This window comes from Somniosus microcephalus, chromosome 16 (genome assembly GCF_052327205.1).
Source record: "Somniosus microcephalus isolate GS21.2 chromosome 16, FLI_Smic_1.0, whole genome shotgun sequence".
In the NCBI taxonomy this organism is placed as follows: Eukaryota; Metazoa; Chordata; class Chondrichthyes; order Squaliformes; family Somniosidae; genus Somniosus; species Somniosus microcephalus.
This window is the reverse complement of record NC_141002.1, coordinates 27609856-27681944: the sequence shown is the minus strand read 5'-3', so window position 1 is coordinate 27681944 and position 72089 is coordinate 27609856. Positions and strand designations below refer to the sequence as shown.

Genomic DNA, 72089 nt, shown 5'->3' with positions numbered 1-72089 from the left:
ACCTCTACAGAAATGGCAACCACGGCAGGACCTGGGCAAAAGGGATGTGATGCAGTGGACACTGTTTTTGAGGAAAGAAATAAGGTGGAAGAGAGGATTTCCTCTTATGTGTTTAAGAAGGTGAATATCACCAAGAAATGGGTGACCAGTCTGTTGCACGCTGAGTGTCCCATGGACGTTGCAGCCAAATGGACTGAGAGCAAAGATCATAAAAAGTCGGTGGAGAAGGCCATCTGGTTGGTCTGCTCCCAGCGACAGATCCAGATAAGAGAATTGAGGCACTGACAGAACAGCTGCGGGAATCAGCTCAACGGTCTCAAGCAAGGGCTCTAGCAGGGGAAGGATTATTGCAGGAATTAAAGGCCCAAAGTCAGGAGAAATTACAGATAGCGGAAAAGCACAGGAACAGACATGAATATTTTCGGTGTCAAGTTACCGAGTCAAAAAATAATGATTTAGTGTTACGAGAGAAGAATGCCTGCCTTACCAGGCAAATAAAAGAACAGGAAGAGAGGTTAAGAGACGTACAGGCAGCTTACAAGGTAGGATGCACTAGGGGTTTTGAAGCGGGAGGTCACGGCCCCTGCCAAAAGCAGATCGATAGTTTAAACCTTGCTCTGTCCAGGTCAAAAGGCATGATATGCCTAGTGAGCCCGGGTGGGCCTGGAAGTAGAAGGGGAAACTGTTCAGACGTCACCTGTGGCACCGGGGAATGGCTCAGTTGGGCAGCAGGAAGGACAGGCAATCTGTAAGGAAGGCAGGGAAGAGAGCACACCACCACCACCTGTGGTGCCGGGTTTTAACTCGGTTTGGCAGCAGGGAGAAGGGGGCAAGCCAATGCAGGAAAGGTCGTTGCCGGGGCCGATGTGCCCGGCTCGGCAGCAAAAGTTTGGCCCGCCCGGCGGTGGTGGGGGTCAGGGACCCCTTGAAAGCCAATTTGTGATTCCCCATGGTACCCAACAGCTTAGGGCTATGGTAAGCCACCTGAACAAACTCACCCAAAAGGGAGACCCCTCGGTCCACTTCATGGAAGTGGAACAGGCAGCAGGCATCAACGAGTGCGATGACTCTGAGATGGCCAAAATGCTCCTGTTCTCTCTGGATGGCAAGTTGTACCAGTCCCTCTCTGCAGAGAGCAAGAAAGGGCAGGGCGGGTACGCTGCCATCCGGGAGGAAGTTCTGGAGGCCATGGGTATGAACGATGGTAGTCCTTTCTCCTGGGTAGAGAAGACTACACAGTTAGCAGGGGAGACCCCACAGGCTTTCGCAGACAGGCTGTGGACTGTGTACAAGAGTGCCTGCAATGGGGATTTCAACCGGGCTCACATGAACCAAGACGAGCTGGCCCACTGGCTCCAAAGTCTAGTGGCAAACAGCTTGCCACGGATCAGGGCCAAGGCTGAGCTGTGGTTTGACCCGAAAGGCCCCCAGGTCACCGAGGAGGCAGTGGTCAGACAACTGACCCTGGCTTACCGCAATGGTAGAGGGGCAGAAGAACACCAAACAAAAGGAAAGGTTCACAAAATAAAACCTACTAGCAAGAAAGAATGGCACCAGGAAGGGGGTAACCCTTCCGATATGAGGCGTAACTGCTTCGGGTGCGGGAAAAGTGGGCATTGGAGAAGCGACTGTAGAAATCCTTGGAAGGATAATGTAGGGAAAAAACTCCCCAGTTCCTGCCCCAAAAACAGAAACACCGACCTCTCCCCCCACGCTTGATTCAATAGTAGCTGCGCTCCAAGTTTTATTAGCTGGCCCAGGGAAGGTAGCAACAGCCATGAGTGCTTTAACTCCATCTGCCCCTCCCAACACAGACCTATGACCAGAGCCAGCGCAGCCTGTCTACCTGTGTCCCCTTGAATATGATGCATGGAAGAAACCGCTTGTTAAGATGGAGGTGGAAAAGGTGAAAGGGACCTATCTGTTGGACACGGGAGCATCAAGCACCATCGTCTATTCAGATAACCCCGCTGCCTCAGCTCTGTCAATGGGGTCCCGTACAGCTTAGTGGGGTTTACAGGTAACGAGCAAGCTGGCTTGTTCTCCATCCCTCTGTCCATTCATTTAGGAGCACTCCACACCAAGTGGACCTGTGTTTTAATGAAATGGGAGCAGGAAGGAAAAGGGATCCTGGGGGCTGACTTTATCATAGGCCACAGGATTCTAGTGGATCTTAGGAACCACTGTCTGTGGGGAGCATGCACCAGCAAAGAAAGTGAAGCGGCAGTTATCCCAGAGAAACAGGGCAAGGGGACCTTGTGCACCGTAAAACCAAAGGAGGGGTAATACTCCACTGGAGTACCAGGCATTTGTGCGAGCACACCTCGGCACATTTGCCACTCATAAACACGATTATGGGAAGGTGAACGGGGTCGAAGTTAGTGTAAACGGGGACCCCATGACCCGATCCCAAAAGCAGTACAATTTCCAAGGAGGCGGAGGCAGACATGGAAACTGTTGTGTCGGTACCTTTCTACCTAGACACAATTTAGGACTCAGAACTCAGAGATTCAAATATGAAGTGCTTTATTGGAAGGAAAGGAAGTTCTGGAAAGTTCCGAACAAAGAGAGCTAAACTTAACCGAGAACACCCAACCATTTATCTCCTGTGACAGCGCCACCACAGGTGGGAGGAGAACACACAATACATAACATTTGCTCCCCTCTTAAAAGGAAGGCCCACATTATTCCTCAACAGGTAAGTTACTTTCAATGCACTCAACTAACCTAGGGTAGAGGTAGACTGCCTCAACCCCTGACTTTACCCTGGGGTTTATTCTGCCCCAGTCTTGTGGGTAAGTCACTAAGCCTACAGATCCAAGCGTCTTGGAGGCCGCCGCTCTCTGACAGGATACCGGCGGTCATCGCTGGCTTCCACAGCAGTAGGCATTGACACAGGCCTGGATGGAGAAGGTGCCTGTGTCAGTCGAAAGTCAGGAGTTTGCACAGGTGGAACAGTCTCTTTGACTTCCTGTGTTGGAGAAGAGCACTGTGGCAAAGGATGCTGGTTTGCGGTATCATCCGGAAACAGTTCAGGCCAACCAGCCGTTGGAGCCTCTGTGGCTGTCTCTGCTCCGAGCAACAGTTGATCTGTGTGTCTTCTCCAGACGACGTCCTCAGCAGTCTCAACCGTGTAAGACACAGGGCCCGTCTGCGCGATCACCGTAGCAGGAACCCATTTCGGTCCAGTTTTGTAGTTTCGAGCTAGGATGTGCTCTCCAGGGTGAAACCGTCTCTCCTTGGCTCTTTTCTCTCTCTTTTCAACTTGAGCTTGTTGTTGACGATGGACAACCTGCTCTGCCCTTGGAGGTTTGAGTAAGTCAAAACTTGTCCGCAACTGCCTCTTCATCATGAGCGAAGCGGGGGAAGTTTTGGTTGTGGCATGCGGCTCGTTCCTGTAGGACAACAGGAAGCTGTTCAGACGTTGGTGGATTGAGCCCTGACCTTGCGATGCCTTCAAGGCGTGCTTCAAAGTTTGCACGAACCTTTCTGCCTGGCCGTTAGTAGAGGGATGATAGGGCGCAGACCTGATGTGTTGGACACCATTCACATGCAGGAAGGTTGCAAACTCCTGTGATACAAATTGTGGACCGTTGTCACTTACGAGTTGTTCCGGTGAGCCATAACGGCTGAACATCTCACCAAGTTTCTCAATTGTTTTCTCTGCCGTGGTAGACCTCATCACAGCGACCTCCGGCCACTTATTACGAGCGTCCACAACCACCATAAACATCTTCTCTTCGAAAGGACCGGCGAAGTCCACATGTACTCGCTGCCACACTTCTGCAGGCCAATCCCAGGGGTGTAGGGTTGCCAACTGTGGAACATTCCGGACCCTTTGACATGGGGAACATGTTTTGGCTTTCTCCTCAATATTCCCATTGAGACCTGGCCACCAGAAGTAGCTTCTTGCCATTTCCTTCATCCGAATCATCCCACTGTGGCCTGTATGAAGTTGTTGCAGTATAGGTTCCCTCAGGGGTGGCGGAATTATGACATGGCGTCCCCAAAGAAGACAACCTGCCTGGATGGAGAGCTCATTTCTTTTTGAAACGTAAGGATTCAAACTAGGAGAATCTCCTATAGCTCTGGGGTACAGAGTGGAGCTATAGTAGGGGGTGATTTACGGCCAAATACAGAGGGAAAAACAAGTCAGCTGGGAAGGCAGAGCAAATATGTGAAGGCAAAAGAGAATATGGCAGGGCTGGAAGGCATTTATTTTAATGCAAGGAGTCTTGCAAATAAGGTGGATGAACTGAAGTTGTTGTTGAACACATGGGAGTACGATATTGTTGCTATCACGGAGACATGGTTGAGGGAGGGTCAGGACTGGCAGCTCAATATTCCGGGGTATAGAATCTTCAGGCGAGACAGAGGGGGGTGTAAAAGGGGAGGGGGTGTTGCAATATTAATTAAGGAGTCAATTACTGCTGTAAGGAGGGATGATATATTAGCGGGTTCCTCTAATGAGGCCATATGGGTAGAACTTAAAAACAAAAAGGGGGCAAGCACTTTGCTGGGAGTGTACTATAGGCCTCCAAACAGTCAGGGGGAGATAGAGGAACAGATATGTAGGCAAATCTCCGAGAAGTGCGAAAATAATAGGGTAATAATAGTGGGGGATTTCAACTTCCCCAATATAAATTGGGACAGTCAGAGTGTGAAAGGCTTAGAGGGTGCAGAATTCTTAAAGTGCATCCAGGAGAGCTTTTTGAGCCAACATGTAGAAAGTCCTACAAGAGAGGGGGCGGTACTGGACCTAATTCTGGGGAATGTAGCCGGGCAAGTGGTGGAAGTGTCAGTAGGAGAGCATTTTGGCGACAGTGACCATAATTCGGTGAGATTTAAGGTGGTCATGGAAAAAGACAAAGACGGCCCGGAAATAAGGGTTCTAAATTGGGGGAAGGCCGATTTTAATATGATAAGGCAGGATCTGGCCAATGTGGACTGGGAGCAGCTGCTTATAGGAAAATCCACATCAAAACAGTGGGAGACTTTCAGAAGGGAAATAGAGAGAGTACAACGCCAACATGTTCCTGTAAAGGTCAAGGGTGGGACCAACAAGCAAAGGGAACCTTGGATGACAAGGGATATACAGAAATGCATTAGAAATAAGAGGGGGGCTTTTGGCAGTTACAAAAGACTAAAGACAGAAGAAGCCCTAGAGGAGTATAAAAAGTGCAGGGGCATATTTAAAAAAGAAATTAGGAGGGCGAGGAGGGGCCATGAAATAACACTGGCGAGCAAAATAAAGGAAAACCCTAAGATGTTTTATAAGTATATTAAGGGCAAGAGGATAACCAGGGAAAGGGTAGGGCCCATTAGGGACCAAAGTGGCAATCTGTGTGTAGAGCCAGAGGATGTAGGCGGGGTTTTAAATGAATTTTTTGCATCTGTGTTCACTATGGAGAAAGACGATGCAGACATAGAAATCGGGCAAGGGGACTGTGACATACTTGAACATATTAGCATCGAGAGGGAGGAGGTGCTAGCGGTTCTGGCGGGCCAAAAAGTGGATAAATCCCCAGGCCCGGACGAGATGTATCCCAGGCTGCTGTGGGAGGCAAGGGAGGAGATTGCAGGGGCTCTGACACTAATTTTCAGAACCTCTCTGGCCACAGGGGATGTACCAGAAGACTGGAGAACAGCTAACGTAGTACCATTATTCAAGAAAGGTAGCAGGGATAAACCAGGGAATTACAGGCCAGTGAGTCTAACATCTGTGGTGGGGAAATTATTGGAAAAAATTCTGAGGGACAAAATTAATCTCCACTTGGAGAGGCAAGGATTAATCGGGGATAGTCAGCATGGCTTTGTCAAGGGTAAATCATGTCTAACAAATCTGATCGAATTTTTCGAGGGGGTGACTAGTGGGGTGGATGAGGGAAATGCTGTGGATGTGGTGTACATGGACTTCAGTAAAGCTTTTGACAAAGTCCCGCATAGGAGACTGGTCAAGAAGGTAAGAGCCCATGGGATCCAGGGTGCCTTGGCGCGTTGGATCCTAAACTGGCTGACTGGCAGGAGGCAGAGGGTGATGGTCGAAGGTTGCTTTTGTGACTGGAAGCCTGTGTCCAGTGGGGTACCTCAGGGATCGGTGCTGGGTCCCTTATTGTTTGTGATCTACATAAATGATTTGGATGAAAATGTAAAAGGTATGATCAGTAAGTTCGCAGATGACACGAAAATTGGTGGGGTGGTAAATTGCGAGGAGGAAAGCCTCCGGCTACAGGACGATATAAACGGGTTGGTCAGATGGGCGGAAAAGTGGCAAATGGAATTTAACCCTGAAAAGTGCGAGGTGATGCATTTTGGACGGACAAATAAGGCAAGGGAATACACAATGAGTGGTAGGACCCTAGGAAGTACAGAGGGTCAGAGGGACCTTGGTGTACATGTACATAGATCCCTGAAGGCAGCGGAGCAGGTAGATAAGGTGGTTAAAAAGGCATATGGGATACTTGCCTTCATTAGCCGAGGCATAGAATATAAGAGCAGGGAGGTTATGATGGAGCTGTACAAAACGCTGGTGAGGCCACAGCTGGAGTACTGTGTGCAGTTCTGGTCGCCTCACTATAGGAAGGATGTGATTGCTTTGGAGAGGGTGCAGAGAAGATTCACCAGGATGTTACCTGGGATGGAGCGCCTCAGCTATGAAGAGAGGCTGGACAGGCTGGAGTTGTTTTCCTTGGAGCAGAGAAGGCTGAGGGGGGACCTGATTGAGGTGTACAAAATAATGAGGGGCATAGATAGGGTAGGAAAAGAGGAACTTTTCCCCTTAGTGGGGGGGGTCAATAACAAGGGGGCATAGATTCAGGGTAAGGGGCAGGAGATTTAGAGGGGATTTGAGGAGGAACTTTTTCACCCAGAGGGTGGTTGGAATGTGGAACTCAATGCCTGAAAGGGTGGTGGAGGCAGGAACCCTCACAACATTCAAGAAGCATTTGGATGAGCACTTGAAATGCCATTGCATACAAGGCTATGGACCAAATGCTGGAAAATGGGATTAGACTGGACAGGGATGGATGGGCGGCGCAGACACGATGGGCCGAAGGGCCTCTTTCTGTGCTGTAAAACTCTATGACTCTATGACTCTCCCTCGAATGACATTGTCCATTACCTCAGACAGGACTGGATCGTTGCGGGTGTACCTTCGCACCTGAACTGCAGTGACAGGTGCTCCCTCCACTTGTCTAAAGTAGAAGATGTCTATCTGACGAGGCTCTGGGGGAGTAACAGGCAAGGGTAGCCTCGAGAGAGACCGTCTGCGTTGCCGTGCAAGTCTGATTTGCGATATTTGATGTCGTATGTGTGTCCTGACAACAGTAAAGCCCACCTTTGCATCCTGCTTGCAGCGAGAGACGGAATTCCGGTGTGGGGCCCGAAGATTGAAGTCAATGGACAGCGGTCCGTCAGGAGTGTGAACCTTCTCCCAAACAGGTACTGATAAAATTTTCGAATTCCAAAAACGACTCCCAAGGCCTCGCGCTCGATCTGCGCATAGTTACTCTCGGCCTTGTTCAAGGTGTGTGATGCGAAGGCGATAGGTTTCTCTTCACCCGAAGGCATGATGTGGGATATGACTGCTCCCACACCATATGGTGATGCATCACATGCTAGCTGCACGGGTAGCTTTGGGTCGAAGTGTGTCATGACCTCTGATTTCAGCAATGCTTTCTTTGCTTGGGCGAAAGCTTCGTTGCACAGTTCAGTCCATTTCCATGTTTTGCCTTGACATAGCAACTGATGTAACGGCTTCAGCAATGTTGCTAAATCTGGAATAAACTTCCCATAGTAGTTAAGTAGCCCCAGAAATGAACGTAACTGGCTCACATTCTGGGGTGCTGGGGCCTCCACGATCGCCTTGACCTTTGACGGCGCCTTATGCAGGCCAGTAGCGTCAATCACATGCCCCAGGTACTCAACTGAAGACTGAAAGAATGCACATTTGTCTTTACGAACTCTGAGTCCGTACTCTTTCAGTCGCTGTAGTGTCGCATCCAAGTCCAGAAGATGATCCTCCTCATTTGTCCCAGTGACAAGGATGTCGTCCAGGTAGCACTGGACTCCTGGCAGTCCACTCAAAATCTGATCCATTGCCCTTTGGAATAGAGCAGGGGCCGACGTAATTCCAAACGGAAGGCGGCGGTACCTGTATAGCCCCTTGTGTGTCACAATTGTCAGCAGCTCCTTTGATTTGTCATCGACATGCATTTGTAGATAAGCCTGGCATAAGTCTATTTTGCTGAACTTTTGCCCTCCGGCCAGGCCCGTAAAAAGATCATCAATGAGGGGAAGAGGGTACTGTTCCGCAGACAGCACCGGGTTAATAGTCACTTTAAAATTCCCGCAGATTCGAACAGATCCATCCTTTTTCGGGACAGGAGCAATGGGTGTGGCCCATTTGCTCACGCTCACAGGCTCCAGGACTCCATTCTCGACTAAGGCCTCCAAGTTAGCCTCAACTTTTGGCCTAATTGCATAGGGTACAGGTCGGGCTTTGTGAAACTTCGGCTTGCTGTCAGGTTTAATGTCCAGTCTCACGCTGATCTTTTTCATGCTCCCAAGTTCCCCATTGAAGAGTTCTGCATGTTTGTTTAACACTGCAGTCAGACCTGACTCCCCTTTTGACATCATGCGGACTGCAGGCCAGTCCAGCATGATTTTCTCTAGCCACGCACGTCCCAGTAGCGATGGGTAATTTCCCTTTACCACATATAGTGGCAGTTTTGCAGTCTGTCCATTCAATTTAACTGTCACCTCAATGTCGCCTCTCATGGCCACAGGTTCGCCGGTATACGTCTTTAGCACAATGTTTGTTGGCTGAAGGGTAAGATGCTTTAGCATTTTGTTGTAGACAGTGTCTGAAACAAGGGACACAGCCGCGCCTGTGTCCACCTCCATCCGCACTGATTGTCCCTCCACCAGTGGTGACACCCAGTAGCCATTTGGACCACCTGCAACCGTCAGTATGTGCACCTCTTCCTCCTCAGAGGTGTCGCTCCCCTCTGGTTTGCTTGTTCCCTCATACTGCACTGAATGAACACTCTTTTTCTTCTCTTGTCCAAATACAGACATTTTGCTTCCATGCTTCCCAGCTCCGTCTGTTCTTTTTTTACCTCTACAGGCACGTTCAATGTGACCCTTTTTGCCACAATTTCGGCATTCCAGCTCCGTACACCAGCAGTCATTAGCGTGATGGCCCATTTTCCCACAATGGTAACGTGCCGTTCCGCGCACCTTTAGGCTCAGACGGCACCTTGTGAACTCTCCCTGTTGAACTCAACTGGTGAGCCTCCTTTTCTGCCATCTCCATGGAGACACTAACATTTTGCAGACCACACACGAGTCTGTCTCTAATGGTGTCCTTCAGCACCTCCTTGAACTCGCAGTGTTCTGACAACCTTTTTAAAGCAGCAATAAACATCATCACTGATTCCTCCTCCTCTTGATTCCATTTGTGAAATCTAAATCTCTCAGCAATAACCAGAGGTTTTGGTGAAAAATGTGCTCCAAGAATTTCCACTAGTTGCTTATATGTTTTAGTTCCTGGCTTATCTGGCTGCACAAGGCTGCGAAGTAAATTGAATGTCTTCGGCCCGATTACACTCAAAAAGGTAGCCACGACCTTTTCATTTGCCACCGCATTTGCCAATACAAAATAGTCAAAACGTTCCGTATATGCGCTCCATTGCTCCACATTTTCATCAAAATCACCGCTGTTTCCTAATATAGTAGCCATCTCACGTTTCAATTTAAATTTCTGTTTACTCACTGCCGTAATGTTGATGTGATGCTGCAATCTCTGTTCCGAGTGTTTTGTAGTCGAAAACAAGAAAGTTCCCACAACACAGATTCATCCGATCCTCGTCGCCACTTGTTGTGTCGGTACCTTTCTACCTAGACACAATTTAGGACCCAGAACTCTGAGATTCAAACATGAAGTGCTTTATTGGAAGGAAAGGAAGTTCTGGAAAGTTCCGAACAAAGAGAGCTAAACTTAACCGAGAACACCCAACCATTTATCTCCTGTGACAGCGCCACCACAGGTGGGAGGAGAACACACAATACATAACAGAAACGGCCATGACCTCTCTGGTCAAACAGGGGGTATTGAGACCTATAGCCACCCATGTAAACTCTCCACTGTGGCCGGTTAGAAAACCGGACAACTCCTGGAGAGCCACAGTGGACTATCGGGTACTCAGTAGAAACATCCCCGCCTATGCACCCACGGTTGCAGCTGTCGCCGACCTCATTGGAAGTATCCCAGCCTCCGCAACCACCTTCACGGTGCTGGATATTTCCAACGGGTTTTGGTCCATCCCTCTACCGAGAGAGGACCAGTACAAGTTCGCCTTCACTTTTAAAGGCCAACAATACACCTGGAACTACCTACCTCAGGGTTTCCACAACAGCCCCAGCATTTTTCACCAATGCATGGCTAATTGTTTAAAGGGCTTCAACAAGCCTTGGCAGTTAGTCCAGTATGTGGATGACCTGCTCCTATTCACCGATGAAGGAGAGGAACACGGTCCACTACTGGCTGAACTGCTGGAGTTGCTCAGGCAAGAAGGTTTTAAAGTAAGCCCTAAGAAAGTACAGATTGGCCAACAGGAAGTAAAATTCCTAGGGCTGGCTGTGTGCGCAGGGGAAAGGGCCATCGATAAAGCCAGAAGGGAAGCAGTGCAGGAGTTACCAGCCCCCAATACAGCGACAGGAGTGAGATCTTTTCTAGGGCTAACCGGGTACTGCAGAGATTTTATTGAGGATTACGCAGCCACAGCAGCCCCTCTGCTCCGACTCCTACATAAGGGAGTGGAGTGGGTTTGGGATGAGGGTTGCGAGGCAGCATTTGTAAAACTCAAACAAGATCTGTAGACCGCACCGGCTCTAGGGGCTATTGATGGGGGAAAAGAGCTTTTCCTGGAGGTAGCAGCCAGCGGGGACAGTCTGAGTGCAGTGCTGCTCCAGGAGTGGCACGGTCAGCTGAGACCGGTGGTTTACTCCTTCAGGATACTCACAGATGTGGAGAAGGGCTACTCCAACTGTGAGAGGCACCTCCTCGCCACTCACTGGGCTGTGAAAAGATCATTGATCTTCACAGGCACCTCGCCCATCACCCTCCTTACACATCACATGCCCACCCAAATGCTCCTAGATGGGAGAATTAAAGATGGGACAGTGAGCGGTGCCCACATTGCTCGCTGGACCCTGCTTCTCTCCCAGATGGACCTAAGGGTGAAAGGTCTCTGCAAGCCGAAGCTCGCAGCCAACATGATTTATCCAGCGACGGCCCACCAGTGTTCCATTGAAGGGGTACGGGAAGTCAACATAGGTTTTCGGGTCGGGATACACCCCGCAGGCCGCGAAATCTATGTAGACGGTTCGAGCACAGTATCTGCTGGGGAATGACTTACAGGGTGTGGATTAATGACCCAGGGGCGAACATTGCCCTGGCAATTAAACTCCCCAGCACCATGAGCGCCCAGCAAGCTGAACTGTCCGCGGTAGTGTATGTGGTTACACACCCCGAGAAATTCCCTACCCCGTACACGATTTGCTCGGACAGCATGTTCACATGCAATTTGTATACGGAATACCTGGCCATCTGGTCCCGTCGCGGATACACCTCCACTGACGGAAGACCCCTGGCAATCAAGCCTCTGCTGGAGAAAATCATGACAGCCGTAGGGGAGGAAGGGAAGGTCTATATCCATAAGGTTAAAGCCCATTCAAAGACAGAACCCATGAGGGAGGGCAACCAAAAGGCAGATGAATTGGCCAAGCAGTGGGCTAGGGAAGGAGAGTTCTGGGATCCCTTCCGAACAGGTTCGGTAGCCGCAATCTGGGACAAGGGAGGCACACAGGGGGTAGCTTTGGTCCCGGACCTAAAGCAGGCCCAGGTACGGGATCCCATCCTCAGAACCGTCCTGAATGCGCTCACGAAAGGAGAAAGTAGAGGGCCCGTACGGTACAGCAGCCATCACCGTCAAGGAAGGCATGCTGTTCAGGGGGGAGCAGTGGGTAGTGCCGCAGCAGCACCAAAGGGAATTCCTCCAACTGGCCCATGAGGGTCCAGGAGCGGGGCATCCCGGGCCTGAGACCACCTGGCAGCGGGTGGAACAGGCAGGATGGTGGCCAGGACTGAGGGAACATGTCCGCGAGTTCTGTGCCAGCTGTCTGGTGTGTGCTGCCAATAACCCTGACCCCCAGAAAAGGAAGGTATCTTTGGGACACACCAGGAGGGTAGAGGGACCATGGCAGTCGATCCAGATCGATTACATCAGGCCCCTACGCACCGCCCAGGGAGGCTACAAGTACTGCCTAGTCCTGGTGGATGTGTTTTCAAAGTGGGTGGAAGCTTTTCCCTGCCGTACAGCTACCGCATTGGGTACAGCTAAGATCCTGGTCAGGGAAGTGTTCTCACGATGGGGACTCACACAGTATGTGGAGTCCGACCAAGGGAGCCACTTTACCGGACAGGTCATGCAAGAGACCCTTATGGTACTCGGCATCGAGGGGGAATGGCACGTCGCCTACAACCTGCAGTCATCGGGTCCTGTGGAGCGTTTAAACCATACCATCAAAGAAAGGCTGCGTAAGGAGACGGGAGACTCACCCAAGAAGTGGGTAGAAGTCTTACTGTTGGTCCTAATGGGGATCCGAGCCAGCCAGTCAAAAAGCACGGGGTATTCCCCACACGAGCTCATGATTGGTAGGGTTATGCAGACCCCCACACATGTGCTAGCCCCGGTGCTCACGGAAGGTCAGCTCAGAGGTGTGAACTGGGACAGCTTCGTCAGGAATCTGTTTGAACGCCTTAAACAGATTCACTGGCAGGCTGCTAGCAACATGGGAAAACAGCACCGGAGTAACCGATTGCTGCTAGAACCCAACAGGCACCACGAGTGGGAGATAGGGGATCAGGTCATGGTGAGGAACTTTGCCCGGTTAGGGAGTTTTGAACCATTGTATATGGGACCGTACAGCATTGTGGACAAGGCAAGCCCCATGGTCCATACCATAAAGATGCCCCACCGCACAAAGTGGATCCACATTAATCAATGTAAACTGTTTAAACCCGAGAAAGGGGATCGGCCAGCAAGGGTTAACCGCGCTAAAAATAGAGATCATCAGCCTGCAGCTGTGGCAGACTCACAGACCGCACCGGAGGGGGCAGTGGCTTGTGTTACTGGAGGGGCCATCCCACCGATTATTTGGGACACCCCCCCAGTAACCGGAGCCCTAAGGAGGTCTCCTTGCATACCACAGCCTAAGCTACCGTGGTCACATGTGTTGAGTCTGTGTTTTCAATTGCAGTTATACTGAATAACAGGACACAGACTACAGAAGTAAGTAAACAGGTCTTTAGTGATTGAGGGTCAGGGCTGAACTGGGATACACTTTGCTCTGCAGGGTTTATATATCGGTGTGGTCACCACCGGTACTACAATGTACAGGAGCCATCAAAAAGTAGTCCATCACCTTAAGGTATCCTCTTAAGGTGGTACAGGTTACATACACTACAATTCCTCCCCTTTTAGCTTAACAGTGTACACCCCAAATTAAACATTACATGGATAACATATATACAATTTACACACAACTGTTCAAAGATTCAGTCTCTGAGGAGGCCTCCTGATCCGGCCCGGATAACGCCTTTCAGGGGTCTCTGGTTCTCGTTGCTGGGGTAACTCATCCACTTGATCTCCTATGGATTGAACATCATCAGGTACATTCGAGTCTGAGGTAGATGCTACAGGCTCAATAAGTTCTTCAACTGGTGTCTCTGCCGTAGACATGGGGTCGACCCTTGTTCTCGATTCCACAAGTTGGTCAGCATGACGTCGTATTACGTTCTCTCCAACGTCTACCGTGTACATCAAGGGTCCTTGTCATGCACGAATTATTCCAGGTTGCCATTTATCATCCCTATAGTCCCTGGCCAACACTAGTTGTCCTATTTCGAAACTACGAGTGGCCTTGTTATTTACATGCTGGAATTGCTTGTTTTCGACTTCCCTTCGCACATTGGGTTTTAACAAATCCAACCGGGACCGCAACCTTCTGTTATAGAACATTATGGCAGGGCTTTGATTTGTCATTGAATGCGTGGCGTTTCGATACACCATCAGGAAATTGTCCACCTTGTGTTGTAGTGGAATATGGTCTTCACTCATGGCCTTTATCGCCTTTTTGAACGTTTGAACAAATCTCTCGGCCAACCCATTTGTAGCCGGATGATATGGGGCAGATGTATAGTGTTTCACCCCATTCTTTTTCATTAATTTCTGGAATTCTTCTGACACAAACTGTGGTCCGTTGTCTGAACATATTTGCTCCGGCAACCCATTCCTTGCAAATATGGTTCTTAGAACTGCGATCGTCTTCTCAGAGGTAGTGGTCAACATCTTAATCACTTCTGGCCATTTAGAATGTGCGTCTACTGCTATCAAAAACATGGAATCCATGAATGGACCTGCAAAGTCGATATGCACACGTTGCCATGGGGCTGAAAGCCATTCCCACGGATGCAGTGGTGCAATTGGAGGTGCATTTTGAACTTTTTGGCACCCTGAGCAGCTTTTAGTCAGATCCTCTATTTGTTTGTTGATACCTGGCCACCACACATAAGCCCTAGCAAGGCTTTTCATCTTGACTCCCCCCAGATGACCTTCGTGCAATTCTTTCAGAACTCTCTCTCTCAATTTTGGAGGAATAATCACCCTTGTTCCATACATCAATGTTCCTTGACACACGGACAGCTGTTCTCGTCTGGCTGAGAATGCTGGTAACAGTGGTTCGCCATGTGCTGGCCATCCCTTCACTGTCAAGTCACAGACCCGAGACAGTGTCGGGTCATTTCGGGTCTCTCTCTCAATACCCGCATTGGTGACTGGTAAGCATTCGATGATGGTCGAGTGAAATATCTCTACAGGGTCAACTGCCGGTGCCTCTTCCGCTGTAGGTAGTGGCAGGCGCGACAGCCCATCAGCATTTCCATGTTGTTTTGTACCTTTGAATTCAATATCATATTGATGTGCCCCTAGGAAAAGGGACCATCGCTGAAGCCTCTGCACCGTCATTACCGGAACACCCTTCTTAGGGTTGAAAATGGAAACCAACGGCTGGTGATCTGTCAGCAGCGTAAACTTTTGGCCTTGCAGGTAATGGTTAAATTTCTTAACTCCCCACACGAGGCTGAGAGCCTCCCTATCTATCTGAGCATAGTTGCGCTCAGCGGAGGTCAATGATCTGGATGCGAAAGCGACTGGCCTTTCCAAGCCATCTGGAAACTTATGTGAGAGCACCGCCCCGATACCATATGGAGAAGCATCACAAGCTAAGCGAATAGGCAGCGTTGGGTTAAAGTGAGCCAACACTTCCTTAGAGGTGATCAGTGCTTTGCTCTTTTGAAAAGCCCGCTTACAATCATCGCTCCACTTCCATGGTATTCCCATTTGCAAAAGAGTGTTTAGCGGGTGTAACACCGTGGATAAATTTGGAAGAAACTTATGGTAATAGTTAACCAACCCGAGGAACGACCTCAACTGGGATACATTCTCCGGTGCAGGAGCTTTTACAACAGCTTCGATCTTGTCAGGTGACTTATGGAGCCCCTCCCGGTCAATGACGTGGCCGCAGTACGAGATTCGCTTTTGAAAGAACTCGCATTTCTGGCGATTAACTCTGAGCCCATATTCTTTCAATCTGATGAGCACCTGCTCCAAATTCGCGAGGTGATCGTTATCGTTAGCTCCTGTAATCAGGATGTCATCCAGGTAGCATTGTGTGCCTGGAATTCCCTGCAATACCTACTCCATGGCCCTTTGCCAAATCGCTGGAGCCGATGCCACTCCAAAAACCAGTCTATTATACCGATATAAGCCCTTATACGTGTTGATCGTGAGATACTGACGTGACGCTTCATCAACTTCCATCTGTAGGTACGCCTGCGCCAGGTCTATCTTAGTGAAGTGTTTCCCGCCAGACAGCGAAGCGAAGATATCTTCAATCCGCGGAAGCGGATATTGCACCATGTGAAGAACCGGATTAACAGTGATCTTGAAATCGCCACAGATGCAAACCTTCCCAGGTTCCCCCGGCTTGTTGCTCAACGAATGCTTCATGACAGGAACAATGGGTGTAGCCCATTCACTCCAGTCCACCTTGGACAGTACCCCTGAACGTTCTAGCCCTTCCAGCTCTGCTTCCACAGCAGGTCGTATCGCATAAGGCACCGGTCTGGCTTTGAAAAATTTTGGGTTTGCATGTTCTTCAACCTTGATGGTTGCCGTAATTCCTTTCAGTGTTCCAAGTCCCTGTTGGAACACCTCCTTAGCATCATCTAAGATTTTGGACAGTCGTTTAGGTTTGACGTCGTCCCCTTTACAGGCATCTACAGTCAGTGCTTGTATGGAATGCCAGTCCACATTTATTCTCCGGATCCATTCCCATCCCAGTAGTGGCGGACCTCCATCAGGTAACACATACAAGTCCATTTTCTGACTTTCTTTACCATTGTAGACTACATTTACTTTTATCTTCCCTTTGGGGTATACTATTTGCCCTGTGTATGTTTTCAATACAATCTCTGTATCCCTCAGGGGAATGTGCGAGAATAACCTTTTGTAATCTTGCTTATTCATGACCGTTAATGCCGACCCAGTGTCCAATTCCATCTTCACTTGGACTCCTGCTGTCCGAAGCGTGACCCAGATAGTTTGGTGGTCTGCTGTGTTACCCACATTATGTATTTTCAGACAACCCAGTTGCTTACTGCTGGAGTCTGAATCCGTCTTCTGTTCATCCGAACTGTTCTCTGTCACCTTGTGTACTTTTTTGTACTTCTCCTGCGGTGACTTTTTGCTGCTGGTCTTCTTTCCTGACCGGCATACTCTCGCTATGTGACCAAGTTTGCCACATTGCCTGCATTCTTTATCTTTGAACCAGCACTGGTTCTGGTCATGCGTTGTCCTTCCACAACGATAGCACTTTACTGTGCCCAATGCCATTTCATTGGTGCTGAATTCCAATGGCCTTTGCTGTATCTCTGCAGCGCCTCGTGCTGCTGCCTCGTGGGATGCTGCAATGCTGAAAGCTTTGTCCAGCGTAAGATCCTTTTCCTCCAGCAGTCGCTTCTGGGTTTCTTCCCTTAGGAGCCCACACACAAACTTATCTCTCAGTGCATCTGCTAGTCCTGTTCCGAACTGGCAGTACTTTGATAACTTGCGCAGTTCTGTTAGGAATTCAGCGTTGCTTTCTTCTTTAAGTTGAATTCTTTTGTAGAATTTAAATCGTTCTGCTATCAGCAGCGGCGTGGGGTTTAAATGCTCCTGCAGGATAGTAACAATATCCGCGAAACTCTTCCCTACCGGTTTGTCTGGTGTTAAAAGGTTCCTTAATAACCCGTACGTCTTCGCACCCATTGAGTTTAATAGGGTTAGTGCTTTCTTATCCTCCGGTACCTCATTCGTTGTACAGTAAACTTTGATGCGTTCCACATAAGTGGCCCAATCTTCCACATCGTTATCAAAAGCAGTGATGTTACCCGTTTTTGGCATCCTTGCTGAGTTTCTCTTTCCCCTTCGGATATTAATGGGCCAGAAATTCCAGAACGGGGCTTGCAGCGCGTGCAAGCCCCGTATTTGCACTTACCCCGCGCTCCTGCCGATCAGCTTCTGGGACGCCTGAACTTGGAGAAATAGAAAGCACATTCCCGGGCAGCGTATGACGTCACGCCGCCCAGGAGTGCAGCCAGCGCGGACCCAGGAGCGTGCAGTGTAAGTGAGACACGCCCCTTGAGGTCTCAGTTTCACTGGACACGCCCCCAATGTTTCTGTCAAGCTGCTTTGCTTTTTTACATGCAAAGCAGCAGTTTAAATAGGTTTTTGGAAGTTTTTTGAAGCTTTTGGTAACTTTTATAAACTTTTTAAAATGTTTACATTATTTTGAGTAATCTGAAGTAGTTTTAAAGAGAATTAAAGCAATTTAAAGACTTTTAAAAGCCCTAAAAGAATTTTTTAAATTCCATTTATTTATTTAGCAATGTCGTCGTCATACGTGTCTTCACACTGTTCCCTTTGGGGAACTGTATGAAGTGGTGGAAGGATTTATGGCCGTGATTAATGCTCATTCCGTGACCGTAACCATCTTTGAACCAGCCATTAGGGCGGTTAGTCCTATGGCGGGAGGGTTTTACGGGCTCCCACAAGCTATACAAGGAGGGGGGGCCACCCACACCCACGGACGCAAATATCCCACTGGATGTCAACCCAGAATTTAGAGCCGGAGCTCCGACTCCACTTGCCGGGACTGTCTGGAGCGGGGTTCGAAACCCTACCCTGATCTGGCCCAGCGGCGGGGATCCTACCGCTATGACAAACGCCCAATCTGATTAGTAACGTGAAATGGCAGCATAGGGCTCCAGTCACGGGGAGGGAAAAGGTGCAGGAAACGTATGGGTGTCACCTTTTGTGCGGAGTGGGCCTTTTGCGTAGCAGTAAGCATCCCCGCCGCTGGGCCAGAAGGAGTAGGGTTTTGAACCCCACTCCAGACAGTCCCGGCAAGTGGAGTCGGAGCGCCAACTTTAAATTCTGGGTGGACATCCAGCGGGATACTTGCGTCCGTGGGTGTTGGTGGCCCCCCCCCCTCAGATGGGTTGTGGGAGCCCGTAAAACCCTCCCGCCATAGGACTAACCACCCTAATGGCTGGTTCAAAGATGGTTACGGTCACGGAATGAGCGTTAATCACGGCCATAAATCCTTCCACCACTTCATACAGTTCCCCAAAGGGAACAGTGTGAGGATACGTCCGATGATGACCTCTTGCGCAATGCACCTCCTTGGACCCTCAGTCGCAGATGCGAGGGGGCAAGTCGTGCAAGTGTTAAATGTTTTATTTTATTGACATGTAAAATGTTGGCCCAATAATTCCCTTCCAAATGCGCTAGTACGGTCGGGGTACTTACGCATCTGGCCGGATGAAATGCCGGTTTTCAGCATGCACAGTGCATGTGGGGAAAACCGACATTTCCTGTCCTCTGAACGAAGGGGTTCAGAGGCAGAACGCGTGCGACTGCACATGCAGCGCGTGCGCAGTATAATTCGCCGCTTTCATTAATGCTTTCAGTGAGGTCCAGTCATTACAACTTACACATGAAAAAAGCATGGGTACAGTTGCTACAGAGGCTGCGGAGGAAGATATTTCTTATCGTGGAGCTTCTGAAAGTATGTATGTCTGTATATATTCCTTTGCGTGTTATGTATATATTCCTTTACTTATGTGTATGAATGTATTATTTAATTATGACTTTCAGAGAAAGTAACTTATTGGAAAATCATAATTAAAAACATACATTCATAGTAAAGGAATATAAAACATACATACATATACGTAAAGGAATATATATGTGGACATACATACATAACTCATTCTCACATTCCATTCACGCAGCCACAATTGCTCCTTCTACCTACCGTTCTGAAAACCCTTTAAAAAAAAAAAAAAATTTTTAACTTTAAAACTTACTTAAAATTTCTTAAAATAACTTCCCTCCCTTTCCCAAACAAAAATATTGCATTTCAAAAGCTCCACGATAAAATATATCTTCCTCCGCAGCCAATGAACCACTTTACACTTGCTTTTTTTCAGTGTAACTTCTAAGGACTTAACCTCACGGATTTCATGAATGAAATCCACGAAGTTCACTGCGCAAGCGCTGCCTGTGCAGTTGCACGCGCTCGAGGTCTGGAAATGCCGGCGTTCCCCGCATGCGCTGTTCATGCTGAATGCCGGCATTTCCAACGGCCAGAAGCATGAATAAGCCGACCGTACTCACGCTTCTGGCCTGGAATTTCTGGCCCATTATTATTATTATTATTTATTATTATTTTTTCAAAATGGCGGCTTTTCCCGCGCTTGTCTTCTTCCCCCGCCGACTCAAAATGGCGATTCCCGCGCTGTTGCCGTCCACGCCTCCCAGCGGTCCTTGATTTTCCCCTGCATTGCTGCTCTTGTTCCCCCGCCGCTCCCGCGGTCCCTGTGGCCATAAATGCTTTTCTGGCTGCTGCGCGTCTCTGCCCGATTGCAGTCCGGTCCCTGACATCGGCTGCGGTCATGTTCTCCGCCCTTTTCGTCGTTTTCCCTCCTCTTTTCCCCTGACAACTCGGCCGACCTCCCCCCCGTGCCGCTCGATCGGGCTTACCCGCCGCTGTCGTAGAAGGGATGCTCACTGATGCTTGACTTCGTGGTCAGCAAACCAACCCGGGTTTCCGATGGCCTCCCGTGCGATGCAGGATGTTGAGGGCGGATGCCCTTTTTCGACGCCCGTTCCTGAGGACGAAGCTTCCTTTGATGCAAAACTGCCGCAAGGTAAGATCAGACTCGTCGCCACTGTTGAGTCTGTGTTTTCAATTGCAGTTATACTGAATAACAGGACACAGACTACAGAAGTAAGTAAACAGGTCTTTAGTGATTGAGGGTCAGGGCTGAACTGGGATACACTTTGCTCTGCAGGGTTTATATATCGGTGTGGTCACCACCGGTACTACAATGTACAGGAGCCATCAAAAAGTAGTCCATCACCTTAAGGTATCCTCTTAAGGTGGTACAGGTTACATACACTACAATTCCTCCCCTTTTAGCTTAACAGTGTACACCCCAAATTAAACATTACATGGATAACATATATACAATTTACACACAACTGTTCAAAGATTCAGTCTCTGAGGAGGCCTCCTGATCCGGCCCGGATAACGCCTTTCAGGGGTCTCTGGTTCTCGTTGCTGGGGTAACTCATCCACTTGATCTCCTATGGATTGAACATCATCAGGTACATTCGAGTCTGAGGTAGATGCTACAGGCTCAATAAGTTCTTCAACTGGTGTCTCTGCCGTAGACATGGGGTCGACCCTTGTTCTCGATTCCACAAGTTGGTCAGCATGACGTCGTATTACGTTCTCTCCAACGTCTACCGTGTACATCAAGGGTCCTTGTCATGCACGAATTATTCCAGGTTGCCATTTATCATCCCTATAGTCCCTGGCCAACACTAGTTGTCCTATTTCGAAACTACGAGTGGCCTTGTTATTTACATGCTGGAATTGCTTGTTTTCGACTTCCCTTCGCACATTGGGTTTTAACAAATCCAACCGGGACCGCAACCTTCTGTTATAGAACATTATGGCAGGGCTTTGATTTGTCATTGAATGCGTGGCGTTTCGATACACCATCAGGAAATTGTCCACCTTGTGTTGTAGTGGAATATGGTCTTCACTCATGGCCTTTATCGCCTTTTTGAACGTTTGAACAAATCTCTCGGCCAACCCATTTGTAGCCGGATGATATGGGGCAGATGTATAGTGTTTCACCCCATTCTTTTTCATTAATTTCTGGAATTCTTCTGACACAAACTGTGGTCCGTTGTCTGAACATATTTGCTCCGGCAACCCATTCCTTGCAAATATGGTTCTTAGAACTGCGATCGTCTTCTCAGAGGTAGTGGTCAACATCTTAATCACTTCTGGCCATTTAGAATGTGCGTCTACTGCTATCAAAAACATGGAATCCATGAATGGACCTGCAAAGTCGATATGCACACGTTGCCATGGGGCTGAAAGCCATTCCCACGGATGCAGTGGTGCAATTGGAGGTGCATTTTGAACTTTTTGGCACCCTGAGCAGCTTTTAGTCAGATCCTCTATTTGTTTGTTGATACCTGGCCACCACACATAAGCCCTAGCAAGGCTTTTCATCTTGACTCCCCCCAGATGACCTTCGTGCAATTCTTTCAGAACTCTCTCTCTTAATTTTGGAGGAATAATCACCCTTGTTCCATACATCAATGTTCCTTGACACACGGACAGCTGTTCTCGTCTGGCTGAGAATGCTGGTAACAGTGGTTCGCCATGTGCTGGCCATCCCTTCACTGTCAAGTCACAGACCCGAGACAGTGTCGGGTCATTTCGGGTCTCTCTCTCAATACCCGCATTGGTGACTGGTAAGCATTCGATGATGGTCGAGTGAAATATCTCTACAGGGTCAACTGCCGGTGCCTCTTCCGCTGTAGGTAGTGGCAGGCGCGACAGCCCATCAGCATTTCCATGTTGTTTTGTACCTTTGAATTCAATATCATATTGATGTGCCCCTAGGAAAAGGGACCATCGCTGAAGCCTCTGCACCGTCATTACCGGAACACCCTTCTTAGGGTTGAAAATGGAAACCAACGGCTGGTGATCTGTCAGCAGCGTAAACTTTTGGCCTTGCAGGTAATGGTTAAATTTCTTAACTCCCCACACGAGGCTGAGAGCCTCCCTATCTATCTGAGCATAGTTGCGCTCAGCGGAGGTCAATGATCTGGATGCGAAAGCGACTGGCCTTTCCAAGCCATCTGGAAACTTATGTGAGAGCACCGCCCCGATACCATATGGAGAAGCATCACAAGCTAAGCGAATAGGCAGCGTTGGGTTAAAGTGAGCCAACACTTCCTTAGAGGTGATCAGTGCTTTGCTCTTTTGAAAAGCCCGCTTACAATCATCGCTCCACTTCCATGGTATTCCCATTTGCAAAAGAGTGTTTAGCGGGTGTAACACCGTGGATAAATTTGGAAGAAACTTATGGTAATAGTTAACCAACCCGAGGAACGACCTCAACTGGGATACATTCTCCGGTGCAGGAGCTTTTACAACAGCTTCGATCTTGTCAGGTGACTTATGGAGCCCCTCCCGGTCAATGACGTGGCCGCAGTACGAGATTCGCTTTTGAAAGAACTCGCATTTCTGGCGATTAACTCTGAGCCCATATTCTTTCAATCTGATGAGCACCTGCTCCAAATTCGCGAGGTGATCGTTATCGTTAGCTCCTGTAATCAGGATGTCATCCAGGTAGCATTGTGTGCCTGGAATTCCCTGCAATACCTACTCCATGGCCCTTTGCCAAATCGCTGGAGCCGATGCCACTCCAAAAACCAGTCTATTATACCGATATAAGCCCTTATACGTGTTGATCGTGAGATACTGACGTGACGCTTCATCAACTTCCATCTGTAGGTACGCCTGCGCCAGGTCTATCTTAGTGAAGTGTTTCCCGCCAGACAGCGAAGCGAAGATATCTTCAATCCGCGGAAGCGGATATTGCACCATGTGAAGAACCGGATTAACAGTGATCTTGAAATCGCCACAGATGCAAACCTTCCCAGGTTCCCCCGGCTTGTTGCTCAACGAATGCTTCATGACAGGAACAATGGGTGTAGCCCATTCACTCCAGTCCACCTTGGACAGTACCCCTGAACGTTCTAGCCCTTCCAGCTCTGCTTCCACAGCAGGTCGTATCGCATAAGGCACCGGTCTGGCTTTGAAAAATTTTGGGTTTGCATGTTCTTCAACCTTGATGGTTGCCGTAATTCCTTTCAGTGTTCCAAGTCCCTGTTGGAACACCTCCTTAGCATCATCTAAGATTTTGGACAGTCGTTTAGGTTTGACGTCGTCCCCTTTACAGGCATCTACAGTCAGTGCTTGTATGGAATGCCAGTCCACATTTATTCTCCGGATCCATTCCCATCCCAGTAGTGGCGGACCTCCATCAGGTAACACATACAAGTCCATTTTCTGACTTTCTTTACCATTGTAGACTACATTTACTTTTATCTTCCCTTTGGGGTATACTATTTGCCCTGTGTATGTTTTCAATACAATCTCTGTATCCCTCAGGGGAATGTGCGAGAATAACCTTTTGTAATCTTGCTTATTCATGACCGTTAATGCCGACCCAGTGTCCAATTCCATCTTCACTTGGACTCCTGCTGTCCGAAGCGTGACCCAGATAGTTTGGTGGTCTGCTGTGTTACCCACATTATGTATTTTCAGACAACCCAGTTGCTTACTGCTGGAGTCTGAATCCGTCTTCTGTTCATCCGAACTGTTCTCTGTCACCTTGTGTACTTTTTTGTACTTCTCCTGCGGTGACTTTTTGCTGCTGGTCTTCTTTCCTGACCGGCATACTCTCGCTATGTGACCAAGTTTGCCACATTGCCTGCATTCTTTATCTTTGAACCAGCACTGGTTCTGGTCATGCGTTGTCCTTCCACAACGATAGCACTTTACTGTGCCCAATGCCATTTCATTGGTGCTGAATTCCAATGGCCTTTGCTGTATCTCTGCAGCGCCTCGTGCTGCTGCCTCGTGGGATGCTGCAATGCTGAAAGCTTTGTCCAGCGTAAGATCCTTTTCCTCCAGCAGTCGCTTCTGGGTTTCTTCCCTTAGGAGCCCACACACAAACTTATCTCTCAGTGCATCTGCTAGTCCTGTTCCGAACTGGCAGTACTTTGATAACTTGCGCAGTTCTGTTAGGAATTCAGCGTTGCTTTCTTCTTTAAGTTGAATTCTTTTGTAGAATTTAAATCGTTCTGCTATCAGCAGCGGCGTGGGGTTTAAATGCTCCTGCAGGATAGTAACAATATCCGCGAAACTCTTCCCTACCGGTTTGTCTGGTGTTAAAAGGTTCCTTAATAACCCGTACGTCTTCGCACCCATTGAGTTTAATAGGGTTAGTGCTTTCTTATCCTCCGGTACCTCATTCGTTGTACAGTAAACTTTGATGCGTTCCACATAAGTGGCCCAATCTTCCACATCGTTATCAAAAGCAGTGATGTTACCCGTTTTTGGCATCCTTGCTGAGTTTCTCTTTCCCCTTCGGATATTAATGGGCCAGAAATTCCAGAACGGGGCTTGCAGCGCGTGCAAGCCCCGTATTTGCACTTACCCCGCGCTCCTGCCGATCAGCTTCTGGGACGCCTGAACTTGGAGAAATAGAAAGCACATTCCCGGGCAGCGTATGACGTCACGCCGCCCAGGAGTGCAGCCAGCGCGGACCCAGGAGCGTGCAGTGTAAGTGAGACACGCCCCTTGAGGTCTCAGTTTCACTGGACACGCCCCCAATGTTTCTGTCAAGCTGCTTTGCTTTTTTACATGCAAAGCAGCAGTTTAAATAGGTTTTTGGAAGTTTTTTGAAGCTTTTGGTAACTTTTATAAACTTTTTAAAATGTTTACATTATTTTGAGTAATCTGAAGTAGTTTTAAAGAGAATTAAAGCAATTTAAAGACTTTTAAAAGCCCTAAAAGAATTTTTTAAATTCCATTTATTTATTTAGCAATGTCGTCGTCATACGTGTCTTCACACTGTTCCCTTTGGGGAACTGTATGAAGTGGTGGAAGGATTTATGGCCGTGATTAATGCTCATTCCGTGACCGTAACCATCTTTGAACCAGCCATTAGGGCGGTTAGTCCTATGGCGGGAGGGTTTTACGGGCTCCCACAAGCTATACAAGGAGGGGGGGCCACCCACACCCACGGACGCAAATATCCCACTGGATGTCAACCCAGAATTTAGAGCCGGAGCTCCGACTCCACTTGCCGGGACTGTCTGGAGCGGGGTTCGAAACCCTACCCTGATCTGGCCCAGCGGCGGGGATCCTACCGCTATGACAAACGCCCAATCTGATTAGTAACGTGAAATGGCAGCATAGGGCTCCAGTCACGGGGAGGGAAAAGGTGCAGGAAACGTATGGGTGTCACCTTTTGTGCGGAGTGGGCCTTTTGCGTAGCAGTAAGCATCCCCGCCGCTGGGCCAGAAGGAGTAGGGTTTTGAACCCCACTCCAGACAGTCCCGGCAAGTGGAGTCGGAGCGCCAACTTTAAATTCTGGGTGGACATCCAGCGGGATACTTGCGTCCGTGGGTGTTGGTGGCCCCCCCCCCTCAGATGGGTTGTGGGAGCCCGTAAAACCCTCCCGCCATAGGACTAACCACCCTAATGGCTGGTTCAAAGATGGTTACGGTCACGGAATGAGCGTTAATCACGGCCATAAATCCTTCCACCACTTCATACAGTTCCCCAAAGGGAACAGTGTGAGGATACGTCCGATGATGACCTCTTGCGCAATGCACCTCCTTGGACCCTCAGTCGCAGATGCGAGGGGGCAAGTCGTGCAAGTGTTAAATGTTTTATTTTATTGACATGTAAAATGTTGGCCCAATAATTCCCTTCCAAATGCGCTAGTACGGTCGGGGTACTTACGCATCTGGCCGGATGAAATGCCGGTTTTCAGCATGCACAGTGCATGTGGGGAAAACCGACATTTCCTGTCCTCTGAACGAAGGGGTTCAGAGGCAGAACGCGTGCGACTGCACATGCAGCGCGTGCGCAGTATAATTCGCCGCTTTCATTAATGCTTTCAGTGAGGTCCAGTCATTACAACTTACACATGAAAAAAGCATGGGTACAGTTGCTACAGAGGCTGCGGAGGAAGATATTTCTTATCGTGGAGCTTCTGAAAGTATGTATGTCTGTATATATTCCTTTGCGTGTTATGTATATATTCCTTTACTTATGTGTATGAATGTATTATTTAATTATGACTTTCAGAGAAAGTAACTTATTGGAAAATCATAATTAAAAACATACATTCATAGTAAAGGAATATAAAACATACATACATATACGTAAAGGAATATATATGTGGACATACATACATAACTCATTCTCACATTCCATTCACGCAGCCACAATTGCTCCTTCTACCTACCGTTCTGAAAACCCTTTAAAAAAAAAAAAAAATTTTTAACTTTAAAACTTACTTAAAATTTCTTAAAATAACTTCCCTCCCTTTCCCAAACAAAAATATTGCATTTCAAAAGCTCCACGATAAAATATATCTTCCTCCGCAGCCAATGAACCACTTTACACTTGCTTTTTTTCAGTGTAACTTCTAAGGACTTAACCTCACGGATTTCATGAATGAAATCCACGAAGTTCACTGCGCAAGCGCTGCCTGTGCAGTTGCACGCGCTCGAGGTCTGGAAATGCCGGCGTTCCCCGCATGCGCTGTTCATGCTGAATGCCGGCATTTCCAACGGCCAGAAGCATGAATAAGCCGACCGTACTCACGCTTCTGGCCTGGAATTTCTGGCCCATTATTATTATTATTATTTATTATTATTTTTTCAAAATGGCGGCTTTTCCCGCGCTTGTCTTCTTCCCCCGCCGACTCAAAATGGCGATTCCCGCGCTGTTGCCGTCCACGCCTCCCAGCGGTCCTTGATTTTCCCCTGCATTGCTGCTCTTGTTCCCCCGCCGCTCCCGCGGTCCCTGTGGCCATAAATGCTTTTCTGGCTGCTGCGCGTCTCTGCCCGATTGCAGTCCGGTCCCTGACATCGGCTGCGGTCATGTTCTCCGCCCTTTTCGTCGTTTTCCCTCCTCTTTTCCCCTGACAACTCGGCCGACCTCCCCCCCGTGCCGCTCGATCGGGCTTACCCGCCGCTGTCGTAGAAGGGATGCTCACTGATGCTTGACTTCGTGGTCAGCAAACCAACCCGGGTTTCCGATGGCCTCCCGTGCGATGCAGGATGTTGAGGGCGGATGCCCTTTTTCGACGCCCGTTCCTGAGGACGAAGCTTCCTTTGATGCAAAACTGCCGCAAGGTAAGATCAGACTCGTCGCCACTGTTGAGTCTGTGTTTTCAATTGCAGTTATACTGAATAACAGGACACAGACTACAGAAGTAAGTAAACAGGTCTTTAGTGATTGAGGGTCAGGGCTGAACTGGGATACACTTTGCTCTGCAGGGTTTATATACCGGTGTGGTCACCACCGGTACTACAATGTACAGGAGCCATCAAAAAGTAGCCCATCACCTTAAGGTATCCTCTTAAGGTGGTACAGGTTACATACACTACAACATGTGTACCAGTTTAAACGGTCTAGCCCCAGGAGGGCCACAACCCAAAAAGGAATGCCAAAGGTAAGGGATCAGCCTAAAAATAGGGATCCCCAGCCTGCCGCCTCCAACGGTGAGAGACTCACAGGAGAGGTAGCGTTGGGCAGAGAGAGAGACAAGGGTCCCCAGCCTGCGGCATCAGGCTGCGCGGAACCCACAGGACAGGACAGGGAACAGCAGCCACACTGAAGGGGGTAGTGTGCTGCAGTTCAGGAGGGCACACTCCCCCGATCATCTGGGATTCAGAGAAACTCCCAGTTTCTTTAAGGAGGACTGTCCGGGTCCGGTGGCACAGGCCACCTTACGCCCAGGCGTACAAGCTGCCCAGAAGCCACAAAAGATGGAGACCAAACAGGAATTAGCCTGGCCGTCCGGAGACGGGCGGCGGATGTACGTAGCTTTCTGGTAAATTTTAAGTGTGTTTTACAGTTGATAGTTTTAGGGTTATTATTTAATTTAGTTTATGAAAGATTTAAGTTTTCAAAGCTCGATAACTGTGTCAAGCCAGAGAACCTTCGCGGGACATGGCCATCTGTTCTGTGTGTCCCTACAGAGAGGAAATCGGCATGAGGAGGGTTCTGCTCCTGCTGGCCCTGGTGGGGATGAGCATCGGTGACCGAGGAGACGTGGAGGACTCCCACATCTATGGGTGCTCAGGAGAGAGAGCACCAATCGTTACCACTGGGGGTGGCGAACCGGGTGTGGAGGAGCTGGCCATCTACTTCCATGAGGGAAGGTGGCCAGGGTGGCTGGGGTCTAACTCCACACAATGGGGTAGATTTTCCCGAACCTGTCGGGAAGAAGGCGGGACTTCAACTTTCGGGTTTTTGACCCGCCTACATCGACGTCCGGCCAATCCGCGCGATTTTCCCTTGATTGATCTTGTTAAGCCCGCCCAGTGGGCTCAGCAGGTCAAATAAGGGCCACCCGGCAACAGGTGACATCACAGACTGCAATTTCATCTGTCAAGAGTTCTTGACAGATGAAATATCAGTGCTTCACAGCTGTTTGAAGCTGTGAAACACTGACAATCTGAGTTCTAACATGAGTCCTTCTGCACAGACTCAGTTAGAACTCTCAGCAGCACTCAAAGCTGAAGGCTGTCACTTTTCACAGATCGCAGCCGTTCAGCTTTAAGTTCCGGCTGAGTGATGGGCTCCCGACGGCTACAGGAAGAAAGGCTGTTAAGGTAAGTATAGGTAAGTAAAAGTTCTTTACACACTTTAGACACACCAAACACACTTACCTTTGCACTCATGCACCCATCACTCACCTGAGCACCGACATCGCGACCCCTCCAACTCCTTCAACCCGACGGCCCGCCTGCTCAACCTGCCGTGGTTTGGAGCCAAAGGGAATCCCACACGAAACCCCTCAAAATAGGGATTAGGCTAAAATCTGCCCGTTAACTACCTGTTAACAGGCAGTTAATTGGCACTAATCCCTTCCCGCCTGGTTTCGGTGGGTCCCAGTGCGGGGCAGGTACCCGCCACCCCTGAAAGTTGCGTGGGGCGGGGTTTTGGGCGGGATGGTGTTGGGACCCCCAAATTTGGGATTTCCCCCCCTCCCCACACGCCTGAAACCCCGCCCAACGGCTCGGGGAAAATCGGGGCCAATACTTCAACCAGACCGGGTTCACATACGGGGAGGCCTCCATCCCGTGCCCCAGGGTACAGGTCGTTGCCACAAGGGTCAGTGTCACTGAAGGGGAACGTGTGTGTCTTACATGCAAGGGACAGATTCCCCTGGATAGGTGGTGGTGGCTCAGAAAGCTGAGCAGGGACATAGCGGACCGTACAGTCGACTGAGAACAATTGGGGAACAACACCCACCGGACGATCACAGGGACCCAAGGGGGAGTGAGTGTGTGTTGGGATAAGTGGTGGGAGTCGGAACAGGGAATCTATGTCTGTATGTGGTGGTCAGGGAGAGTCTGCCCCACAGGCATATCCAGCATCTTCTCCAGACAATGGCAAGATGCCGGGGAGAGGATGGGGTGGGATTCTAGCCTGCATGCGTGCGCGGTCCCACACTCCCCGATCCCAGTCAATGCCACCGAACTCGTGGCACGCACCCGAAAGCCCCTGCCCACGACCACGACATCATGGACCATAGTAGAAAGGTGTCCTACCACCACCAAGGGACCAGGGAATGGGTTAGTATTAGTGCCGACCGATAAGGTACTATACCAGGGGGTACACTATGCAGTGGCCTGAGTGATCCTAAACCTTACCGAGGTACACTTACCTGCATGGTGCCCTAAGGAGACAGAACAGTTGTACCAGGCCTTGCTGAAAGAAATGTTTAGGAAGTTTTATGAATTTGACTTTGCCAACGTAGACCAAGCAAAACTGTACACACTACACCCTGAACATACTATGGGCGCGGGGAGACAAAGGAGGGGAAGCTGGAATGATATTTTCACTGCCTATAGTACAGGATCCTCAGTAATAAATAGCCTGGATGATATAGAGCTACAAACACAGATAAATGGTTTAAAGACCCAATTAAGAAAGATCCTAACGGAAAAAAATACAGTGGTAGGCGCAGAGCTACACGAGAACCAAGCTATGACGGTCCATTTAAAAGAGATCATTGCTGAGCTGGAGAGACACGCCAAAACAGTAAATGCACTCATACGGGAGAACAGGAATGCTTCGGATCAGGCTGCACAGAATGAGGTGTGCGTGCTATACGGGGCATGGTTGCTGGGCGAGGGCCGCAGCAGCCTGGAGGATTTTAAACAGGGTTTAGTCCCCTCCTGGATCAGCAACAAGCAACTCGCAGCCCTCCACCCGTTTAGTAATTTGCTGACCCCGTGTCAGCTCCATCTAGCCTCTGAAGCCTACCCTGTCCCAGTAGATTGTGGGCGTTCCAATCACACTATCATGGGGATAGTAGTGAGGATGCCGGTCATGGGTGGGACAGCCCGACCCGCACCGCTATACAGGGTGGAGAACATTGGAATAATTCAAGGGGGTGCACACGTCTGTTTCGCAGCGGTCCCACCTTATGTCATAAAGTGGGAGCATGCTATGACAGGTACAGACCTCCCCGGGTGCTGGAGCAGGGGTGCACACATAATACTGTGTCCCCAGCACTTGAACGCCTATTCTAAACCACAGTGCAGGTTTAAAGCTGCTGGCGCACAGCCTATGAACTGTACCATGAAGGTAATGGCACAAGACCATGTTCCCCCACAGGTAGCATTCCATAGGAGGTGGAACATATTGTCACCACAAGTGCGCCCCACTACCAGCATGGACAGCACATCTGGTGTCCAGTGAGTGACAGCAGTTTCTACTTTAAGCCCGAGGCAGAAGTTCAAGTGGCCCAGGAACGGATTGTCCCCATTCCTGAAACCTCCACTGTTCACTTCACTGTAACTGAAAACATCACCAATCTGCAAAACTATGTCGCACATTTTGGCTATGAAATTCCCCCTCTACCTGAACATCTTACCACCCTATTAAAAGCAGTTGTTATATCACAAAAACATTTCTACACACTAGAACAGAAGACAGTCGAGATAGGGGCCAAGGTCTTGGATATCGTAGTTCCACCCTGGTGGGATATTTTTGAAAATATAGAGGTCCCTTCTTGGATCAGAATGGCTTCCCACATTTTAGTGGTCTGCCAGCTCGGTATAGTTTTCTACTTACTGTGCACAAAGTGCAAGGGGAGGAACAGAAAGCTCCGATCTCAACATGAGAGAGCATGGAACCAGCATCAAAATAAAGTCTATGACCAAGTATAAAACAAACCTTAACCATTATTAAAAAATAAAGTTTTTGTGACTACGTGTTGTTATTTTTTCTATGTGTGTACTATATTTTTCCAAGTGGTGCAGGGGTGTTGGACCCCTCTGTGCTTGGATGTGAATGTAACCAAATTTTCATAACTTGTATATATTTTGGACACTACACCTAGAAGGGGAATGTAAGTGTTTTTGGGTTTTAGATAGGTAATATGCAGGGGAAGGTTGACTCTCAGGGATCAGAAATTTTGCTCACCCAGTATGATACTCTAGCGAATAGAGTATATCACAGGGGGGAATGTTAGATTCTCAAAATTCAGCATATCCCCCAAAACCAAGAAGATTGGCCTAAAGGAGGGATTTTTGGACTGTTATAAACTATGTCAGAATGGTATAAGAATATTGGGCCTAAGGGAGTCTTAAAGCTAAAAACACCAGGATTTTTGTATTTTTTAAAAAGGCATGTTCGAGCCTGTGGAAGGGAAAAACGGCTGCAACAAAGGAATTGGGATTGGCCTCTGTAAATGGACAGTTTTGGGTATTGGCATTAACCGAGCTGTCTGGGGACTATCTAGACTGTCTCAGTCATTTTACATACTGACAATAGACCAACGGAAAAGCAGTTCCCGCCAAAATTACAGAACCATCCAAAACCTTGCATAATGCAAAACATGCCACCAACCAACAAAAGAACCTTGGCCCCACAGGAAAAGACAACTTTACTGCAATTAAACAAGAGGTTAAACAATCATTGGGACCATCCCGAAACCACTTCACAAGTTCTTAAAACAACTTAAGATCGATGGGACCATCCCGAAACCAATTAAACAATTCAAACCAATCAAAATTAACGAGCCCGCCAAAACTAACAATAAGCCAGAACTGATTTGGCGCACAGATTACCAGGCCTCAATCAGTATAATTGAAGGCCTGTTTCTCACAGAAGAGAGTTCAAGAAAGCAGTCCAAGAGGAAGTTAGTTCGAGTTCAAGTTCGAGTAAGAAGATTCGTCGACCCAGAAGAGATCCACCAACATCGGGATCAACAAGTCCATCTCGAAGCAGTTCTCCCTCTCAAAGAAGTAACACACCATCGCGGCAGACCAGGGCCCCATGAAACAAACAACCAAAAATATTACCAGCAACCGGGTAATATTGGGCCACCGCGACCAACAAGAAACCAACTTGGAAGAAACCGAAGATCCGCAAGTTTTTCCACTCTACAAACTATCCTGACTTACCCCTGGGTAAGATTTTACTGAAAAGACTCTAAACCCTACTTCTAACCAAAAGAAATTGGGTACTCACCCGATAGATCCAATACGCACCCGATCGCATCAGCGGACACGCGAAGACTGACCAGCAACGCAGGTGAAGTCCTCTACCATGTCCGGGGTACGGCAGGCCCCAGCCACCACAACTAGAGAACCCCAAAATCGCATACCTCTACAACTGTCAAAAGAAGTTGTTTTGTGAGCATTATCCCTGGTCCTCTGGAGCCCAACTTAGCTAGTGAAGTGGGATTGGGAGGGGTGAAGTATTCTGTCTATTGTTATTTTCCCTTGTATATTCCGAAGTATTCCCCCAATTTAGAGTGTTAAGATTATTGTGTTGTGTATTTTCTTTCTCAAATAAAGATCAAAGTTCTTTCACCAAAATTCAGTTGTCTGCTGCAATTTCATTACAACCCCCAAATAAGTCCAAGGTCTAAAACCAAGGGAGTGGGAGCGATTCAAACCGCTCATAAGTCAGAGGCGAAGCTGACCCAAACACCACCCCCTACAATCCTGAGAGAGCGCGCCTCCCGCAAGCTGGATGAGCTGTCTGGAACTTGGCGCAAACCTTCCAAATTGAAAACTGGATACAACCCTCCTATTCACAAGGTGACCAACACGGGTCTGAGCCGCATCACGAAGTGTCATGAAATCCAGAAGGCTCCCCATCCACCAAGTACAAAGGTTTAGCGCAGTGTGCTCAAGAAGAACCCACTGAAGAGCTTGACGATCATGCCTCCTCCCCCTTCAATGCCATACAATTTAAGTGCGAGCTATTTCTCAGCCAGCAATATTTCATGGTGATGACAAAACTCCAATTTTGACTCTTGGGTGATGGACCGGCAGATTAGCCATTCATTCCGACAACGAAGACCCTCGGCGATTTTGAGGCCTGGCCTCATTTAAATCGGACAGGTGAGCTGCCGGGGCGACAAACAGGTGACCGAGTGCAGTTTGCCAGATTGAAGCCTCAAAATCAGGCGGGTGCGGCCACCGGCCAAGTAAATGCCGACTGGGGGAGCGTGGAGGTCACGCGATCGTGAAGGGTGGCGGTCCTGGGACAGCAACGGCCGAGATTATTTTTGTGAGCCCTGGAGGCGAAACATAATCCAGCACTTACCTTTGGCAGACCACTCTCGGCCCCATCGCCCCCTGGAGCTGATCACAGCCTGCCTGGTGCAGTCTCCAATCAGCGCCGACTAGAAATTAACGTCACAGGACCCCCAATGTCCATATTAAGGCGCCCGTCGCCTGAAACAGGTGGGCACTTTTGACGCCCAGTGGTAGGCCCCTTTCGAAATGGAGGCGGCCGCATCGCTGGCGTTAACCGGGCAATAAGGCCATGACCCCATTTTGAGGCGGTTACCAACCATTAACGGCAGGCGAAGGCAGTGAAGATCAACCCCAAGTGCATCATTCCACGTGACTGGGCAGTGCTCTCCCTGCACTGCAGCAGATACTGAGATACAACAGATTTTTTCCAATGAATGGAACTGCCACAAATATCTGGATTTGCTTGTGGCATTTCTAACAGTTTGAGATGAAGTTCAGACAATGGCCTTCTGGATGTAAACCATAGAATGTTCCTGTGTACTGAATACATAAGAACATAAGAAGTAGGAACAGGAATAGGCCACTTGGCCCCTCGAGCCTGCTCCGCCATTCAATAAGATCATGGCTGATCTTGGGCTCAAAGCCACTTCCCTGCCCGCTCCCCATAACCCTTCACTCCCTTATCTTGTAAAAATCTGTCTATCTCCACCTTAAATGTATTTAATGACCCAGCCTCCACGGCTCTCTGTGGCAGAGAATTCCACAGATTTACGACCCTCAGAAAAGAAATTCCTCCTCATCCCAGTTCTAAAAAGGCGACCCTTTATTCTGAAACTATGGCCCCGAGTTCTAGATTTCCCCACGAGGGGAAACATCCTCTCTGCATCTACCTTGTCGAGCCCCCTCAGTATCCTATATGTTTCAATAAGATCACCTCTCATTCTTCTAAATTCCAATGAGTATAGGCCCAACCTTTCCTCATAAGTCAACCCCCTTATCTCTGGAATTAACCTAGTGAATCAATAATTTACCTGTCTGGTAAAATGTAAACAGTATGAAGGTATGCAGCAGGAAATGTAACTTAGCTTCTTTAGGATAGCATATTTAATTCAATAGTGTAAGAAATCGTGTTGATTTTTGAATTGTATTAATGTTACTCGTTGCCTGTTTGCCCAGGAGATTCCCAAGTATTAAACAATTGTTACTGCCATTCAGACTTCTCGGCAGATTCCGATAACATTGAATCTCTTCTCAGGATTCTTCAGTTAACCCCACATGCTCAACTGAAGGCAAATTTTTAATGATTTCCTTCTGTGAAGGCAGGAGAAGCAAGAGTGCTCCCCGTGACTCCACAGTCCTGACAATTGCCCTACTCCCCCCGACCCTGACTGCTGCCCGATCAAACTCCCTTCCAGGAACTTATCCGAGGGCTGCATCCAATGGCTCAAAATGCTTCACTCTTGGTCAGGTGCTGGCAACTCGCCCCGAAAATGTAGATGAGGCTCGAGGCCCAATTTCAGAATGGCCTTTGGCTACTGTGCTTGGGCACGTGTGAAAAGGAGCCCAGACTCCTTTCTACCCCTTCATGTCCAGTAATCAGGCATGACGGCTGGGAAAATTGGTCGCAATCTGGGTCCTGCGTCACAGCACGTGCCTAAAGAGGCTGGCCTCAGGACCATGGCCAATTGGTCCGACAGCCACATTTGTTTGTTACTGGAAAGATGTGGGTGCCAAACGCGGCCCCAGAGGCAACTCGCAGGTTGCAGTGGAGGAGGGGGGTGTAAAATAATGCATGGAGCCTGCTGTGCTCATTCGGGACCCAAGTTCAGAAAGGGGCCTGAAATAGGCGTTGGGCCCCTTATTTGCAATGGACCTAACAATTGTTTCAGGCAGCTGCCCTGGATGACTACAGGGTGCCCTAACCAATGTGGACATCCCATGTCATATTGGGCCCAGCAGCCCCCTGCGCAAATTTCCAAGCCAACCAATTGGAAAATCTACCCTCATGATTTAAGTCCACATCAACACCAACATCAAAATAGGTTGAGAGATCAAGGACAAATTTGTCAATCCAAAATCATTTCTCAGAGCCTTTTATCAAAGTAGACTTTATTTATTTTGAAATTTGTACGATACAGCAGCACAGGATACAGTGAAGTTACGCTACCAATGACTGCACCTACAATATCACTGGGGACTGTTTACATAAGGAATTCTAATCATAACTGATTAAATAGGTATTTTCAATGTTAAATAGTGCCATTAAAAACCTGAGCAAAAACTGTCAACAGGATGTTAAGTTCTGCCCAGAAAATATATGTTCAATATAGATTTACTTAATAGTATTTGCTAAATTCTTTTGTACCTCATTTGCACCTTAAAAGGTCATTAAATATTTTCAGTTACTTTGGACTGTAAAAACTCGGGTGTACATTTAATATTTCACCAATGTAAAGAGAGCAGTGTTGTAATGCAAGATTGAGGCAAATTCAACAAGCAGGATTACTTCAAGTTAGAATAATAGTTAATTCTCATCTCACCACACTGCGAAAGAGCAGACACCAGTGAAAGTACAGCTTCCAGTTCATAGGCAACAAGATTTGCTTAGGTAAACTGCTGAAAATTCATTGAGAGAAAACAGATCTATAAAAACTCAAGAGTTGTAACAGGCTGAAAAAGTCAAAATATTGATAACTGAAGGTATCAGCAATGGCCAAACTAGCAAGTATGTTGGAGGTTTGGTGTGGTTCAAAATGGGTGTATAGCACCCAGTTTGCTGGAATATGGCTCTGCACACTGATCTCCAAAAATGAAGGCCCGATATTAATGTAGAGGCGGGCTCCGAGTGGGGGGTGGGATGGGGTATTGCGTGCGCAAAACCTGGAAGAAAATTTACTGGGTCAAAATGTCCGATTTCAACTTGATTGCCTAATTACATTTTTCCTGCCGGGTTTCGTGTCTCCAGGCTGAGACAGCAGGCGTGATGCGCACCTGCATGACGCGATCTCAACTTGACTATTTAAAGGGCCAATGTAAAAATAGAATTTGGAGGAGCTAGGAGGTTTTGGAAGGAGACGGAGAGAGTTCGTGAGCATGGATTCAGGATGAGCAAGGTCAGCATACAGCTTTAATGATGCTTCCATTGAATTACTGCTGGAGTCAGGAGCAGATCATTTTCCTCAGCAAAGGGAGGAAGAAACCTGCTGCTGTCACCAAGAAGGTGTGGTTGGAGGTGGCTGAGGGGGTGAGCAGCAGGAGCATTGTGCCCCAGTCTTAAATGCAGTGCTGGAAGTGATTTAATGACCTAACCAGGTCAGAAAATGTGAGTACATTTGCCGATTCACCTACATTCTGTGGTGTACAACCCCACCCCCCTCCCCACCCCCAACCCGCCCCTCCCCACCTCACTCTGTCTTGCTAAGCGTACTCCATCACATCATTCCTCACACCCACTTAGGTTTCAACAGCACCCATGGTTCACTTTCTTTGCACACCCTCACCTCTCCATTTCTCCATCCACCACTGCCACTCATCCCAATCCTTATGATAGTCACCCTCAACGAATGCACTGCATCCATCGGATGAATATGTGACCTTCAGCCACTCATAGGTCTGTTTTTTTGCTTATTGTAGAAGAGAGTGCAAAATGCAAGGTGGCCCTCCACAAATAGTCCAGCTCACAGATGCAGAGAAGAATGCCTTGGAGATAAGTGGCGCATCTGCGTCCCTCTCAATTGGAGATGGAGCGACAGGGAACTCGCAGATGACTGATGACAGAATTACAAATCTCTCTGACACATATGCTGACTTTATTTCATCAATGACTTAACTATGAGAAGCCGGAGTATGGTGATTGTCAAGATCACAACTTTGCCATGACTAAATCGTATTGTTTCTTTTGTCTTCCAGGGTCTTCATGCAAACAGAGTGTGATGGAATACTCTCCACTTGCCTGGATGAGTGCAGCTCCAACAACACGCAAGAAGCTCGACACCATCCAGGACAAAGCAGCCTACTTGATTGGCACCCCATCCACCACCTTAAACATTCACTCCCTCCACCATACAGCATACCGTGGCTGCAGTGTGTACCATCTACAAGATGCACTGCAGCAACTCGCCAAGGCTTCTTTGGCAGCATCTCCCAAACCCACGACTCTTCCACCTAGAAGGACAAGGGCAGCAGGCGCATGGGAACACCACCACCTCCAAGTTTCCCTCCAAGTCACACCATCCTGACTTAGAAGTATATCGCCGATCCTTCATCGTCACTGGGTCAAAATCCTGGAACTCCCTCCCTAACAGCATTGTGGGAGTATCTTCACCACACGGACTGCAGCGGTTCAAGAAGGTGGCTCACCACCACCTTCTCAAGGGCAACGAGGGATGCGCAATAAATGCTGGCATTGCCAGCGATGCCCTGATCTCAAACAAATTTTAAAAAAAGGGTCGTAGGACAATCAAGAGGACAGTTCCTCAGAGGACTTCATTCATTCTGAGGGTGCACCGTCACAGGACGTACAGCCATGCACCAGCACAGATACACGCACTTTGATGGGTCCACTTAGGCAGTTAGTTGGGTTTTCACCTGGCGATTCATACCTCACAAGTGAGCACGAGCAAACATTGGTGGCAGGGACAGCTGTGGAGAGTCAGTGTCAGCGGGCGTAATCCTCTCCCAAGTTCTGCTCAGCTGAACACAGATGCTGAACCCTGGGGGCCATTGTTGAGAAGGAGAATGCTAGAGGAGCATCAGCAACTTAGCCAGGCTCTGCAAGACATGCCACACCCCCTACACTCTCCAGAATAGCGGAGTCCAACTCCAACAGTAGTGGATTGGTGTCGCAGGTAATTGAAAGAATGCCTACCATGGAGAGAGTGGCCGCCTCCGTAGAACTTCAAGCACGGCCCTCAAATAAGTCCAGGCAGGGAATGTTTGCCACTTTAAACAGGATGACAGCCCTTATCCATGGCCTTACAAGTCACTGCTCTTCACCAAGCTGCTCCCCACCAGAGTGGTAGGAGTGATGTGGCACTGCTCCAGGAGAGGAATGATGGCGAAAGGAGACATGGAAGTGGGAACTCCACTCAAAGCGCTCCCACTTCTCACCCGTTGCCCTCCCCCTCAGCCAGTACCTGACATGTTGCCTTGTCTCTCGCTGGCCAAGTCTTCCCCTCCACCGGTGAAGCAGTTTTGGCCCTCAGGTGCTCCAAAACCCAGAGATCAATGGACAAAAACATCTCCATTGTCAGAGCAGGGATCCGAGCAGCCACAGGGGATGCACCATGTAGAAGTAATAGGAAGTGTAAGAGAAAGCTATTGTAATTAACCAAGGGTATGCACATGCATTATGTTGTGAAGTTTCCTTTTTATAAAACAGTGTAGGAGTCTCTGCACTCCTAACAAAGAATCTATAACTTACTGGAAGTTAACAAACTGAACTTATTGTCTAAGAACTTTACAAAACAAGAAACTACAGGAGAAGCTCAAAACAGGTCTTTTCTCTTTCAATCCACACGAGGACTTGCTGGCCCCGCCCTCTACCTCTGACGTCATCATGTTTCCCGCCGAAGGGGACGTCACGTGACCCACATGATGACGTCACGTGACCCACGTGATGACGTCATCGCGTCAGATCGCGATGTTGTCGATCTAGCTCTGTTTAACCAGAGCCAACTTGAAAGGTAATAACATTGGTTACAGACAATTAATGCTAGAGGTAATAACATTGGTTACAGACAATTATGTAAGTCACTGTAAGAGTCTCTTAGTGGTTTTGCCACAACAGCACATTAAATTTATTGATTAGCAACACTTCCACAGCTTGTTCATGATTGCATCCCGACTGTCAACTCACCCTTTCACTTGTTCCATGGTGAATATCAATACAGGACGGACCCAATGGGGAATGAGCAATGGGTATATGTGAGGTTGAAGGATTGTTGTGTGTAAAGTGGAGATGGTGCTGAGATTTCATTCTTTATTTTTCCCAGTGAGAGTCGTAATTGAGCCACTATACATTTTCTTTTCCAACAATTGTTTTCCACTTTCTTCCCTGTTTTTCTTGATTCCCTGCCCCCCCAAAAGTCTTTGTTAAAATTAGGTTGCTACACCAATGACCGCAACTTATTAAATTTATATTCAGATCTCCCTGCTTGCAGTGGGAGCCTCAGCCAACTTCAAAGTGGGTGGAGATAAACCGCCACCGGGTGGGAATGGTATGGCCTCAGGCCTGTAAGCAGACTCGGCCCATGTTAGCCTCCGCATTGGCCCAGTTTGGGTGTAACACTGTTATTGGTGTAATTTGCTCATTGGAAATCAGGTGAATTGTCTAGTGTCTATTGGAAATTAGATGAGCGTCATCTGCTCTCCAGATAATGGAAGAATGACTATCAGATCTTCGAGTTTAAGCTATAATCTTTAAATCAAGTTCATTAAAAATGAAACTCAAACAGTAGCAAATACATGAACAGAGCAGAATCCACTGGATTACAACATTTAATCGATTATTTTATGAATCACGTTACAAGGGACAACACTTCACTAACTCAAAGCTTTGAACCTGGACTAACATCTGAACAAACCTCATCTACGGAGTTGTCTCCATCCCCTGGAGCCCTTGGCCCTGCTGTTTACTGGAGCATGGGGGTGGGTGAGGGAGGGGAAAAGGAGTTATGGTCGGGTGAAGACTGGGCTTCCAGAATGCCGGAGTTCTAACTCCACGGCATGCATTTTTTTTTGGAAGATTCCCTTCCCAGAAGCCAGCCTGATTGCTAGGCTTAGCTGCCTGTTGGGCGGGGAACGTTCCAGAAAATGCCATAGCAGGCAGGTTTAGTGGTTGTTGGGGATAGAGATCACCATGGTGGTGGTGGGGGGGGGGGGGCAGTGGTACAGCCTGCTTGGAAGGGTCAGGGTGATCGAGAATCGTGGGTGGTCGGGGAGAAATCGGAGGTACGTCGGAGATTGAGGTGAGAGAGATGGAGGGCCATAGGCACATAGGAACAGGAGTAGGCCATTTAGCCCCTCGAGCCTGTTCTGGGTTTAAATGGAGGCGGAACAGGGGTGGGTAGCCAACCCACTCCCAGGAGTCATTTAAATATTATAATGAGGCCAGGAGTCTCACATTTAACTTCCCTTACAGGTTTAACCCTGGTCAACTGGGTTTCCCAGGCTTCGGGAAACCCGGCAGCTTAAGGGAGGAGAGAACAGCATTGGGGAAAAGGTAAGTGCTGTTGCAGTATTGCTTGTGGGTCTGGAGGAGCAGGAGTGCTTCCCCCCCAGTCCCCCACACACATACACACACACACACTCTTCTCCAAGTGATCTTAATGTTAAGTGACAAAGATTGATATATGCCACAGTTTCAGCAAATTGTCAGATATGCACAGGAAACCAACAATTATCCTCAATAACCTGCTCCATCCTGGGATTACAATTTATTCTGTCATCACTCCAAATGCACTGCAAGTTAAATTGATAAGAAATTGTAAACTCAGTATCTCAATCCTGGCAAATATATTTTGAAAATGAGTCACACTGAAATGTCTCAAATGTCTAAAAGCTCCTTTTCATGACTAAGGTTGCTAATTGGCTCTGCAAAAATACAGCATCTATTACTACCACAGTTACACACACAAGATTATCACCCAGTCAAACACTTGGCAGTATTATTAAACAGACAAAGTCAGTCATATCAACTGGAGTATAACTTTAAGATGTTTATATTTAAGTCCAACGACCTAGTAGATTTCCAACTCTTCCGCCTGGTGTATCGTTATGGCTGTATTTCAATCTGATTTGATTACTGGTGACCTTAAAGTACGCTGTAATAACTGCTTTGTTGTCAGTGTTCTACATTTCCCTGCCAGCTCATTACTTTGTATGAGACAGGACAGTAGACGGAGCTGAGTTGGTCAATCATCACTTTGGATCCGATCTGAAATTGGGTTCCGTGACTCTTTTTGTTCCAGATATGAACAGCATAAGAATTCATCAGTAACTCCTGAGACTCTGACTTACTCACCACCTCAAAGTACTTTTGCCAATCCTGCCAACGGATTGGATAGAAAGCCTCAGAAGGCAACATCGTCACTCCTTTGCACTGCTGGATATTGGTTACGCTCTTCTTTTGACACCACTTTTTAAGAACACGAGTTACTAACTGAGGTCCCTGGTGGCCCCAGATCCATCCATTGAAGTGCTCAACAAAGTCCTTCAAACAGTGTCCAATGAAGTCATGGTGCCGATCAAAAGCCATAAAGGCTGAATTCATTAAATATTTTTGTTCTCTCCCAATACTGTTGGTGAGATTTAGCAGGTTTTTAAGAACAATAATGTCAGTGTCTAAGTAAATCCCGCCATATTTCCACATGATGACAAGTCTGCAGGCATCGGAGATAACTGGCATTAGATAGGGTTGCCACAATTGGTCCAGTCTTGAATACCACAAGGACAATGGAGTATCTGAAAAAAGATCTTTCAAATCTAATGGCTTGATCTCGACATTAGGAAAACAGTTCAACATGGAAATCCCCAAGGTTTGTGTATTTTTCATAGCTGAAAGACCCTTCATGAAAAGGACGATCTTGGTTCTGGGGTGCGATCTTGCTGCAGATTCTACGGAACACATGGAAAGAAAAGTTGGGTTGGTTCGTTCGGAGGTCTCCACAAAGAAAATAGTTGTGTTACTTTCAGTGAGATGGTAACCATTTCCACTATAATTGTAGTCAATGGATGGGCATTTGATGTGGTTGGGTAACCTGTACTTCACAACTTGACTTTGTGCACCACTTTTGTAGTTGGAGTACAGCATTAATGTAACCAAAGAAACCAACTGTAATGAAGTCAAAATACATACACACAACTTATTCCTTGGTACTAAATATCTGTTAATGAAAGGCCACTGCTCCTTCAGCATTTCTTCAGGTGACTTTGAGGGACACTGGCTCATTTTTTTTAACCTTTGTGAAGCGAATGTACCAATTTGCAGATTTGGTTCTTCTACAGACAAAAAAAGACAAAAATTATCTTTGAGTTTTCACATTATGACCACTTATTGTTTAATGAATGAAACCAGAGCCAAAATTAAAAACAGCTATTGTAAGAAAATTCAATGCAACGCAGTAGTGGGATTCTGACACAAGGCACCACAAAATATTAGGAAATGGGATTGCCCAAACAGGCAATTATGCCATCGAGGGAAGGCAGTGCACCCTCCAGACAACAAGGGATATAAAATCACACCTTCTGTCTTACAGCTCCTAACAGAGCAACATTAAGAACCCAAAGAACAGATCAGCACAGACCACTTGCCTCTCACTACAGAATGGTTCAAGAAGGAAACATAATAAACAATTATCACCACTGTCAGTAATCAATAGAAGCTGAAGAGGGCAGTGTGTTAGGTGCGTAAGGAGAACAAGAGCAGAAAGATCAGTGAGCAAGAGGTGTCGGGAGTCCAATTTTGTGCCAATCCCTCCTGTTGTACATCCCTTGTATCCACCTTTTAATGGTGGGGGGTGGTGGGGGGACTAATTTCAAAACCAGACCATAGTGGGAATCATAAAATAAGAGACATCAGGGAAATGGAGAAGGTTGGAGATCTAAATGGGTCATGTCCCACTCGAGAGACTTGAGCACAGAAATCTAGGCTGACACTCCAGTGCAGTACTGAGGGAGTGCTGCACTGTCGGAGGTGCAGTCTTTCGCATGAGATGATTGGATTCTAGGGGAATCAAGGGATATGGGGATTGGGTGGGAAGGCAGAATCGAGGTCGAAGATCAGCCATGATCGTATTGAACGGCAGAGCAGGCTCGAAGGGCTGTATGGCCTACTCCTGCTCCTAATTCTTATATTCTTCAGGGAATCTGACTGACTATGACTTTAGTGATTGGTTGTTATGGTTGTGGTTTTGGTATACCTAATTCAAAAAATGAAATGTTTACTTTTTTTGTTGCTGTTATGATCCAGTGAAGGGTTTGGGCATTTCCTTGCAGGTGTTGATGCTTATGCCGTTGCTTGGATTTAGAATGCAAGCTCACAATGGCAACATTCTCATGAGGTTTTCATTTCCCAACTTTGATTTTTAACTGAATCGGAATTCCTCTTTTGCAGTTCCGTGTTTCCCCCTCCCCCCCCTTCATTCAATGACACTAAAGCCCATTTTGGATTCACAAGATCATAAACATCTCATCACTTTTAAAATTAGTGAATTGTTTATGTTCACAGGGTGGCTGAATGTGGAAAAATGCAGCGAGTTTTGCTTACATTAAAACCAGCAATGATCAAGTAATGAGTCTCAAATATGAAAATGCACAGATTCTAAAAAAAGAAAAGCAGGGCAAGATCCCAGCAACAGTTGTTCTATAGGCTTGTAGAATTATAATAAAAATAGACTTACTATCTGCTTTACAAAGTACACAACTGGAGTTCAGTCCTGAATAATATGCTTTTTTAAACATATTTTCACAAAGTATTTACAGCACAGAAACATGCCATTCGGCCCAACTGGTCCATGCCAGTGTTTATGCTTCACACGAGTCTCCTCCAACCCTCTTAGCATAACCTCCTATTCCTTTCTCCCTTGTGTTTATCTGGCTTCCCCTTAAATGCATCTATGCTATTCGCCTGAACTACTCCTTGTGGTATTTGAAGCCTTTTTATTAAATAGCAGCCTTATTACTCAAAGCAGTGTCAGTCAGTGGCTCATTTGGTAGCACTCTCACCCCCACGTCAGAAGGTTGCGGGTTCAAGTCCCACGCCAGGGTGTCGGAGGTGCCATCTTTCGGATGAGACGTTAAACCGAGGCCCCTTCTGTCCTCTCGGGTGGACGTAAAAGATCCCATGGCACGATTTCGAAGAAAAACAGGGGAGTCATCCCGGGTGTCCTGGCTAATATTTATCCCTCAATCAACATACCAAAAACATTATCTGGTCATTATCACATTGCTGTTTGAGAGCTTGCTGTGCGCAAATTGGCTGTCATGTTTCCTACATTACAACAGTAACTACACGCCAAAAGTACTTCATTGGCGTCTGGTGGTTGTGAAAGGCGCTATATAAATCCAAGTCTTTCTTTCAATGTCTGTGTTTGGGCAGTAATGAATGGTGAGGCAGATCTCTCATGGGTGTTTCGTGAGCTGCTAAAACTAAAGAAATCTCAAGAGCCATTAAGGAAAGAAGCTCTGGTTACTGAAGAATACTGGGTTTGGAGGTTGTGACGCAGGCCTTTCTCTAATTGCTATGTCTATTGAGCATTGGAAACGACGAGTCTGATTGTATATCACCAGAATCAGTCACATCCAATGTCATGAGGTTCAGTGAGGGAATTACTTTCCAGTGTTAAAGCACAATTATATGGCATTGGGACCCTGTACAAATTCTATTACGGTATCACTACGCAAGAGTCCAGTGCTCAGTGAGCTGTCAAATCTCATATGTACAGGACATTGCACATCAAGGGGCTGAAATATATAAATCAGGCAGACAAAAAGGAATTCTATTTCTACAGGGGTCTTCAATGACAGAGCACATCTCCCAGTGCTTAGTCTTAGTAATCCAGAGGCCTGGGCTTAAAGGCCAGAGAATGCAAGTTGAAATCCCACCAGGGGAGTTTGAGGGTTTGATTTCAGTTTAAAAATTCTACAAATAAAAAGCTGGTATAAGTAAAAGTGACCATAAAGCTGTCAAATTGTCATAAAAATCCAACGGGGTCACTAATGCCCTTTAGGGAAAGAAACACACCGTTTTTACCCAGTCTGACTCCAAACACCAAAGTGGTTAACTCTTAACTGCCCTCTAAAGCGGCCTAGCAAGTGATTGTATCAAACCATGACAAAGAATGGACTGCAATGGTTCAAGGCGGCGGCGGTCCACCACCACCTTCTCAGGGCAACTAGGGATGGGCAATAAATGTCGGCCCACATTCCGAGAATAAATTTAAGAACCATCTGGACTGCTGGATTTTTCACTGGGAGTTTACATAGGATATACAGCACAGAAACAGGCCATTCGGTCCAACCAGTCTATGCCAGTGTTTATGCTCCATTCGAGCCTCCTCCTGTCTTTCCTCATCTAACCCTATTAGCATAACCCTCTATTCCCTTTCCCCTCATATGCTTATCTAACTGCCCCTTAAATGCATCTATACTATTTGCTTCAATCACTCTCTATGGTAACGAGTTCCACATTCTCACCACTCTCTGGGTAAAGAAGTTTCTTCTGAATTCCCTATTTGATTGCTGTGGTTAAAGCTAATGCTGGGTGGAGTAGAGAACAGCTCACAATTACTGAGTCATCTAGGAGCAACAGGAAGACAGATACTTGTAAAGAAGGGGCGTTTGGTTGGTTATTCATCAGATTCCAATCCAATAGCAATTGATGCCTTTTAATTTTACATTTATAAACCGGAGATCTCTATCGCACTGTAAAAATATTTTAAAAATCAATAGCAACAAATCAGAGAGAAAGAAACCCTTAATGCTTTGAAACTTTTCACTTTAACCAGGATTTTAATGGCAGCAGAATGTTAGAGCTGGAAACAGCCTCTCCATAGGGACAAAGTCAAGGAAGGGAATATAGATAGAAGGGAGTGGTCGGAGCTGGGAACAGCCCCTTTAGATGGACAGAGCCATTCATACAAGTGAACAATCCCATTGTGTCATCTCGGCCCAGCCCATCAGGGGGAGTTCTTCCCAGTAGGGCACATGCGAACTACAGGTGACCCCCCCACCCCCCGGAGAGGCATTAGAGGATATGATATTTTAGTTGTTAATGATCTCATTCTTAGTTAATTTATCACCCCCACTATCTCTTTAAATGATAATAAACAGAGGGGAAGCATCTTGATTAGTCCCTTCTCCTTTGTTTTCTTCAATTAACAGTTTTTTAAAATAGTGTTATTAATTTGTCCTAATCATAGTATTGATTTTCGATGTCTAATCTATCTGCTCCTGTGGCTGCCCCTCCCACTACCCAATCGGTTACTGATCTTTTCCTCCTTCGGGAGTGTAATGTATTATCACATAGTTTGTCACATGGTTTGGTATGAACATGCTCAGTTAGCTCTGGCCTAATAAAGCAAGCACATGGACTAGCAACTCATCATGTCAGTCCTTTATTTGTTCTACCCACATATATTACATTTTGGTGCCAAGCATGGATCCCAAAGCCATTTTTGGGGATCATGGAAAGACACAGTGTTCAACCTTCGAATGGACATGTTTAAGGTGAATTTGTGACACCTAAACTGAATTTTTGCGATGTTTTACTGTTAATGCTCATGCAGAATCATCTGTGCTTCACCTTCACGTGTATGTATACACAGCAACAATGGCATTGATTCTCACAGGTACACAGGTAGCGTGCTGATTCACTGTTCGATGGGATCAGGACAACCATGGCCGCGCCTATAGGATTCATCGGAAGCCTCGGCATGTATGACCGAGCTTGCGAGCTATTCAGTTCTTACATTGAGCAGATGGAGATTTATTTATTTTTAAGGCCAATAACATTATCAATTACCAAAGGTGCAGATGAGAATGTTCAAGCTCAAAATAAAGTATTTTTGTGAATGGAAGAAAGCAATTTTTCTAACAGAGATTGGGCCAGATGTTTACAGAACGTTGACAAACCTACTCACACCAGGGAAAGCAAAGGATGTATCATTTGAAGACAGTCGAGAAACTCAAGGACCATTTCGACCCAAAGCCGTTAGAAATAGCAGAGAGCTATAAATTTGGTACCAGAAACCAAAAACAAGGTGAAACCATCAGTGAGAACATTGTAGCTCTTAAGAACCTGTCTTTGCATAGTAACTTCAGCACATGTTTAGATCGTGCGTTGTGAGATAAGTTTGTGTGTGGACTGGTGGATGAGCACACACAGTCCAAGTTACTGAACACGCCGAATCGAACGTCTGATATAGCATGCAAAATTGCCCGATCTATGGAGATAGTGTCTAAGAATGCAAGGGAGCTCCGCCCAACTCAAGTGACTAGTGCAGCTGAGGTCTACAGTCACAAAGCCACCGCCAAACCTAAAGCTGAGAGAATGGGTCAAAAGCATGTCGGTGAGATCATTTCAGTGAATTATTATCACTGCAATGGAAATCACTCACCACGGTCCTGCCAATATAGAATGTGAGATGTTTTCACTGCCAGAAGCAGCTTGCAGAGTGAGATCGAAAGCTGGAAGTAAGAACCATTTTAGTGGCAATGCAAAGCAGCGACAACAAAAGGGAGGAATTCACAATATTGACGTGAACACACCTGATGTTGAAGAACTAGGCATCTACAATATCTATGCCACTAGCGGCAACACTAGCAGTCATGAGAAAGACTTCCGTACAAAGCATTTGATCAACGAGCAATATATTGATAGGTGCATCGACATGGCGACAGACTGCTCTATCATGAGTAAGGACACATATATGAGAGTAAGTTTAATCAAATACCACTTACAAAGAGTACCGTAGTTAAAAACCTACTCCGGAGAAATCCTAGACACATGTGGACAAATGGAATGTACAGTTCAACACAATGGACAGTCAGTAAAGCTGCCTATTATTGTAGCGAGCTACAACAACAGGCCAACCCTCATGGAGGAGAGGCGTTGGAGGAGGATGGTGTGGTCAACGCGGCAGACAGGTTGAGGAGGGATAGTTTACCATGGTCACAGTAACGTAGGATGTCATTTGTAACTTTGATGAGGAACATTTCAGTGCTGTGGCAGTGGCGGAAACCTGATTGGAGAGGTTCAAACAGGGGGGTGCAGGAAAGATGGGCAGGGATTTGGCAAGAGACAACACGTTCCAGGACTTGAGAGGAAAGGGAGGTTGCAGATGGGGCAGTAGTTTGCAAAAACAGAGAGGACATGGTGTTTTTTTGTTGAGGGGGGTTGATGACGAGAGCTTGAGGAGAGGGAACCATTAGCAGTATCAGCTAACATGGGGGCAAGGAAGGGAAATTGGGTGGCCAGCAGTTTGGTGGAGAGAAAGAGAGCAGGAAGTGGATCTCATCGACAAGTTGAGCTCAGAGGGCTTGAGGGGAGATAGGCGAGGAGAGAGAGAAAGAACTGAGTTCAGGGCCAAGACAGGGGGGAACCTTTGGCTTGTTGGGTTAGGGGAAGGGAAGGAAGTGGCAGAGGCAGCTGAACAGATGTTCTCAATCTTCGTGACAAAGAAGTCCATGAGCTCCTTGCACTTGGCGCTGGAGGTGATGGTGGAGGGGGCAGGGGAGACGGTTGGTCATGGAGAAGAGATGTGGGTGTTATTCTTGCCCTCCAGAATGCTCCTGGAGTTAACATTGTTCCCTCCAAGGTGCACGCCTGCGCACACGTTCCAGAGCTCACGCGCACTTCAAATTAACTGCTGCGGAGAGAGTTGGAGTGGGGAGGGACTCAATACACAAAGGCCCCGGGAATCTAGACAGACTCGTTAGTGAGTCTTGTGACCTCAGGGCCGATCCCAATTGCAGCGCCTGAAGTGTGTGTTGCGATGGTTGATGGGTTGCTGTGTAATGCCAGGAGGGGGATTGGTTTTTCTCCCTTGAACATTCAGCGGGACAGCAGGAGAATCTGCTGCGCTCTGATTATTCGCCTTTCAGCACCAGCTCGAGAGATACCAGAGCTGCGCATACACTGTACCCAGCTAGGCCACGCTTTCGTCAGCTCTGTGCAGAGGTCAGGGGATCTGTAGGGGGGCAGAGGGAGGGGCGAGAGTCCAGACGCGTGTATCTTATTCCCATGGACTGAGCAGTGGCCGCACTTTGGAACAATATAGGTGGAGGCGCAGCAGCTGTAAGGAGGCTAAATCAAACAAGTTTTATGCCCCCGGTGTAACAAAAATTAGAATATTTCTGAAAAAATTCAGAAAATTGTTTAAAGCTGGAAAAAAATACGGGAAAGTGATGTTGAATGTCCTGCGTTAAGTTCCAGTTAAATATTGCCAGATGTTGTCCCCTTTTTGAAAGAGTTTATCAGGGTTATTTAAATCATGTTATGAGAGAGGGGGAAAAGTTTGTGGCTCCGTTTGTACTTCAGAGTCTGAGACACGGAGTGAACGGCAGCAGAAAAAGAGGAAACAACTTCTCCAAAACTGATCCCAACTCATCACCAAGACTGGGGATAGATATAACCTCACCGCCTTCTTAGGAAGTTTAACCACTTTATTCACTTTCTTATTTGAGCTGTGTTTGGAATTCGAGTTTATTTTATTCTTTTTTGTTGAATCTTTAATGACTGCGTTGAAGAAGAAAAACTTGGAGCAACTTCTTCTGTCAAAGCTGCAATAAAACTTGAAAGAATTTAAAGATTTTTAAATGAACTTTTCACAAAAAATGAGCGTTAACACTTTTTCCCCCCCAAGTAAAGAGGTTCTGAAATGCTTAAAATTTAAATTTCTCTTTGATTTTGAACGATCGACTGAAGCGAGTAGCTTTACACAAACATGCAACCATGCTGTTGAGGAGGGTGGGGAGGATTTGTAGGAGTTACGAATTTTTTTAAAATATTAAACGTTTAAGAGAACCAAGAGAGGGGAAAAACAAACCATTTTATTTTGTCTGTCGTTCTATAGTCCGAACAAGTCCCAGGAATAATGTAAATATAGACTTCCTCTTAAACGTTTAGTGGAGTGTTATGTAATGATGTATTGTGGCGGAGCCACTAAAGGACTCAGACCGTTTGTATATAATTCCCTTTAACAACATGTTAGCTACAGCCTGAGTCTGTATCTTTAATTGTACTGTTTACTTGTATAGAGCGTGATCACTTTAACAGCGCGGGTAAACGCGATGACGTCACGCCGTACATCATGTGATCCCCCACTGGTGGGAAGAACATGAGGACGTCAACCACGGGACCAGCCAGCAGTCCTCGTGGAGCCTCCGAACTGAATAGACCTACACTCGATGTTCTCCTGCAGTTACTTGTTTAAACCTGTTAGTTTACATTAAACTTCATTTTGTTTAAGCGCCTGAGTGGACCTCAGTCTTTGGACAGGAACTAGACATTCCTACATTAGTGACCCCGACTTTTGTGAACTGTTTTCGCAGAAAATAATCAACATGGAAATGAACGCCGTTACCTTGAAGCTACCGCAGTTCTGGGAGCAACAACCAGCCGCGTCGTTCATCCAGGCTGAAGCCCAGTTCGCCATCAGGGACATCGTTGCGGATCAGACCAGTTATTATTACGTGGTCTCCGCCCTCGACAGCGCCACTGCCTCGCAGATCGTCAGCCTACTGATTGCAAGTATGACACCTTAAAGGCGCAGTTGCTGCAGGTCTTCGGGCTCACGAAGTCGGAGCGTGCCCGCCGGCTGCTCGCTATGCCCGGCCTCGGGGACTCCAAGCCGTCCGAGCTCATGAGCCAGATGCTCACGCTCCTCGGGTCCGAGCCAGAATGCTTCCTCTTCAGGGAACTGTTCCTCAGCCTACTCCCGGAGCAAGTTCAGGCTGCCCTAGCCAGGTCCGAAGTCAGACTGCGCGGAGCTTGCTGGCGAAGCAGACAAGATCTTTGTGGTGACACAACAGCACTGCACGGCCACAAGGCGCCCATCCCCCACAGACGCTGCTTCAGCTCCTCAATCAGCGGGGTTGTGCTTTTACCATGCCCGTTTTGGCGCGAAAGCAAGATGCTGCCACCCTCCTTGCAGTTTCTCGCACAAAAAAAAACCAATCTACAGACACCCTGGTGAATGAGGACCGGGTCTACCGAGCGTCCCGCGGCTGCGATGGCCATTGGAGATTCAGGGAAGCTTCTCTTCATCACCAACTCCCTATCTGGTCGACATTTCCTTTGCAACACCGGGGCGCAGTGTAGCATCCTACCGGCGTCAAATCTCGATATACTAGCTGGGGGCCACGGCCCCGCCCTCGCGGCGGTTAATGGCGCGGCCGTTCGGACCTTCGGAAGGCGGCGGGTCCAGGTGTGTTTCGGCGGCCAGCGTTTCCACTGGGAATTCATCACTGCCAAATTCACGCAGGCCATCCTTGGGGCAGATTTTGTGTGTGCCAACGGCCTCCTGGTCGATGTCAGGCACCGCCGGTTGATCAATGCAGCCACGTTCCACTCTAGTCCATGCCACCGCGATAACACCGTGCCATGCACTGTCTTCTGTGCGTTCCCACCTCCAGACGACTTCACTCGGCTCCTCGGAGAGTTCCCAGATCTGACCAGGCCCACTTTCTCCTCCTCGGCTACTAAACATGGTGTAGAACATCACATCACCACCGGCCCCCCGGTTTACGCATGGGCCAGACGACTTGAACCCGGCAAGCTCACGGCTGCAAAAGCGGAGTTCGGCATGGAGCGGCTGGGGATTATTCGCCGGTCGAATAGTCCCTGGTCTTCGCCTCTCCACATTGTTCCGAAATCCGGCGCCGGATGGCGGCCATGCAGCGACTACCGACGCCTGAATGACGCCACTACTCCTGATCGGTACCCGATCCCGCATATCCAAGATTTCTCAGCCCATTTGGCGGGAAATACCTTTTTTTCCCCCCCCTCAAAAGTTGACCTCGTCCGCGGTTACCACCAGGTCCCCGTGCACCCGCAAGATGTCCCGAAAACCGCAGTCATCACCCCATTTGGCCTGTTCGAATTTCTGCGGATGCCATTTGGCTTAAAGAACACTGCACAGACTTTCCAATGCTTAATGGACTCCATGTTTCGGGACCTAAAGTTCCTCTTCGTCTACCTCGACGACATCCTCATCGCCAGCCCTAGCAAAGAGCACTTCTACCATTTGCGCACCCTCTTCACACGCCTCAGTCAACACGGTTTGATTATCAACCTGGCCCAGTGCCAGTTCGGCCTGCAGCAGATTGATTTCTTGGGCCACCACATTACATCAGACGGCGCAATTCCCTTACAGACGAAGTTCGAGGCGGTTACATCTTTCGTGCACCTGCAGACCGTCAAGGCCCTACAGGAGTTCCTCGGGATGGTAAATTATCACCGGTTCGTCCCCAAGGTGGCTCTGCTTATGCGGCCCTTGTACGAGGCCCTCAAGACCAAGTCCGGTAAGGATCCGATCAGCTGGACGGCCGAGATGGACCAGGCGTTCGTCGACACCAAAGGCGCCTTGGCCAACACAACCACGCTGGCGCACCCGCTTCCAGGTGCCACCATTGCCCTTCCCACCAATGCGTCGGACTACGCAATCGGCGCAGTGCAGGAACAGTGGGTGAATGGGACGTGGCAACCGCTTGCGTTTTTCAGCCGTCAACTACGGTGAAATGAAAGAAAGAAAGTACAGCACTTTCGACCGGGAGTTGCTGGCCCTTTTTCTAGCCATCCACCATTTCCGGTTCTTACTAGAGGGACGTCCATTCACAGCTTGTGGACCACAAGCCACTAACGTACGCTGTGGCCAAGACCACCGAACCGTGGTCAGCTCGGCAACGTCACTTGATGTTCATTTCAGAATTCACCACGGACATTCAGCATGTGTCCGGCAAAGACAACCTGGTGGTGGATTGCCTCTCCCACGCGACTGTGCACGCAGTCCAACTCGGAATCGACTATGCCCTCATGGCTGCGGATCAAGCCTCGGACCCGGAGGTCCAAGCATACAGGACCAGCCCCTCTAGCTTCCAAGCGGCCAACGTCAAATTCCATGCCGCAGGCACCACGCTACTTTGCGACGTCTCCATGGGAGTTCCTCTCCCTATAGTTCCAGTCGCCTGGCGCCGAAAAGTGTTCGACGTCATACACAGGTTGTCACACCCTGGCATGAAAGCCTCGCAAAGGCTGATGTCATCAAAATTCGTCTGGAGGGGTATGCACCTGGATGTCCGCGACTGGGCCAACACCTGCGTGGTCTGCCAAAAGGCCAAGGTACAGCGTCATGTAAAAGCTCCATTGGCCACGTTCGCTGTTCCGGAGCGTCGATTCGACCACGTGAATGTGGACCTCGTGGGGCCGCTTCCACCTTCAAGGTTTTACACACATCCTCACAATGGTAGACCGCACCACTAGATGGCCAGAGGCAGTTCCTTTGGTTTCCACCACTTCGGCAGACGTGGCCAGAGCTTTCATCTCCTCTTGGGTTGCTCATTTCGGCATACATCTCTTCCGATCGTGGACTGCAGTTTTCCTCGGAGCTCTGGAACGCTGTGGCTCAGCCCCAAACTACATCACACCACTGCCTATCATCCACAGGCGAACGGCCTGTGTGAGCGATTCCACAGGTCGCTCAAAGCCGCTCTGCGGGCCAGTCTTGAAGGTGCGGGATGGGTGGACAGACTTCCCTGGGTCCTTTTGGGTCTTCGTACGGCGCCCAAAGAAGATTTACAATCCTCCTCGGCGGAACCCGTATATGGCCAACCACTACGAGTACCAGGGAATTTCCTCCTGTCTCCAACAGAGCCATGGTCCGCATCCCAGCAACTCGTCAGCCACCAGGAAGCGGCCAGATATTTCGCTCCAGTGCCTACGTCGCATCACGGCTTACAGAGCTCCCACGTCCCAACTGAGCTGAAAAGCACCGAGTACGTGTTTATCCACCACGACACTCACCAGGACCCGCTCAAGCCTCCTTACACTGGTCCCTTCCGCGTCATAGAGCCGGGAGACAAATCCTATTCGGTCGATATCGGAGGCAAACCGGACCACATATCGGTTGACTGGCTGAAGCCGGCACACTTGGACCTGGACCGCCCAGTCGAAAATCGCTCATCCGCCAAAACGGGGCCGACCGCCCACAGTTGCCGTGCCAGATCCACCACAACTGCCCAACAGCTCGGGGGAGGCGGGGCCACTAAAGGACTCAGACCGTTTGTATATAATTCCCTTTAACAACAACATGTTAGCTGCAGCCTGAGTCTGTATCTTTATTTATACTGTTTACTTGTATAGAGCGCGATTACTTTAACAGCACGGGTAAACGCGATGACATCACGCCGTACATCACGTGATCCCCACTGGCGGGAAGAACGTGATGACGTCAACCACGGGACCAGCCAGCAGTCCTCATGGAGCCTCCAAACTAAATAGACCTACACTCGATGTTCTCCTGCAGTTAGTAGTTTAAACCGGTTAAACAAAACGAAGTTTAATGGAAACTAAGTGCCTGAGTGGACCTCAGTCTTGGGATAGGAACTAGACATTCCTACAGTATAAAAATTGCACGAAGCTACTTTAGAAGAAACTACTATTTGGGTACTCTGGGACCATGTCTCAGATATAATGAACGTGCTGAGTGATCAATTGCAGTCAGTTCCATAGGAGGTGAAACTGTTGGTTCTACGTAGTATTGCCATTCTGACCTCCTACAACAGAGTTGTGTGCTGTCTCCGCACTTACCCAGTTCCTTTGGACAAGTATGTCAGTGATATATGGAGATCATTGGCAGAGGAGGCAGAATGCGCCATGAGTACTTTTGGACTCTAGGGGGAATCAAGGGATACCCTCCACTTGCCTGGATGAGTGCAGCTCCAACAACACTCAAGAAGCTCAACACCATCCAGGACAAAGCAGCCCGCTTGATGGTACCCCATCCACCACCTTAAACATCCACTCCCTCCACCACCGGCGTACCGTGACTGCAGTGTGTACCATCTACAAGATGCACTGCAGCAACTCGCCAAGGCTTCTTCGGCAGCACCTCCCAAACCCGCGACCTCTTCCACCTGGAAGGACAAGGGCAGCAGGCACATGGGAACACCACCACCTCCGAGTTACACACCATCCTGACTTAGAAATATATCGCCAATCAGTCATCGTCGCTGGGTCAAAATCTTGGAACTCCCTCCCTAACAGCACTATGGGAGTACCTTCACTGTTGAGTCTGTGTTTCCAAATGTAGTTATGCTGAATAACTGGACACAGACTACAGAAATAATTAAACAGGTCTTTAGTAATTGAGGGTCAGGGCTGAACTGGAATACACTTTGCTCCACAAGGTTTATATACCGGTGTGGTCACCACCGGTACTACAATGTACAGGAGCCATCAAAAAGTAGTCCATCACCTTAAGGTATCCTCTTAAGGTGGTACAGGTTACATACACTACATTCACCACACAGACTGCAGCGGTTCAAGGCGGCTCACCACCACCTTAAGGGCAACTAGGGATGGGCAATAAGTGCTGGCCTTCCCAGCGATGCCCACATCCCATAAATGAATAAATAAAAGATCTTTGGCCGTCCCCCATACTGGCTCAGCCGAAGCATCCTCAAAGATTGACAAATATTTAGGGGAGTCCTACACTTGCACGTACTACATGGAGCTCCTGAGGGATATTTCAACGAGTTCCCCGACAGGATCCACTTGTACGTCACGGACTGTGTGTCCTTCTTTAATAACCCACATGAGCAGAGCCAAGCTAATGCAGTTGCCCTTTCAGTTTTCTTTTTCCAAATCTGCCCGGGGAGTCACCTGGTGTAAAGAATCTAAATTCTACAGCCGAGGTCAACCATCAGACTGAAGCCAACACAGACCCCGATCCTCCTCCTCCTCCACAGGCCCTGATCCTCCTCCTCCACAGGCCCCGATCCTCCTCCTCCACAGGCCCCGATCCTCCTCCTCCACAACATAGGCCCTGATGATCCTCCTCAACACAGGTCCTAATCCTTTATATTCATTCATGTGATGTGGGCGTTGCTGGCAAGGCCAGCAATTATTGCCCATCCCTAATTGCCCTCGAGAAGGTGGTGGTGAACCGCCTTCTTGAACCGCTGCAGTCCATGTGGTGAAGGTACTCCTACAGTGCTGTTAAGGAGGGAGTTCCAGGATTTTGACCCAGCGATGATGAAAGAACGGAGATGTACTTCCAAGTCAGGATGGTGTGTGACTTGGAGGTGGTGGTGTTCCCATGCGCCTGCTGCCCTTGTCTGTCTAGGTGGAAGAGGTCGCGGGTTTGGGAGGTGCTGCTGAAGAAGCCTTGGCGAGTTGCTGCAGTGCATCTTCTAGATGGTACACACTGCAGCCATGGTACGCCGGTGGTGGAGGGAGTGAATGTTTAAGGTGGTGGATGGGGTGCCAATCAAGCGGGCTGCTTTGTCTTGGATGGCGTCGAGCTTCTTCAGTGTTTTTGGACCTGCACTCATCCAGGCAAGTGGAGTGTATTCCATCACACTCCTTACTTGTGCCTTACTTACTTACTCGCTGCAGAATACCTCCCCTCTGACCTGCTCTTGTTGCCACAATATTTACGTGGCTGGTCCAGTTAAGTTTCTGGTCAATGGTGACCCCCAGAATGTTGATGGTGGGGGATTCGACAATGATAATGCCGTTGAATGTCAAGTGGCGGTGGTTAGACTCTCGCTTGTTAGATCCTCCTCAACACAGGCCCAGATCCTCCTCCATGTCTTCTTCTTAGCAACAATTTGTTGGTTCTTTCAGAAATTATGTTTTATAATTTTCTTTATAGTTCTTTGTTAGAAATTAACTAAAATCCTGTTGTGCCATTATAATTATTGGTCGATCTTCAAACAGTGCAGACTGCACTGCTGTGTCACTGGGAATGAAATCTTCCGATGCTCACACACACACACAATCTTGAATAAGAGACAAGCCCGATCCCTCAGTCTATGGAATTGCTTACTGGATCAGGATGCTGTTTTATTGATAGAAAAACAGTTCCCATTATCTAACACACCAAGTACCTTGGAATAAATTCACTGTGCACCTCACTGACTGGGCAGAACCTGACCCTGCACTGATGATTGGAACAATAGCACCCTCTCTGTACAGGTAATGGACAGGCTGATTTTGCTGGCTGCCCTCTGTCCCACTGCTGGACAGGTGCTCCACTGGTTTGCACCTGAGCTGCGGCTCAGCTGTACTAGGACATCAACATGGTCTAGTCACAACCCCCAGTGCAGGTCTGATCCCAGGCTGGGGCAGCAAACAGGGAGGCCTGCAGCTCCAAACCTGGGCAAATACCCTGGGGTGATGCCAACATTCAAGTATCTGTAAATCGAGTAAGAAAAAGGCTGTGCAAGATGGACGAGTGAATGGAAACTTCAGTTCGACAAAACAACAACTTGTATTTATATAGTGCCTTTAATGTAGTAAAACGTCCCAAGGCGCTACACAGGATTATTTTAAGACAAAAGATTTGACTCCGATTCACATAAGGAGAAATTAGGGCAAGTGACCAAAAGTTTGGTTAAAGAGGTAGTTTTTAAGGAGCGTCTTAAAGAAAGAAGTAGCGAGGCAGATAGGTTTAGGCAGGGAATTCCAGAGCTTAGGGCCTAGGCAACAGAAGGCACGGCCACCAATGGTTGAGCGATTATAATCAGGGATGCTCAAGAGGGCAGAATTAGAGGAGCGCAGATATCCCGGGGGGGGGGGGGGGGTTGTGGAGCTGAAGGACATGAGAGATAGGGAGGGGTGAGGCCATGGAGGGATTTGAAAACAAGGATGAGAATTTTGAATCAAGGCGCTGCTTAACCGGGAGCCAATATAGGTCAGCGAACACAGGGGTGATGGGCGAACGGGACTTGGTGCGAGTTAGGACATGGGCAGCCGAGTTTTGGATGACCTTAAGTTTACGTAGGGTGGAATGTGGGAGGCCAGCCAGGAGTGCGTTGGAATAGTCAAGTTAAGAGGTAACAAAGGCATGGATGAGGGTTTCAGCAGCGGATGAGCGGAGGCAAGGGCAGAGACAGGCGATGTTATGGAGGTGAAAGTAGGTGGTCTTTGTTATGCTGCGGATGTGGTCAGGAGCTCATTTCAGGGTCAAATATGACACCAAGGTTGCGAACAGTGTGGTTCAGCCTCAGACAGATGTTAGGGACAGGGTCAGTGGCTAGGGAACAGGGTTTGTGGCGGGGGTCTGAAAAAAAATGGCTTCGGTCTTCCCAATATTTAATTGGAAAAAATTTCTGCTCATCTAGAACTGGATATCGGACAAGCAGTCTGACAATTTAGAGACTGTGGAGGGGTTGAGAGAAGTCGTCAGCGTACATGTGGAAACTGACTGTTTTCGGATGATGTCACCGAGGGGTAACATGTCTATGAGAAATAGGAGGGGGCCAAGGATATATCCTGGGGGGGGGGGGGGGGGGGACACCAGAGGCAACGATGCGGGAGCAGGAAGAGAAGCCGTTGCAGGTGATTCTCTAGGAATAGCTGATGATATTCAGATCTATGGAGCAGGTGAAAAAGATCATGATATGCACCTACATGAGGCCGTGGAGCGTACCAGGAAGGCTGGCATCAAGTTAAATGCTGATAATTGCATAGTTAAAGTCAAGGGATGCCAATTCTTCAGTATGATTTACACACCAGAGGGAGTCAAGCCAAGTCCTGAGAAGATTGCGGCGATTGCTGAAATGAAACCACCCAAAGATAAGAGAGAGCTGAGGAGTTACCTCGGCTTGGTCCAATACATAAGTTCTTTCATCCCAAACATGTCGGAACATACAACAAATCTCAGAGAGCTAATGAAAGAAGGTGCTGAATACCAGTGGTCTGACTCACATGAAAGGAATTTCAAACAACTTAAAGAATTGTTGTGCAAAGAAACAAGTCTGTCATATTATGACAGAAGAAAACCAGCCTACAAGTAGACGCTTCTACCAGAGGACTAGGGGCAGCTCTTGTGCAGGAAGGAAAGCCAATAGCTTTCGCATCAAAGGCCTTGACGTCAGCCGAGACGAGATATGCCAACATAGAAAGAGAACTATTAGCAGTAGTGTATGGATGTGAGAAATTCCATACATACCTGTATGGAAGGCAGTTTACAATAGAGACAGTGACCATCGTCCACTAGAACAGATCTACAAGAATCTGTGCAAAGCACCTACAAGACTGCAAAGACTACTTCTAAGGCTCCAACTTCATGCTTAAATATAAGCCAGGAAAGGAAATGGTGCTAGCAGATGCGTTGTCTCGATTGTCACCACGAGAAAGAGGGTCTAACAGTAAAAATCCACCACCTAGTGAGTGTTACCCCTACAAAGCTCAGTCAAATCAGAGATAAGACTAGCAAAGATGAGGAATTGAAACTACTCACACAAGTGATACAGGAGTGGCCAGAGAGAATCCAGCAGGTACAGGCGACAATTCGTCAATACTGGACGATTAGAGATGACATCGCAATAGAAGACGGTATTCTCCTTGCTGGATCGAGGATCATCGTGCCAAAGACGATGCAGACAGAACTTCTCCATCTAAGACACGAAGGCCACATGGGAATGGAGAAATGCAAGCTGAGAGCCAGATCAGCTGTATACTGGATAGGCATGTACAAAAATATCAAACAGATTGTTTCTGCATGTGGTATATGCCAGAAATACAGAAATGCACAATGGAAAAAGAGATGATACCTAGTGAAATACCGTCAAGACCATGGCACACTGTTGGGGCAGATCTCTTCATGTGCAATCAAGAATGGTATCTCAGTGACAGATTACTATTCCAAGTTTCCTTTTGTGAGAAGGATGAAAGATCTGAGAGCCACAACTACCACCAGAAATGCAAAGAGCTTGTTTGCTGAACAAGGAATCCCGGAAAAGGTAATCTGTGACAATGGAACCCAGTTCACATCGAGTGAATTCAGAGCTCTGGCAGAAAAGTATGGGTTCAAAATAGTAACCTCATCCCCACATTTTCCAAGGGGACACGGGTTCATTGAAAGACAGATCCAGACTGTCAAGAGAACTCTCAAAGGCAGTGAGATGGGGGAAGACCTTGCCCTCCTATCACTCAGATCAACACCACTGAAAAGCAGGCATGAAATCACCTGCGGAATTGCTGAATGGGAGGAAGTTTAAGACTACCCTACCAGCAAAAATGCATCCTCCCCAGGAGGACTTCAGACAGAAGCTGGCAGAAGCACGAGTCGTAGGGAGCAAACATTATGACAAACATGCAAAGATGCTACCAGAACTGCTGAATGGGCAATCAGTGCATGTGCAAGACCTGGTGTTGAAAACCTGGAATCCAGCCAAGGTCATTGGAAAAGCTGATACTCCAAGATCCTACTTCATAGAGACCGAACCTGGTAACCAATACAGACGGAACAGACTCCGCATCAGACCTTCACCTGAACTGGTTAAGCAGCAGACAACAACACCAGCTACCACAAGCAGTACAATGCCAGAAACAAGCACCAAAAATCAAACAACCACGAGCATGCACACTCCAACTCCAAGTACGACAGCAACAACAAGAAGAGCGGAACACACCAAAACACCGCAGAGAGGAGTGGTCACCACCAAATCCACAAGATGGAGTGACAATATCCAACCACCTGAGCGATATCATGAATAAGAAAACTCACGATTCTTTGTATTTGATAATAATAGTTTAGATATAATTTTTTTTTAATTAAATTAAATTTCATGTTTTCTTTTTTTGAGAGGGATGTTACATCGTTATATTATTATATAGTTAAATGGAACTACTTGTTACATGGAACTACTTTGGTTAGTGTATTTATATTGCTATATGGCACATGGTGAAAGGCAGTGCAAGGTCGGACATCTTGTATCACGCCACACTATGCGGCAGCAACATCATAAAAGCAAGAATACAACTGAGTGAAAGTCGTAAACTAAATGAGTTAAAAAGTGTCTGCATTACATAGTAATAAGAACACAAGGAGACACAACAGTGGTGTACAGGTAAATCTTATTATTTTGTTTTCCCACTTGTGTGTGGTGTTTTTTTCAAAAAGAAGACAGGTCTATCTGAACCAATGTAGTCGGAGTTGGGCCAGTACTGGAATAAGCCAAAAATGAGGCACCTCATCACGCATCTGCATTGAAAAATCAATTTGGTACTTAGCCCAAATAATTAGATGAATTAGTTTCAAATTAATCTTTTATTATATCTAAGATAATTTTATAGGCAGTAAACTCATTGTGGAGGTTGGGGCACTCATGCCCGTCAATGAAAGCAACCCGAGTGTTATAATCAATATTTATAAAAAGGTGCAAAGAAGAAACAACTTCTTATCAAAACACACTCCATTACTAAGCTTTAATAAGCCTCCACTACCCTGGAGTTCATATTTTATTTCTGAAAGACACTTCGATACCTGTGGGGAATGAACATTTATCAAGAGCGCAAGTCCTCCTGCCAGGGGTCACCCGCAAAGAATGACAAGAATACTTGGGTCAAAGAAAATAGGAACGGTGAAAACAAACTGGACCAAAGCCTCGGCCCCCTTTAAAGGGAGCGGCACATTCCCGCTCAAAACACGCCTTGGTCGGAACTGGATTTGCACTGCCAAATCTGAGTTCACATTGGATGCAAATCATATGGGATAAAAAAAATTATTTTACCGAACATAATCCGAGTTCTTTGTCCAGGAAGAAGTGGTGGGGAATAGGGACTTTTGGTAACTCAATCATTTAGCATCCACCAAGACTTCAAACTGCAACAACGAAACCTTCACTTCAGGCAATACAAGTCGTTTCCCGCACATCAATTGCCCTGCCGCTCACTCCCATTTTACTTACTGGGGTCCCACCCAGCTCGCCTGCTGGGGGGTTTCAGCTTACCTACTGGGGTACCGCCCAGCTCACCTGCTGAGGGGTTTAAGCTCAACTGTTGGGGGTCCCGCCCAGCTCACCTGCTTGTGGGGGGGCGGGTGAAAGGGGGTTTCAGCTCAACTGCTGGGGGTCCCGCCCAGCTCACCTGCTTGTGGGGGGGGGTGAAAGGGGGTTTCAGCTCAACTGCTGGGAGTCCCTCACGGCTCACCTGCTGGGACTGCTCCCTCCGGCTCTGCCCGATTCTTTCCTTCGGAGTGGCTGGTGATGAACTCTCGGATCCTGGTTACACCTTTACCGCGACTGAGCAGTAAAACCTGGGACAGATGCGACACAACGGGTTGCTTTAAATGTCAGAAACCGTCGACAAAATACCAATTGCAGGTAACATCAAATGAATTAAACCACACCTCCTGGCGGACCACCAATAAATGTCCAGGTGTGGGAGTAAATCCTGACCTCAACACTCCAGGGAAAGCTAGAACGGATGTAGAATATTCCGCTCAGGTGGTAGTGCTTCTCACACTAGATATGGAGCTTGTTTTAATTATGATGATAACACTGCTATCAGCAGCACAAACGAACTGATAATGAAACCGAAATCACACATCCCCTTTGTATTCAGTTTCAACCAAGGAATGAGATGTATTTCTGGGTGTTCCAGCGTTTTGCCTTTCTGGGTACAATGGGCTTTCGCTTGTATTTCCCCATTAATTAGCAGAAGTTGCTGATAATATATCCTGCTGTTCTGCTGTGGGATTTAGCCATTAATGAGGCTCGTTTTTTAATGAATCAATAGAGGTGACACCAAACAGAAACATAAAATCAAAAGCGAAATACTGCGGATGCTGGAAATCTAAAATAAAAACAGAAAAGGCTGCAAAACACTCAGCAGGTCAGACAACACCTGTATATAGAGAGAAACAGAATTAACGGGGTTGATTTTCCTGGAGCCGTTGGACAGGGTTTCAGGCGTTGGGGGGGGGGGGGAATCCCGAATTCGGGGGTCCCGACACCATCCCGCCCAAAACCCCGCTCCACGCAAGTTTCAGAGGCGGCGGGTACCCGCCCTGCACTGGGACCCGCTGACCCCAGGCGGGAAGGGATTAGTGCCAATTAACTGCCTGTTAACAGGTAGTTAACAGCCAGTTTTTAGCCTAATCCCTATTTTGAGGGGTGTGGTGTGGGATTCCCGACGGCTCCAAACCATGCCAGGTTAGAGCAGGCGGGCCGTCGGGTTGGAGGAGTTGGAGGGGTTGCGATGTCGGTGTTCAGGTGAGTGATGGGTGCATGAGTGCAAAGGTAAGTGTGTTTGGTGTGTCTAAAGTGTGTAAAGAACTTTTACTTACCTGTACTTACCTTAACAGCCTTTCTTCCTGTAGGCGTCGGGAGCGCATCACTCAGCCGGCACTTAAAGCTGAATGGCTGCGATCTGTGAAAAGTGACAGCTTTCAGCTTTGAGTGCTGCTGAGAGTTCTAACTGAGTCTGTGCAGAAGGACTCATGTTAGAACTCAGACTGTCAGTGTTTGGCAGCTTCAAACAGCTGTGAAACACTGATATTTCATCTGTCAAGAACTCTTGACAGATGAAATTGCAGTCTGTGACGTCACCTGTTGCCGGGTGGCCCTTAATTGGCCTGCTAAACCCGCTGGGTGGGCTCAACAAGGTCAATCAAGGGAAAAACGCACGGATTGGCCGGACGTCGATGTAGGCGGGTCTAAAACCCGAAAGTTGTAGTCCCGCCTTCTTCCCGACAGCTTCGGGAAAATCGACCCCAACATTTCAGGTTGATGATCTCTCAGAACTGGAAGATGCTAAAGCGTCTCCGAAGTGGCCAAGGTGGGGTCTTGAGTTGCATTGCCGGTTTAGCCCGCCTTTAGTGCAAGACGCCATTTTGGTAAAGGCGTTGAAGTGTGCGCTAGGATCGGCCGCCCCGAGGATCGTTAAGGTCTGATTGACAATTAAATCGCCTGCTAGTGCTCATTAAACAGGCTGCACACCATTTTGGTGGCTAGCGCTTCAATTAATGACCTCTCCTAACAGCGACCAGCTGAACAGGAGTAAGCACGGTGTTGCTGAGGGTGAGCAATGACTAATAGGCCTATAATTTCTGAATTTATCTCTCCTGCACTTCTTAAATAATGGTGTGACATTGGCAATTTTCCAATCCAAGGGGACAATTCCTGAATCAAGAGTTTTGGAAGATCATGGCTAACGCATCAACAATTTCCTCTCCTACTTCTTTTAATACCCTGGGGTGGAATCCATAACAGCATAAGAACATAAGAAATAGGAGCAGGAGTAGGCCATTTGGTCCTTCGAGCCTGCTCCGCCATTCAATAAGATCATGGCTGATCTTCTACCTCATATTCACTTTCCTGCACTATCCCCATATCCCTTGATTCCCTTAATATTCAAAAATCTATCGAACTCTATCTTGAATATACTCAACGACTGAGCCGCCACAGCCCTCTGGGGTAGAGAATTCCAAAGATTCACCATCCTCTGAGTGAAGAAATTTCTCCTCATCTCAGTCTTAAATGGCCGACCCCTTATTCTGAGAATGTGACCCTTGGTTCTAGACTCCCCAGCCAGGGGAAACATCCTCCCTGCATCTACCCTGTCAAGCCCTGTAAGAATTTTGTATGTTTCAATGAGATCACCTCTCATTCTTCTAAACTCTAGAGAATATAGGCCTAGTCTACTCAATCTCTCCTCATAGGACGATCCCTCCATCTCAGGAATCAGTCTGGTGAACCTTCGTTGCACTCCCTCTATGGCAAGTATATCCTTCCTTAGGTAAGGAGACCAAAACTGTACACAATACTCCAGGTGTGGTCTCACCAGGGCCCTATATAATTGTAGTAAGACGTCTTTACTCTTATACTCAAATCCTCTTATAATAAAGGCCAACAGATCATTTGCTTTCCTAATTGCTTGCTGTCCCTGCTGGTCCTGGATATTTATTTATCTTTCGTCTCATTTTTTCTCCATTACCATTTTTAAAAACTTGTATTAAATCTAGTGTTTTCCTTCCCTTGATTTAATTTTAGTTTTCTTCATATTGCTGGTATTTTATCCTCTTCCTCTACTGTGAGGACCGATACAAATTATTTAGCTAGTCTGTCATTTCCTGATTTTCAATTACAATATCACTTGCATCTTAAGGGGCCCATATTACTCTTAGCCACCCTTTTTCTCTTAATATGTCTGTAAAAACCTTTAGTGTTGTCCTTGATAACCCTCGCAAGTTTTTTTTAATCGTCTACCCTCTTTGCAGCTTAACTTCTTTCTTTGTACCCCTTTGCTGTTCTATATATCTCTCCCAGTCTGTGGTATCTGCACTGTTCTTTGCATTTGTATATACCATTTCCTTTAGTTTTATATTATCGCTCACTTCTTTTGTGGACCAGGGTTGTTTAATTACTCCAGTAGAGCTCTTGCCCTTTAGGGATATGTACAAGTTTTGTATTGAACCAAATACTTCTTTGAACACCTCCCATTGTTCATCTGTATTTTTATCCATTAACAGTTCTGCCCAGTCTACTGTGATCAATTTCTGCCCCATCCCTTTAAAGTCAGCCGTACCTCAATTTAAAATGTTGGTTCGTGACTCACCCTTCTCCTTCTCAAAGCTAAGATCGAATTCAATCATGTTATGGGCACTGTTAGCTAGGTGCTATTGTTGACTAATTCTGGCTCATTACCCATCACTAAATCTAGTATGGCCTGTTCTATGTTGGTTCACCTAGTTAAGTAAAAACATTAGGCAATGCAGCTATTACTGTAAGCAGGTACATGGTATTTCAGGATAAATGCAGTAAATTGCTTTTAAATAGTTTTGAAATGTTTTAACGTTTTATTCAGCATGTTAAAAATATTTGTTATACTGTATATTGAGATTAAGATGTCTGCAAACCCTGGACAGACTTGCTGCAGAATCCATATTCTTACATCACAGAATTTGAGGAGCATTGCCTGTAACCACTTCACCCCAGCACTGCATAGTTCGAAACCTTTTGAACGATAAAAACCATAAAATTATACTGGGTGTTTTTTGCAGTTCAAGTTGACGTAGGATAAAAATTTAATGTGTCCCTCATTACACTTTTCTGAAATCCCAGTGACAAGACAAATTACAAGCTCATTAAAACTTCATTTTAAATTAAGAAACCAAGACCCATAGAGCAAGATTCCAAAGTGTAAAAGAAAAAAACAGGGTAGATCAGGATGTAGTGATGTGGTGTTAATCTTGAGTTTTAAAAGCCTGTAAAATTACTTAATAATTTGATAATACCACACCCCACATTGAATGTAACTATGCTTAGAAGCCATTTTTTCTCTTTAGCTAGTTATTGAGTCGCAGAAGAATTTATATGCTTTCTGAAATGACAGTAGAAATTTAGAGTAATACACACTGCTTTGTAGATTACACAATAGTTTCAGGTGTATAAATTGAGTATCTACAGTTACACCAATCTATAGGCTTGGCTACGAGTTGGGCAAGTCAGCGTCATTCCTTGTCTGAAGACTCAGGATGGGGTGGGGGCGACAGGGGGGAGTGGATCCTGGAGGATTCTTGATGGGAACTAGGTTGGATCAATAACTGGAGTCTATTGGAGGAGTGTGATTAGACAGGGAGGTGGGAATCTGTTCATCCCAAGATTACATGAGGAATCTCTTTGGCTGGGGACTGGGAGTGGGTGTGCAGGAAGGGGGCCAATACTGCTTGGTATATTCCTAACTCAAACTGCAGTCTGTGCATCACTTAATCTGCTTAGCAGATATCCCACAGATTCTTTATCCATATGTTTGCTTTGAGGTTCAATGGGTTGCATGAAAAATGAGGGGTGCACTTTCTTGTTCAAAGAATGAGAGCAGGAAGCGTCTATATGTGGCAGGGGTTCCTTTACCCATTGACCATAAGACAAGCATGGAGTCAGGTTGAATGGGATCGTAAGGATAATCATAACGTTAGATTGGTGACCTTCAGGGCCTCAGTACAGAAGATCTGGGGTAGAGGCAGGACCACAATGTGCATGTGATAGGACACAATTCACATGTCAAAAGGAACCTACTGCCAGTTACAGCACTGGAAGATCTTTCTGGGCTTTGGCAGAACTGGGGAGGAAGTTCTAGAATTTGGTGATCTGTGGTAGGTAGGCCTGCTGGGATTTGGCAACATGGGGCGGGGTGGAATCATTTGATTTGATGGTATTAAGAGAAACAAAAATGAATCAATGAATACATTTAACCACAATTTATTATGAAATGCATTTTTTTTCTTCAAAAAGTAGTTCAAGTGATTCGATTGGTTCATAAACAAATAGTCACGTCCAGGCTGGAATTTTCTGGGATCCATGTGGGCGCGATCGGAGGTGGGTTGGGTGGGAAATTTGCAATATCTTGGAGCAGGTCGGATACCTGCCATCAATCCGCCCCCATGCGCCTTTCTCTCGGGCTCGTTTGCCGGTGCGACAGCGACCCGAATGGAAGAGGCGGGTGAGCTAATTTAAATCATTATCAGGTAGTTGTCAGACCCTTAAACCTCTTTTTAACCCTACCTTTCAAATTTCCCTGGATGACCACGGGAATCACGCAGCTCAGGAACCACATCTGTCAACCTGAGGCAGAAGTTCAGTGGCCATCGATCCAGCTGATTAGTGCACAGCATGGAAAGTACAATAAAAACTCTCACCTCACAGCTGATCGCTTTCCTCAGGCAGAAGCTGTTGCTGACTGCATTGCCAGCACAGATTTAGCTTTCACTCGGTTGATTCCGGAGATGAGGGGGTTGACTTATGAGGAAAGGTTGAGTAGGTTGGGCCTCTACTCATTGGAATTCAGAAGGATGAGAGGCGATCTTATCGAAACATATAAGATTGTGAGGGGGCTTGATCGGGTGGATGCGGGGAGGATGTTTCCACTGATGGGTGAGACTAGAACTAGGGGGCATAATCTTAGAATAAGGGGCTGCCCTTTCAAAACTGAGATGTGGAGAAACTTCTTCACTCAGAGGGTAGTAAATCTATGGAATTTGCTACCTCAGAGAGCTGTGGAAGCTGCGACATTAAATAAATTTAAAACGGAGATAGACAGTTTCCTAGCTGATAAGGGAATTAGGGGTTACGGGGAGCGGGCAGGGAAGTGGACGTGAGTCTAGGTTCAGATCAGCCATGATCCTATTGAATGGCGGAGCAGGCCCGAGGGGCCGTATGGCCTACTCCTGCTCCTACTTATGTTCTTATGTTTCTACAGGCTGAAAGTGTTTGTAGCAAAGTTGCCATCCAGTGTCATCTCATTGTTAGAACCCATCACATCATTGACAGAGTGCTTCTGTCATCTCTACTTGACCTACCATCTATTCCATCAGCATGGGTGCCATTTATACTGTCTCACCTTAGTCCTCAGAATCGGAGCATGATGAGCCCCAACACCAGCAGCACCAGGCACACCAGCAGCACCAACAACAACAGCACCAACCTTCTCCTCAACCACCTGATGCTGCACAGGTCAGAGGGCATCAGTGCAGGGCTGCAGCACGCTGGAGGAGGTCCCCCCAACACAGGCTATCAGACAGAGGATCAGCTTCCTCAACATGACTGAGCAGCAGTGCCAAAGGAGGCTCAGGCTATCGCGCCAGGTCGTCACAGATGGTCATTGCTGGAGCAAGACCTGCAGCCTAGAACAGGGGGTGGACATGTCTTACCAGTGGCTGTCAAAGCCTCCAGCACCTTCAACTTCTTCGCTTCCGGCTCTTTCCAGGGTACTGCAGCAGACATTTGCGGCATCTCACAAATGCATCGCACAGGTCACCGATGCTCTGTTTAACAAGTCAGCCAATTATCTCAATTTTGCCACTGATGAGGCCAGTGTTACTGAGCAGGCGCTCAGCTTTGCCGCTCTGGCTGGCTTCCCACGGGTGCAGGGCATCATTGACTGCACACATGTGGCCATCAGGGCACCCCATCATCACCCAGGAGTGTTTGTCAACCGCAAGCACTTCCACTCCCTCAATGTGCAGCTCATCAGCAACCATAGGAAGATCATCAAGCATGTGTGTGCCAAATTCCCTGGCAGCTGCCATGACTCTTTTGTCCTTCGCCAGTCCACCCTCCCTCAGCTCTTCGCTCCTCCAAACAGACTTTCCGGCTGGCTGTTTGGAGATAAGGGCTATCCATTGAAGCCGTGGCTCATGACACCCTTGAGGAGTCCAAGTACTGAGGCCCAGGAGAGATATAATGAAAGCTACATTTCCACCAGATGTGTCATAGAGCAGACAATAGGCCTGCTGAAAATGCACTTCCGATGTCTTGACAGATCTGCAGGAGCCCTTCGGTATGCACCAGCCAGGGTCTCCAGAATCAGCATCGTCTGCTGCGCCCGGCACAACAAAACGCAGCATCAAGGATTAAAGCTGCATGAGGAGCAAGGCTCTGAGCGCACAGCCTCTTTAGAGGAGGAGGAGGAGGTGGAGCATCAGCTGGAAGATGAGGAGGAGCTGGAAGAACCAGCGGCCCAGATCCCACCAGCTCCCGAGCACATTGCTGCCCGGGAGGCCAGGGATGGCCTCATCATGGCCAGATTTACTTAACTTTACGCAGTACACCCATATGGCTGCCATATGCTACGTCAGGTTGGCACCCCCCACAGCAACACCATAAAGGATCCCTACAATGACCAAGCCATTCCTTTCACACTGACCACCATTGCTGGAGGTAACGTTATGTCTCATCATTCACTCAAAGCCACTAAGCCACTTCCAAAGGTGCACACAAATTTGTCCAAGACACGGTGGCACAGTGGTTAGCACTATTGCCTCACAGCGCCAGGGACCCGGGTTCGAATCCGGCCTCGGGCGACTGTCTGTGTGGAGTTTGCACATTCTCCCCGTGTTTGCGTGGGTTTTCTCCGGGTGCTCCAGTTTCCTCCCACAGTCCAAAGATGTGCAGGTTAGGTTGATTGACTATGATAAATTGACCCTTAGTGTTAGGGGGATTAAATACGTGGGGTTACGGGGATAGGGTGGGATATGTGTTGGTGCAGGCTCGATGGGCCGAAATGGCCTCTATCTGCACTGTGGGGTTTCTGTGATTCTGTGAAGTGGTGAAAATAAAGATTTTTACGTGTGACATCACACTAATGGAATACAGAAACATTTAATAAAACACCCAAGTGGCTACCCTTGTGAATCTACTTGTGTGTCATCTTTCTCTTACACGTGCTTCTATGAGGTGCTTACCCTGTGGCTTCAGCAGAGGTAGAAGCAGCCTGCTCACTTCCCTTCTGGGACTGCTTAGACACTCTTGGCAGACGTCCTCTAGGTTTTTGAGCCTCTGATGGCCCTACCAAAGTCTGCTCCTCCTGCGACTGTGCAGGGGCAGACTCGGCCATCGCGATCCAAGGAGGCATCTGGGGCTCTGACTGAGGGGGTGGCAATGGGGGAGAAGTGTGAGCACTTTCAGAGGAGCCCCCACTTCCATGTGCCCTCTCATTAATATCCCACTCATGGGCCACCTGCACTTCCCTGCTAGCAAGGAGCTGGAGAGCATCTTGCTGCACATCAATGGGGCCATGAGGACCCACATCTACGTTGCCATCTCTCCTAGAGACAAGGTCTATGAGCCTCTGCCATATATTCTCCATATCCTCCATAGGTAGCATGTGCTCCTGTGAATGGTACATTAGCTGCTCCATGCATGTGGCCATCCTATCCATGGAAGAGCCTACAGTCACCATCGCCTGCGACACGGTGGTGCTCATGTTGGAAATGGACTGCTCCATTCTCTGCACATTTGCAGACATCGCACTTGCAAAACCTGTCAAAGCCTCCTGCACTCCTTGCTGCACCTCCAGGATCACCCTCTTTCTGGATGGCCTCCGAGGCTCAGCGTCTGTATGCACTGAGCAGAGTTTGGAGTGGCCTGCGCCCTCCGGCAAGGAGTCTCCACTGCTGTCCCTGTCTCCACCATCTGCTCTTGCTCACTTGTGAAGTGTGAGACACCAGGTGACAACACTACTCTCGTGTGGGACCCACCGAGGTGTGCGTATCTGCGCTGGTGCTGGGTGCGCTTATGTCTGGTGATGGTGCACCCTCAGAGGCTGGAGGCTCCTCTGAGGAGTCATCTTCCTCTTCCTCCTGGACTGTGGGGTGGTTGGGGGTGGGTTTTGATGAACCTATAGGAGAGTAAGGAGTTGAATTATATATGCCATATGAAGAATTGGTACAGATACCATTATGCACATGATGACCATTCACTGGCTGTTGACGTATGAGTGACTGCTGTATGCCATGTAGCTGTATGATATGTAATTCTGTTACCAGGTTGCTGAGATGTCTCCCTCTCTTTGTCTCCCACCTCCAGCTGCTCGGCGACTCCCAAAACTTCTAAGGCAGCCTCCTCTGCTGTTGTTAGGGTTGCCAATGAAGGCGTTCCACCTCCGGTTCTCTCCCGCACCCTCTTATTGTGGGCTCTCTTTTCCTGCAAGGAAGGAAAGAAGAGAAGGTTGAGTGAGATTGATGGGATGAGTGTAAGGAATGGATGGGTTAGATCTTTAGAGGGAGACTATGGTGGAGTGGGGTGCCAATGCCAAGTGGCCTCCTTGTGTGTTGTTAGTTGGTATGATTGCATTAGGATGAGGCTGAGTGTGAGGGTGAGGGGTGGCTAGTCAGATAATGTAGACAGAGAGAGAGGGATGGGTGGACGTGCAAGGTATGTTGGTGTGAGTAAGGATGTGCAGGAGCAGGGTTGGGAAGGCAGAGTGATGGGGATGTGATGAGA

General features: G+C 47.8%; 1 protein-coding gene across 3 annotated transcripts; it reads right to left on the bottom strand.

Annotated features, from left to right (window-relative positions):
- Positions 1-40256: 40256 nt before the first annotated feature.
- On the bottom strand, positions 40257-63249 carry LOC147106034 (lactosylceramide 4-alpha-galactosyltransferase-like). 3 transcript variants are annotated; one of them, XM_086008720.1, is made up of 3 exons: positions 62717-63249; positions 62518-62623; positions 40257-42857 (listed from the first exon to the last, which is right to left on the bottom strand). In XM_086008720.1, exon 3 carries the CDS (start codon positions 42805-42807, stop codon positions 41701-41703), a length of 1107 nt encoding a protein of 368 aa, XP_085864846.1. In that variant the 5' UTR covers positions 42808-42857; positions 62518-62623; positions 62717-63249; the 3' UTR covers positions 40257-41700. The 3 variants fall into 3 exon arrangements, with proteins under 3 accessions (XP_085864846.1, XP_085864845.1, XP_085864844.1); XM_086008719.1 differs by having other exon boundaries at positions 62518-63249; XM_086008718.1 differs by lacking the exons at positions 62518-62623; positions 62717-63249 and adding an exon at positions 62100-62323.
- Positions 63250-72089: the final 8840 nt, after the last annotated feature.